This window comes from Mya arenaria, chromosome 10, assembly GCF_026914265.1.
Source record: "Mya arenaria isolate MELC-2E11 chromosome 10, ASM2691426v1".
Taxonomy (NCBI): domain Eukaryota; kingdom Metazoa; phylum Mollusca; class Bivalvia; order Myida; family Myidae; genus Mya; species Mya arenaria.
Genome location: NC_069131.1, coordinates 30,020,684 through 30,092,772, shown reverse-complemented (window position 1 = coordinate 30,092,772; position 72,089 = coordinate 30,020,684). Strand labels below are relative to the sequence as shown.

General features: G+C 34.4%; 2 protein-coding genes and 1 long non-coding RNA gene across 3 annotated transcripts; 1 reads left to right on the top strand and 2 right to left on the bottom strand.

The window, feature by feature from the left end:
- Positions 1-38,559: 38,559 nt before the first annotated feature.
- Positions 38,560-39,532, bottom strand: LOC128204565 (short-chain collagen C4-like). The gene is made up of 2 exons (XM_052905973.1): positions 39,364-39,532; positions 38,560-39,110 (listed from the first exon to the last, which is right to left on the bottom strand). The coding sequence occupies exons 1-2, from the start codon at positions 39,530-39,532 to the stop codon at positions 38,560-38,562; spliced, it is 720 nt and encodes a 239-aa protein (XP_052761933.1).
- A 5,869-nt stretch (positions 39,533-45,401) lies between these two features.
- On the top strand, positions 45,402-55,907 carry LOC128206837 (uncharacterized). Its single transcript, XR_008256600.1, has 5 exons — positions 45,402-45,528; positions 45,819-45,899; positions 46,128-46,769; positions 55,500-55,580; positions 55,809-55,907. It is a non-coding gene; the product is annotated as an uncharacterized LOC128206837 (long non-coding RNA).
- Positions 55,908-62,156: 6,249 nt separating this feature from the next.
- Positions 62,157-63,286, bottom strand: LOC128204091 (uncharacterized). Its single transcript, XM_052905434.1, has 2 exons — positions 63,065-63,286; positions 62,157-62,863 (listed from the first exon to the last, which is right to left on the bottom strand). The coding sequence occupies exons 1-2, from the start codon at positions 63,261-63,263 to the stop codon at positions 62,259-62,261; spliced, it is 804 nt and encodes a 267-aa protein (XP_052761394.1). The 5' UTR covers positions 63,264-63,286; the 3' UTR covers positions 62,157-62,258.
- Positions 63,287-72,089: the final 8,803 nt, after the last annotated feature.

Genomic DNA, 72,089 nt, shown 5'->3' with positions numbered 1-72,089 from the left:
TATTTCCGCCCTGTGTGCCAACGTTCACACAACAATAAGCACTGTGTGTGCCGACGCTCACTCACCTAGTTCTACAGTGTGTGCCAACGTTCACACAACCATATGCACTGTGTGTGCCAACGTTCACTCAACTAGTTCCACCGTGTGTGCCAACGTTTACAAAACTATATGCACTGTGTGTGCCAACGTTCACTCAACTAGTTCTACCGTGTGTGCCAACTTTCACACAACCATATGCACTGTGTGTGCCGACGTTCACACAACTAGTTCCACCGTGTGTGCCAACGTTTACAAAACTATATGCACTGTGTGTGCCAACGTTCACTCAACTAGTTCCGCCGTGTGTCCAACGTTCACACAACCATATGCACTGTGTGTGCCAACGTTCACTCAACTGGTTCCACCGTGTGTGCAAACGTTTACACAACTATATGCACTGTGTGTGCCAACGTTCACTCAACTAGTTCCACCGTGTGTGCCAACGTTTACACAATTATATGCACTGTGTGTGCCAACGTTCACTCAACTAGTTCCACCGTGTGTGCCAACGTTCACACAACAATATGCACTGTGTGTGCCAACGTTCACTCAACTAGTTCCGCCGTGTGTGCCAACGTTCACACAACTATATGCACTGTGTGTGCCAACGTTCTCTCAACTAGTTCCACCGTGTGTGCCAACGTTCACACAACTATATGCACTGTGTGTGCCAACGTTCACTCAACTAGTTCCACCGTGTATACCAACGCTCACAAAACTAGTTCCACCGTGTGTGCCAAAGCTCACACAATTAGTTCCACGGTATGTGCCAACGTTCACACACCCAGTTTTACCATGTGTACCAACGCTCACACAACTAGTTACACCGTGTATTCCAACGTTCACACAACTTGATGCACCGTGTGTGCCAACGTTCACACAAAGCGTTCTACCTCATGTGCAAACGTTCACACAACTAATTCCACCGTGTGTATAAACGTTTACATTTATGAAAGTTTTTGGATTCGATTTATTAAGTTACCACACAAACTGTTCACATTGACCTTCTTTGGCGTATATTAACCTCTTTTTGTTTTAACAAGACTTCCCTTTTCAATTTCAAGACTGTTTATGTGGTTGCCACTGAAGCATTAAAAGTTTGTTCATACAAATATGTTAAGACCAGCAGATTTGCCACAAGAACTGCTATTTCCAGTGAGGTAAGTTTTGCCATATTATCTGCTGTGTGTTGTTAAATAGCTCCTGACGGTAGTGGTGAGACACTTAAGATGGTTCTACAAATAATATTGAAACATCAGTTTCTGGATAAAACTGATAGTTTTAGAAGCTTTTCATTACTTTGAAACAAACACTGTTCCGAACAAAATGCTTCTTAAATGGATGGTGTTTTGATATCTCTCTACTCAAAGTCAAACACCGTTTATTCGCTCATACCATACACATGGCAAATGAGGTCATATACAAAGCATATGTACATATATGGCGGCAGATACATTGTAAATTTTTAACTACAATTTATATGATACCCAATACGAGTATCGGAGGGACATTCACATGAGGTAAGAAAACATTTTAGACAATTCTCAATGAATAAGGTTGTATCAATAGTAGAAATATTACCTTTGAATCACTAGTAAAAAAGAAAAGGATTATCTTACAAGTGTGTGCCTAATTGAAAATTGATATATTTAAACGAATTTGGCGAACGAAATACTGTAAAAGAAGAGAAAGTCATACAAAAAGACCTTAATATATGAGAAAACCTATCCGAAACAAAATGATAGGAAGTCAAAGGGTTTTTTAATTCAATATTTTGTTTTTCTGACAGGAGACATATTAATAATACATCACAGCTTGTTTCTAACTAACATCGTATTACGCCAATATGACAATTTTAATGTTTTACATAATTATAATAATTTAAACTACAGCACATGTCATACATATATGTTTGTGAAAAATCTGCAAATCGACAATGATTAACATATAACTACAGTACATATATTTACATATGTAATACATACATTCAAAAACTCAAAATAATGAATGGAAATTTTCAAGCAAATCACTATATATAACTATCAATTCACTATATTGCATATAGTTACTTAAACTTTGAAATAATAATATTAACAAATCTATATAGATTTATCTGTGTTTGTTTACTGCCGGTATTCATTAGTTTTTCTAATTTAAATGTATTGGGATGTCTATAAAAGTAAGGTTTTAGAAACTGTTTTCTCTCATCGTTTAAGAATTAACATTCAAACAAATAATGAAATTCGTCTCCTGGTTTGTTATTGCAGTGAGTACATAGTCGTTCGTTGAGTGGTATTCTACGCCAGTTGCCTATTTCAATAGGCATTCTATGATTTCTTGTTCTAAATTTGATGAATGAAAATAACTGTCTATTTGGAAATCTGGCGAGATACTTTTCAAAACCAAAGTCCTTTTTAAAAATTCTATAAAATATACTGTTGCTTGCATTTTCCATATTCGACAACCAATCATTTAAAAATAAATCAGTTAGCTTTTGCTTTACATTGTTTTTAACCACTTGTGATTTATTACTTCTTGATTAAGCCATAGGTTATTCCGACCACATTTGTTGAAAATCGTTTTAATGAAATATATCCAGGGATATTTTTTCTTTGTTACTCTGTCATCTAATGAAAGTGCTAAGTTGTATATAACTTTATATATCACTGTGTGTGCCAACGTTCACTCAACTAGTTCTACCGTGTGTGCCAACTTTCACACAACCATATGCACTGTGTGTGCCAACGTTCACTCAACTAGTTCCACCGTGTGTGCCAACGTTTACAAAACTATATGCACTGTGTGTGCCAACGTTCACTCAACTCGTTCCGCCGTGTGTCCAACGTTCACACAACCATATGCACTGTGTGTGCCAACGTTCACTCAACTGGTTCCACCGTGTGTGCAAACGTTTACACAACTATATGCACTGTGTGTGCCAACGTTCACTCAACTAGTTCCACCGTGTGTGCCAACGTTTACACAACTATATGCACTGTGTGTGCCAACGTTCACTCAACTAGTTCCACCGTGTGTGCCAACGTTCACACAACCATATGCACTGTGTGTGCCAACGTTCACTCAACTAGTTCCGCCGTGTGTGCCAACGTTCACACAACTATATGCACTGTGTGTGCCAACGTTCTCTCAACTAGTTCCACCGTGTGTGCCAACGTTCACACAACTATATGCACTGTGTGTGCCAACGTTCACTCAACTAGTTCCACCGTGTATACCAACGCTCACAAAACTAGTTCCACCGTGTGTGCCAAAGCTCACACAATTAGTTCCACGGTATGTGCCAACGTTCACACACCCAGTTTTACCATGTGTACCAACGCTCACACAACTAGTTACACCGTGTATTCCAACGTTCACACAACTTGATGCACCGTGTGTGCCAACGTTCACACAAAGCGTTCTACCTCATGTGCAAACGTTCACACAACTAATTCCACCGTGTGTATAAACGTTTACATTTATGAAAGTTTTTGGATTCGATTTATTAAGTTACCACACAAACTGTTCACTTTGACCTTCTTTGGCGTATATTAACCTCTTTTTGTTTTAACAAGACTTCCCTTTTCAATTTCAAGACTGTTTATGTGGTTGCCACTGAAGCATTAACAGTTTGTTCATACAAATATGTTAAGACCAGCAGATTTGCCACAAGAACTGCTATTTCCAGTGAGGTAAGTTTTGCCATATTATCTGCTGTGTGTTGTTAAATAGCTCCTGACGGTAGTGGTGAGACACTTAAGATGGTTCTACAAATAATATTGAAACATCAGTTTCTGGATAAAACTGATAGTTTTAGAAGCTTTTCATTACTTTGAAACAAACACTGTTCCGAACAAAATGCTTCTTAAATGGATGGTGTTTTGATATCTCTCTACTCAAAGTCAAACACCGTTTATTCGCTCATACCATACACATGGCAAATGAGGTCATATACAAAGCATATGTACATATATGGCGGCAGATACATTGTAAATTTTTAACTACAATTTATATGATACCCAATACGAGTATCGGAGGGACATTCACATGAGGTAAGAAAACATTTTAGACAATTCTCAATGAATAAGGTTGTATCAATAGTAGAAATATTACCTTTGAATCACTAGTAAATAAGAAAAGGATTATCTTACAAGTGTGTGCCTAATTGAAAATTGATATATTTAAACGAATTTGGCGAACGAAATACTGTAAAAGAAGAGAAAGTCATACAAAAAGACCTTAATATATGAGAAAACCTATCCGAAACAAAATGATAGGAAGTCAAAGGGTTTTTTAATTCAATATTTTGTTTTTCTGACAGGAGACATATTAATAATACATCACAGCTTGTTTCTAACTAACATCGTATTACGCCAATATGACAATTTTAATGTTTTACATAATTATAATAATTTAAACTACAGCACATGTCATACATATATGTTTGTGAAAAATCTGCAAATCGACAATGATTAACATATAACTACAGTACATATATTTACATATGTAATACATACATTCAAAAACTCAAAATAATGAATGGAAATTTTCAAGCAAATCACTATATATAACTATCAATTCACTATATTGCATATAGTTACTTAAACTTTGAAATAATAATATTAACAAATCTATATAGATTTATCTGTGTTTGTTTACTGCCGGTATTCATTAGTTTTTCTAATTTAAATGTATTGGGATGTCTATAAAAGTAAGGTTTTAGAAACTGTTTTCTCTCATCGTTTAAGAATTGACATTCAAACAAATAATGAAATTCGTCTCCTGGTTTGCTATTGCAGTGAGTACATAGTCGTTCGTTGAGTGGTATTCTACGCCAGTTGCCTATTTCAATAGGCATTCTATGATTTCTTGTTCTAAATTTGATGAATGAAAATAACTGTCTATTTGGAAATCTGGCGAGATACTTTTCAAAACCAAAGTCCTTTTTAAAAATTCTATAAAATATACTGTTGCTTGCATTTTCCATATTCGACAACCAATCATTTAAAAATAAATCAGTTAGCTTTTGCTTTACATTGTTTTTAACCACTTGTGATTTATTACTTCTTGATTAAGCCATAGGTTATTCAGACCACATTTGATGAAAATCGTTTTAATGAAATATATCCAGGGATATTTTTTCTTTGTTACTCTGTCATCTAATGAAAGTGCTAAGTTGTATATAACTTTATATATCACTGTGTGTGCCAACGTTCACTCAACTAGTTCTACCGTGTGTGCCAACTTTCACACAACCATATGCACTGTGTGTGCCAACGTTCACTCAACTAGTTCCACCGTGTGTGCCAACGTTTACAAAACTATATGCACTGTGTGTGCCAACGTTCACTCAACTAGTTCCGCCGTGTGTCCAACGTTCACACAACCATATGCACTGTGTGTGCCAACGTTCACTCAACTGGTTCCACCGTGTGTGCAAACGTTTACACAACTATATGCACTGTGTGTGCCAACGTTCACTCAACTAGTTCCACCGTGTGTGCCAACGTTTACACAACTATATGCACTGTGTGTGCCAACGTTCACTCAACTAGTTCCACCGTGTGTGCCAACGTTCACACAACCATATGCACTGTGTGTGCCAACGTTCACTCAACTAGTTCCGCCGTGTGTGCCAACGTTCACACAACTATATGCACTGTGTGTGCCAACGTTCTCTCAACTAGTTCCACCGTGTGTGCCAACGTTCACACAACTATATGCACTGTGTGTGCCAACGTTCACTCAACTAGTTCCACCGTGTATACCAACGCTCACAAAACTAGTTCCACCGTGTGTGCCAAAGCTCACACAATTAGTTCCACGGTATGTGCCAACGTTCACACACCCAGTTTTACCATGTGTACCAACGCTCACACAACTAGTTACACCGTGTATTCCAACGTTCACACAACTTGATGCACCGTGTGTGCCAACGTTCACACAAAGCGTTCTACCTCATGTGCAAACGTTCACACAACTAATTCCACCGTGTGTATAAACGTTTACATTTATGAAAGTTTTTGGATTCGATTTATTAAGTTACCACACAAACTGTTCACTTTGACCTTCTTTGGCGTATATTAACCTCTTTTTGTTTTAACAAGACTTCCCTTTTCAATTTCAAGACTGTTTATGTGGTTGCCACTGAAGCATTAAAAGTTTGTTCATACAAATATGTTAAGACCAGCAGATTTGCCACAAGAACTGCTATTTCCAGTGAGGTAAGTTTTGCCATATTATCTGCTGTGTGTTGTTAAATAGCTCCTGACGGTAGTGGTGAGACACTTAAGATGGTTCTACAAATAATATTGAAACATCAGTTTCTGGATAAAACTGATAGTTTTAGAAGCTTTTCATTACTTTGAAACAAACACTGTTCCGAACAAAATGCTTCTTAAATGGATGGTGTTTTGATATCTCTCTACTCAAAGTCAAACACCGTTTATTCGCTCATACCATACACATGGCAAATGAGGTCATATACAAAGCATATGTACATATATGGCGGCAGATACATTGTAAATTTTTAACTACAATTTATATGATACCCAATACGAGTATCGGAGGGACATTCACATGAGGTAAGAAAACATTTTAGACAATTCTCAATGAATAAGGTTGTATCAATAGTAGAAATATTACCTTTGAATCACTAGTAAATAAGAAAAGGATTATCTTACAAGTGTGTGCCTAATTGAAAATTGATATATTTAAACGAATTTGGCGAACGAAATACTGTAAAAGAAGAGAAAGTCATACAAAAAGACCTTAATATATGAGAAAACCTATCCGAAACAAAATGATAGGAAGTCAAAGGGTTTTTTAATTCAATATTTTGTTTTTCTGACAGGAGACATATTAATAATACATCACAGCTTGTTTCTAACTAACATCGTATTACGCCAATATGACAATTTTAATGTTTTACATAATTATAATAATTTAAACTACAGCACATGTCATACATATATGTTTGTGAAAAATCTGCAAATCGACAATGATTAACATATAACTACAGTACATATATTTACATATGTAATACATACATTCAAAAACTCAAAATAATGAATGGAAATTTTCAAGCAAATCACTATATATAACTATCAATTCACTATATTGCATATAGTTACTTAAACTTTGAAATAATAATATTAACAAATCTATATAGATTTATCTGTGTTTGTTTACTGCCGGTATTCATTAGTTTTTCTAATTTAAATGTATTGGGATGTCTATAAAAGTAAGGTTTTAGAAACTGTTTTCTCTCATCGTTTAAGAATTGACATTCAAACAAATAATGAAATTCGTCTCCTGGTTTGCTATTGCAGTGAGTACATAGTCGTTCGTTGAGTGGTATTCTACGCCAGTTGCCTATTTCAATAGGCATTCTATGATTTCTTGTTCTAAATTTGATGAATGAAAATAACTGTCTATTTGGAAATCTGGCGAGATACTTTTCAAAACCAAAGTCCTTTTTAAAAATTCTATAAAATATACTGTTGCTTGCATTTTCCATATTCGACAACCAATCATTTAAAAATAAATCAGTTAGCTTTTGCTTTACATTGTTTTTAACCACTTGTGATTTATTACTTCTTGATTAAGCCATAGGTTATTCAGACCACATTTGATGAAAATCGTTTTAATGAAATATATCCAGGGATATTTTTTCTTTGTTACTCTGTCATCTAATGAAAGTGCTAAGTTGTATATAACTTTATATATCATTGGTGAGAGTTTTTCTTGTGTATTATTGAATGGTGTTTGTAATCTTCCCCAAAAAACTATATTTCTTTCTTCTATATCCATTGATAAAGGTTTCATTCCTGTTTCGCCATAGACCATGTAGTTTGGTGTTGATCGTTTTAATTTGAGAACATATTTCAAGTATTTAAGTTGGACCCTTTCCAGTATGCTATTGTTACCAAATCCCCAAATTTCTGTACCATATAACAAAATAGGTTTAATTGTTTTATCAAAGAGTTCTATGCGTAGGTCAACAGGTAATGATAGGCGATTTGAGTTTCTTATTAGACTATACATTGCACGTGTTGCCTGAGAAGCTATATGTTTTTTGCAGCTAGCAAATGAACCGGTTCTACTAAAATAAATCCCGATATACTTGTATTCGTTTACTACTTCTAAGTTGTTATTTTTGAATTTAAAATCATAGGGCCGTTGTCGACCTTTACCAAAAACAACTATATTTGATTTTGTGGTGTTGACAGTTAGTTTCCATAGATCACAATAATTGGAATATGTGTTAATAGCATTTTGTAGTCCTATTTCTGTCTCTGACATGATTATTGTGTCATCAGCGTATAATAAAATAAATAATTTAAGGAACGTATGCATATTGTCATTATGAGCAGGATCTTGAATATCAACACCGTCATTCATTATAGTTTGGGTAAAATAGGAGTGCAAATCATTTAAAACAGCGAAAAAAGGAGCGGGGATAGATTTTCGCCTTGGCGGTCGCCAATATTACTTGGAAAGAAGTTTGAATATTCTGAATCTTTCGTAACACACGATTTTATGTTGTTATATATGTTCTGTATAAGTTGCAGACATTTTCCATTAATATTTGTCTTAATTAGTTTTTGCCATCAGCCTCATCGCCATACCGTGTCAAATGCTTGCTTTAAGTCTATAAATGCACAAAATAGTTTCTTTTTTCGGTTATTCAAATACTGTATTAAATGGTTAAGTATAAACATGTTGTCCGTTGTTGAATATCCTTTTCTGAAACCAGCTTGACTGCCATCAATAAGGTTATTGGATTCAACGTATTTATCGAGGCGATTATTTATCATACAAGTAAACAATTTACCAAGGCAACTTAATAATGTAATTGGTCTATAATTTTCCGGACGGCTAGGATCACCTTTATTTTTATAGATAGGGTTAATAACACCGGTTGTCCAACACTGTGGGACAACTCCTTTGTCTAAGATTAAATTGAATAAAATTACATATATATCTTTGAATATATTAAACGTACTTTTTATATGCTCATTTTTAACATGATCGATGCCACACGCCTTATTGTTTTTGAGTGTTTTTACTGCTTTTTTAATCTCTTCGACGGTTATTCTTGCATTAATTTCTTCGTTAATGTCATTATTGTGTTCGTTTTCTATATCAGCTATTTCTACATCTGGAGAAAAATTTACTTCTTTAAAGAAATTGTGCAAATCGTCTAAGCTAGCTTCGTTTTTACTTATTTTTTTATTACTTAAGCACTTCCAGTATTTACGCGGTTCTTTGATTTTAAGTTTCGTAAGGTATTAATATTTTTGTTTTTATCTTTATTTTTGAATGTATTCATCGTTGATTTATATAATTTGCTTTTACATTTTAGATTTTCCTTATTCAGTATATTTTTACGAAGTTTGTGCATATTTTTAGCCCGGTGAAAGTCTCTGCGTGCTTGTTTACATGTTGTTCCGAACCATTTTGGCAAGATATAATGTTCATGATATTTCAATTTATTACATTTACTGGAATTTGTAAGACCAAATGCACTTTCGCACGAATTTTTTAATACATTATTTAATGAGTCGACAATGTTATCTGCGATTTCTTGAGTAAAAATATTTGATTCGGAGCATGTTTTGAGACGTTCGTGGATAGACGATACTTTTTGTTGATCAATACTTTCAATGAATCTATTACTTTTTGCATTATTCCATAAGATCAGTTTATCTCCCTTGTTGAAAATGTTTTGCATGTTATCCTGCATTTCGAAGTTGTATGTCAAACTGACAGAGTTGTGTGCATCGGATAAAATTGGGCAAAAAACATTTACTTTAAGACAGTTTATATACTTAAATAAGCTTGATGTACATATAAAATAATCAACTGTACTAACGCCTTTACAGGTGAGGTTTCCTGTCATATCACCATGTGTTCGTCCATTCAAAATATAAAGATTATTTAGCTGAAGGAATTCGATAAGCCTACTTCCATAATTATTACTGGATTTGTCACTATTATTGCGTTTAATAAATACATTTTCAGAGTTTTCAAACTTACTAAGTTCACATAGAAACTGATCGTAAACTGCTTCAAAGTGTTGCCTTTCAGCAAATTCTTTATCTACAAAAGTTAAGTCATCAAAACACTTAGTTCTGGCATTAAAATCTCCGAACAAGCAAGTATACTTGTATTGGTGAGAAAGCGTCTCAAGATCGCTCTGTAAATTTGAAAAAGGCTCCTCTATTGAATATAACGAATTTTCAGGTGCTAAATATACTACACCACATAAAATATCTGTATCTGTCTTTACTAGTTCTTTACTAATGGAAAACCATATTACTAACTTACTATCAGTGTTTATAATCGTGATATTTAGATATATTACTTTTAACTAAAACCGCAATACCGCCTGACTTGCGCAAATTAGTAACAATAGATTTTCTATTTTTAGTGAATATATCGTACCCTTTCATTGCTATGAAATCAAAATCATCAATGTGCGTTTCTTGGAGCCCAATAATGTCATATTGGTTTACTAAATCAATGAATTCGGGGCAATGCAGCTTGGATTTAAAACCGCATACATTTAGAGACAGAACATGTAAATTTCTTATAGTGGTGTTTGCATGTACGCTATTTATATCTATATTTTCACCAACACTTAAATATTCTGAGGAAGCACTGTAATTGCTAGCACTTTTATCAACCGGTAACCTATTTGTTGAAAGATTTTCAGTTTCATGCAACGTACGGTTTTTATACATGTTATAATCGACTAGAAAATTCGTATTATATTGATATCGATTAACACCCAGTTCGCTACTTAAACAGCTAGTATTTTCATTTTCATAATGCAAACAATCATTATTCATGTAAGCATCAACTAGAAAATTCAAATTGTAGTGATTAACATATACATCGCTAAGCAGGTTATCCACCAGTATATAAGATAAATAATTATTACGCAAGTACCAATCAACTAAACAATTCATGTTATATGGATTAAAATACAATTCGTCAGCATTAGCACAATAACTTACACGATCAAAAGTCTCATATTCATAGCAATATTCATTTTCAACAACATCTGATTTTGAATCAACCTGATTTTGTTCGTAATAATCGGATGCAATTTCAAAACTATTTTAAATTTCGGTATCGCTAGTAAGTGGAATACATTCAGAATTGTTAGGGTATGAATTGCGTGCAGGAAAATAATCCCTTACAGCTATATAGGCTTTACAATGGTTATATAAACCATCAGTGTTTGGATAAGGCCAATTATACACAAGATCGCTGTTGCTACTTAAGGAGTTATAGATCAACAATGACTCTCCTTGCCTGTCCTAGTTTCGGAGTCCGTCTACAGCGGGTTGAGGTTCGGCGTTTTACATTGTTTAACATTTACATTGTTTATTGTGTGAAAGTATATATTTGTTGGAAAATAGAAGGTAAAGTAGATGAGATGTTTTTTTTCGTTTTGGAATAACCTTATGACAATCAGTTTATTTAACAAATCACTTAATCACTTAAAGAGACTTAGTATATACATGAAATCAAGCACGAACAGACACACGGAATGATGAAATACCTTAATATGAATATTGCGTCTGGAAAACTAAAACATTCAGCATGAAATAAGGAATTTATATTGCCATGCTTCTCTCTTCTTTCAGACTAATATAAAATTACGTAAAATGTATGTCGATAAGGCAGTTACAGTTAACATGGCTTAGTATCTACCTTTATAACCAAGTTATGTCTGTATCCAGGAAACCAGATCCAAATGCTGAAGCTGTTAATGTATAATATTATTTATTAAAATGGACAGGATATTTAAAATAATATGGTTTCCCTCCTTTGCATTTTGTCGGAAGAGTAATAAAGAAAGTACGCCAATACATGGTTTATATGACGCTAGTGTCTTGTCTTTGGTTAATTGGTACACATCTGTTCTGAAACTTCTGATAGCAGATCAATGGGTAACTTGATCAGCAGAAAGTGGGGAACGGTTCATTGACACTTCTGCAGAAGAACATGATACACTCCCTTGTGAACAAATTACATGTCATAGCAATATGTCGTTTTTCAGAAAATCTTTCGAAAGTACAGAGCTATAAACAAGGTCTGTTAAAATCATCATGGCGTCGTGGAGGCACACCACACATAAGCAATAGTAAGCAACAAGTGGGCACTATTCAGTAATAAAAGGAAAACCAATATTGTTCAAACATCTGCTGCTTGAGTTGTTGAATTTCTTACTGAAATATTTAAAGGTGGTAATAGTAATGAAACTACTTATTTGCACTATTGTCACTTTGTTACGATATTGATGGTTCTAGTGATGGAAAGTTTCCTTTAGGTAAACGATGCATGCCAGGAGTGTTTAATATGAGTTATTTCAAAGGATTCCCACTAATAGAAATATTGTCTTTTAATTTCATAAACTTGTCATGTTACTAGATATGACTCAGGAAAGTCGTTGTCATAGCCCTCCATATCCGCCCTGTGATACAAAGAGAATATATTAAGAAAGGTGATGACAATATCGTGATGTACTAAGGTGGGTTGTTAAAACAGTTGAGGAGAGGAAGAAAAAAACCTTTATCGACATGTAAGCAGTATACTCTAGATATAATAATATATATAATATGAGGTTATGTATTGTAAATACGTTAGCAGATTATGTTTGCGCACTGCATATATTCGAGGAGATATTTTTCAGCTTTGATAAACCATAGAAATGTGTTTCATCTTTCGAGATAATGTGGGATAAACAGTTATGTTTTTATCAGGCAGTGACATGAATAAGCACAAGTCACATAGTGTTCGTAGTTCATCTTCAGCAAAAGCCATATTGTCGGGAATTTCACTTCCTGAGCTCATTAAAACTGCGGGTTGGTCGAGTGCAACAACCTTTGCCAATTTTTACGTCGAACCCTTTGAGCAACATGTGTGTGTGTATGTGTGTGTGTGCGTGCGTGCGTGCGTGCGTGCGTGCGTGCGTGCGTGCGTGCGTGCGAGCGTGCGTGCGTGCGTGAGTGAGTGTATGTGTGCATATTATTTGTTTTGATGAACTTTTTTCTGTTAACAAAAAGGTATTGAGCTTTCAAGTCTCGTTTGATTCTGGATGTTGTATGACGTAATAGACAAACAATCAAACTTACCTTTAGGTGAGGTTTAGTTTTGATAGTCATATTACAACTGAACGGTTCAAAAGACCATCAATAAGTTTTTTAGTTATACCGGTCATATATATTTGATCCCTGATATCGGTTAAAAAAAATGCGATTGCAACGAATATGATCAGCCTAACTTGGAAGAAACACCTAAGTTGTAGATGCTAGACATAATCGACAGAAGACGACAGGGAGGCAATGGATTAAGGCAACAATGTATCAAAGGGCACATGCCGTTGACTAGCCGAAAAATGTCGGAAATACCTGCAGCCGACTTGCAGGTGTTGCATGAGGCATGGTTAGACCACAGGACCCGAGCGCACGCCTACTGTGTGGATAACAGTTTGTTCAAATATTCCCAAACAAGGGATGTGGGTATTGTGTGGATACCCAAGACGATCATTGCAGGTGCACGATATGATGAACATATTGGGTCACACATGAGGGCATTGAGTGGGTTCTAGGGATGATCATGTCGAGAGCCGTTTCATTGACCAGGACCATCACAGTTGGATTAATATTTACTCTGTCGGACAAACTTTTTTTGTGAAAATGTGACATAAACATTCGGTCTTGGACTTGACAAATGTCAAGTTTAGCTTGGCATTAGGAAGTGCCTGAGTGCGCAGTTTCTTAGTGCGGCTTGCTGTACATACTCGGATACAAACACCGCGTTGTGCTTTCTTACACTCAGTTTAGATTATTATGTTCATTACCTAAATGATGTATTTCTTTATCTCTCCTTTCCAGTGGTTGCTAAATGGTCATGCGTACAAGAGCTAGATAAAACATTTAGCGAAGGTGGTAGTTCAATGTTGATGTTTGACAATTATAATTATTTTCGTTTTGGAAGTGCCTTATCATGGCTTATGACACTCAGTTTATTTGTATCATATCACATAATCACATATAAGCTCTTATTATATACATGAAAGCAAGCACGAACAAAAACATGGAATAATGACAAACGAGTTTCTTGTCATAAAGTAATAAAAGCAGCTTTCATATCAATTCAATTTTTTTAAGAAAATATTAAATAAAATATTTAAAAAAATAAGTAACATGTCTTTGAATTTTATATCGAATTTATTTAGTAGCCGACTGTGCATATCTATATATATGTTTATATTATCAATTGGAAACGCAACTTATTTTTATGCATATTAAAAAGGTAAATGAACCAAATGTAACGGTCATCCACTGAATATGTATTGACCTAAAGTACCCCTTTTATATGCCAAACAATTGCCCCCGAATATTCCACTGTTGGCAAATTTGTCCCTGGGGTATATTATGGACGCGTTTATATGCCAAAAAAACTTAAGCAATAAAAGCCAATAGTTTGTATTAGAAAAAATACATTTATCCTATTGGTAAATCTATTATGTGATTTGTGTCTATATATTCAAATGTGCTTGTATGACATGAAATAATCACGGAGGACAGTTTTACCCAGCCTCCAGACATTTTCATCGAAACAACCTCGGATATATATAGACGGTTTGCAATGTCAGAAATCTGTACATTTAACTACGTTGCGAGTAGATCGTTTAATAATTTCAATTTAGCATTTAAACTTAAATGACTTTACTTTTTGGAATGTTAATAATTTATGCAATAATTTATGCAATACCTCACTTCATTTGCAATGAATTTAAACTTAGATAAGTATATACATGTAAAAACACTTCAATAAATTAATACTATCATTATCACCTGTTTAATTCTATATTAAATTTATCATACATACTCCTTACATGTTTAATCGAATGCACTTACATTATTTTTCAACCAAACTCTAATAGCATTATAGCCCGTTTGCTTAATAATTACGCGTTACTAAGCTCACCATATATAACTTATTCTGAAGTTGAGTAGCTTTGGACCGGATATATAAGTTTAATAAAACTATCTATTATATGCCTAACATACATCGTAGGAATTACGACAAGCACTGCCTTAGTTTCAAGATAATCTTCATTGTCTGGCCAGAAATGAATCAAACGTTTAAGAAACAAGAGTCTGCAGGTGTAAGCACAACCCCAAGATATGTAAATTTGTCGACAAATCTAAATGTTGACCTTTGTACCGAACAATCAAATTTCTTCTTAAACTTCCTCATTTCATAAAAACCATCACATTCATTTTCTGGGAATAAAAACTTAAAGATGTACTTTTACTCCCAGATAAGATTTACCACAATTTATAAATTAAACATTGTTTTAATATTCAAAAAAAAAAAGATGAATACTTGTCAAAAACAATGGTTTTTGTGAAGGAAACCGAGTTTAATTTGAAAGAAATTAGCATAAAAGACGGTATTTCTACCTTATAAGACTATAGTAGACAAAATAGAATATTTTAGCATTTACCAATCATTTAATATTTTTGCGCTTTCTGCTATTAAATACATGGTTACAATCTTGTTATCAGAAATAAATATTTCTCATAAATGCATTATTTATTAAGTAGTTAAAAGGTTTTTCAGTCAAAATTGATGTTTGTTATACATGTTTATGTATTGATTTTGAATAAGAGTGTCACTTCATCTACCGTGTACTACAATGCTCTTCAAGTTATAACACGCCTTCTTGTTTACCAGGCTCAGGTTTTGACAACAACACAATATCATCAGCATTCAACAATATGAACTTTTAAACACTTCTGGACGTACTCCGTTTTTGTTCAAAACATTCTTCAATTTCATTTATAAACATTGAAAATAAAAATGGTAATAACAGATGTTCTTCACATACCTCTAAGAAACATATAAAATTATCACTTACATCATTGTCATATTTCAATTTATACTTAACATTCAAACTCATTGAACAAACCATATCTAGCATTTTACCTCGGACACAAATTGTAATAAGTTAATACAATATATATCATAATATCCCGGACAACATTTTCAAATTCCTTCGTTAAGTCTATAAAATACAGTATGATGTTGTCAAACACATGAATAATGAATAACCAAATTAATATTCTGTTAGATGTTTTACAGTAGCATTGCTTCTTTATAATATCTTCTTGCATCTAGAATATGTTTTCTTACAAATTCACAAGGCTTATTTCTGTATTAATTAAGACTCTACAAGTATATTCTTTGCAATACATTCCATACATTCCATATTAAAATAATGAAATATTTATATTAAAAGGATCCCATTCCAAATTAGTTGAAAAAACTCAAAGGTATATATATGCGATTTTGTTTGTCTTTATTAGAGATTACCTTTCAATTTTAATACATTCTTCATTTAGAATTTATTATTATAGTATAAATAGTTTCGTTATTATTTTATTTCATTTCAGAGGAGTTAATTCTAATCTAGATTACCTAGACAAGCTCTGAATTAAGCATCTATAATCAATGGTATAAGGGGTGCAATGGTGGAGGACGTCGACGCGCGGCCAATGCCGCATCAAATCAGCCGATTTATTAACACATGGCTGGCAGAGAATCAAATCAGCACATCATTGGTTACATTCTATCTTTGTAGGTTTTGAAGCGAAATGGTTGTGACTTACGAAATCTTGCCCCTGAACTACCATTGCACAGGGTCGGCTCAATCACTCAGTCCTTCACATCAACTGAACTATTAGTCTATATTTCAAATGAGTTTAGTTCATCCAGGGAACGATGTGATGTTTGGTGTATTTGCATGAACTGTTCAGAACGCAGAACGTGTGGATTAACATCACTTATCACATGCTCTCCCGTGTCTTGTAGAAATTTATCATGGAAATAAAAATGTTATTTCACTGTTTCAAACAGTGGAATAACATTTTGATATTTCTAACTGTTTTGAAAGTTTAGCCCGCTCTTAATTCCAAATCAAACGTCAGCGTGTATATGGCTTGGACGCACATTTCGTTCGCCAACAAGTTGACGAGTTTTTTATGAAAAATAACAATTACCTGTCATGTTATATCATTTATAGGCATATGATAAAAAGAAAAAGTGCTTGTTTCAGTGTAAGATTGCAATATATTTCACCTCATCGTACACCAAAACAAACAATTATTCTTTATTTCTTTGAAATCATTTAATACATCTATAGCTTTCTCAGATGATTCCTGCTGTTAAATTTACTTCTTACACATGCTATACCTTTATTCCGGTTTAATATAACCATCTCATATTGTGTTTGTATTACATAAGTGTAAAATGAAATTGCTTTTTTCTTTTATTCAGAAAATTTATCATTTTGCAAGCTTGTAAACAATTTGACTGGCAAAATAATAACTAAATTGGCAATTTCCCAACAAGGCATGCGTTTCTTTCTCATCTTGTTTTGACGAACAAGTTTTGTTTGAATGCAGTTATTTATTTTCCGTCGTAATCTTAAGGGGACTCGCCTATGTGTTAAAGTGAATTGTGGCAAATCATTAGGTGTGTTAAACTAAGATACTGACGGCTGGAAACCTTCAAGAAATGTTGATATATGCTCAAATATTGTCTTTCAAGTCCTCGATTTTGAAAGTGTTAGTAACGCGATTCAGCAAAAGGCTGACAAAAGTAAACACGTCGATATTTATGGTGTGTACATTAGACCGCGTATCAATGAAACTAAAAATTATCCTGAAGGAAACTTAGTAAGCTTTACTCTTATTTCAATCCATATCAATTGTTTATAAATATATAACAGGCAATGTTGTTAGCTGGTGTTTGTTAAACACTGCTCAAATAGTTTAAGCACAACATATATATAATATATATATATCTAAATTGGTATATTAAGCCAAACATTACATGTTAAATTGGAATATACACTGCTCTTCATTTCAGTTGCAATAAATTCGAATTAAAGAAATAATATTGAGTCAATCAACTTGCTAAAAGTAAGAGTCCCAGCATAATTAAGAGTTCAGCCATGCAATAGAGTATGATAAAGTTACATATCGGAGCGAAACCATCATGAAACGTAAGAAAATATTATTTGCATGTTAATATATCTTACTCGAATGCAATACGTCAATTTCACAAAACAGAAAGCTTATGTTTTAATGTTTACTTACATCAAAAAGAGCAATAGCACTGCCAGTACGTGTTAATAAGTGAAAGCTGTGTCACTAAACTGCTTTCTGCGATTCCTAGAAAATTTAGTCAAAACCTCCACAGTTAATCCTCCTAGACCTTTCGAAAAATGATTAAGTTAGGAACCTCCCTAACAAAAATTAAGCCGATGCAACTTATAAATGGACGTATAAAGTATTCCGGATTTCATTTCAGTAACTCAACCCAGTCGTTCTCTACCTGACAGTGGTGGGTTGCTCAAGTCATCCAATTCTACCAAAGAAAGGCCACCAAGGGTGTCGCACTCAGGAACACGCAAATCGCGAAACATTATTCAATTATTACTAAACCGGTCATGTCCCATTAAAATAATATGGCATATACTTGTATTTTTCCAGAAGTAAATTGAACCTCATAAAGGTATAGCACTCTCGTACCAATTCAAGTCCGGTAGAATATTTAGAGGTTCATCCGCATTTTATTAAGTAAAAAAAAACAACCACGTTTGATAATACAAATTATATGATTGGTAAATATTCATTTATTAGTTGTCAAGGTTGTTTGTGTTCTTTTTTATTTAAATGAGAGCTTAATGGACTCTCAGGCCTTGACCAGAAGCAGACTGATGATCGAGCTCCAGATAGGCGATTTTACTTCCAAATCGACCTCAAATAGCAGTTGGCCGTTTTTAAAGCGTTTATTTATTCAGATGATAGTTTAATGACACCATGAGTAACTTGCAAACTCACATGACAATAATGAAAGGATTTTAATGTTTTTCATCAGCCATTAGCAATTGACCTGGGTCGAAGACTTCGGATCTAAAATAGTGTCACTATACGGTATGAGTTTACCCAAATGGCTGGATTAGACGTATTAGTTCGAAACGTTTTGAAAATGATTATTTGCCTGTTTTATCGACAATTGATTACAACCCCTCTACTTGCGTCATTTTATATGGCCATGTGTCTCAGTTCTCGTTTTGACTTTGGATAGAATCGACGATCTCTTATGATAAAATTGACACTACAGTGACCAACGGATATGCATAAGCACGAGTTATTTGACTTAACAAGTCTTGTCTGGCAAATATCCTTAAAGTGCAATTAACCATTGGCGAATTTTGGGAAATTTCAGCTTCCTTGTCAAAGTGAAGGAAATGAGTCAAATAACTAAAGAGGAATTTTGAAGGATAGTGATGAAAATAGTCATTTCGTGCAATGCTGACGTATGCTATTTACCTAAATATCCTGTCCCTTTAGTCCATAATATTTCCGTATCAATCGCATTTCTTTAATCAAGTATCTTATTCTTCACTTGATATGTTATTTTCGTTCTTGTCATGTCTAGACTCGTGATATTCGCAGAATACAAATTTATCAATCCAGCGAAGGTATTCATAGGCGTACTTTTATTATATAAAACTTGGCTTAATATGTTAAGCTTATATTATTTCGTTTTAGCCATAGTGTGGAGTTTATGGAATGGAAACACGTTTTTGATCGATGTAACAGCTAACAATTATATTTTATGAACACTATGTAAAAAAAGCCATGAGGACCCTTTGCAAAAAGTGTATTTTCTTAGTTGTATTCATGGAAAAAATAGTTGTGACGAAAAACGTAAGACAAATGACATAAGTAATGTCATCCTTACCAAACAATGATATTTTATATTCTTTTTGAAATACTGACTAGTGATGTCAAAACAAGGAGCCTCCAGACAGAAGTCATAGGCCCAAGCCTGACAATTTGTATTACTCGCTGTGGAATAAAGTCCCCGCTCCACACAATTTCATTCAATAAAAGAAATAAAAAACACGGGGAATATTTGTTAATTAATATAAACTTATTTATAATACATCGATTGTCCTTTTCGCTTTTACCTTTTAATGTTTTTAGCAGACGTTACGCCGATTTTTAAGAACTTTGTTTCAGTAACCATCGTTGTTTACATCATCGTTTTTAACCTTGAAATAAACGAAAATTATTTGATAAAATCCGCATAAATTTAGATAAAACACGTACAGCTGAAACAGGTATCTAGCACATTGTAAGAAAAGATGCAGATCACAAAAGAGTCTATTTTAGTTGCAAAGCAAAAAAAATGAAGGTTAAAAGGGTAAGACACTAGATGGTCCCAATATCTGAAAATACATTATTTTAACAAAATAATCGCAGAATTGTTAATATGAGCTAGTACGAGGCCGAAAATGTATTATTTTACATGATAAAAATAATGTTTTGTTGCTGTCTAAGCTGTTTGATAAATGTACGAAACGTGTCCCTATCTAAGTCATAACCATAACATTGTCTGCTGGGCGTGTGTCCTTAGATTGTGTTGTAATATTAATGTTTTGTTCATAAGCCATTCTGTCTCTCAGTCACTATTACACATCGAAAATAAATTTCGTCTAGACGTTATTCACTGCTTACAACTGACAAACAGACAAATATAGAAGAACGCACGAAATTAAAATTCGTTTTGTAGGAACACGTGTCAACAGAATTCTTTACCTATAACTGATATGCTGAAATACACACCGTCAGACAGTTTCAAATGTTAGAGTAACTACCTTTGCGAGTACGAGGGTCGTGGGGGAAGTAACTATTTTGTATCAATTGTCAAGGACATCGTTCAATAACTAACGTGCGTATATTGAAATATTGATGTTATTACGCGAAGGTTACTATTTGCTAGGTAAGAGCTCTACCTACTGGCAACCGGTCTGACATGAACATTAATGAATGAAAAACCAAACTTCAACGTCACGCCTACTAAACGGCAGCTCTACCACTTATCGATGGTTTAAAGAAAATTTGCTGTCGGCACATATGTGGTGCAGCTGTGCCTATTGCTTATTTGTATACTTGGAAGTAAGATCTATATTTTATCGGGGGAGCGGGGGGGGGGGGGGTATTAAATGGACATATCTAAAAAAATCTCAAATCTCCACAGCGCCATCACTAGAACAATAGCGCCACCGCTATTTAAAGAATGTGCATATTTTCCGTTTAAGAAAACCTTGTAAATTTGATATGTGTGCCGGTGTTAGTATTTTCAATGTACAAAACAGTTCAATTTGCATGCATCGGAATATTCTAACGGTGTTCTTTGCACCGAAGTGTAGTTGAAAATGCTAACAGATATTAAAATATGCACAAGTCAGAATAGGGAGAAAAGTACCTGGCACCACAGTACAGTATTGAAACGAAATAGTAGAAACCCAGTAGTAAAAGTGTTCTTACACAGTACTTCATTCACCAGTTTTTGAAACATGTCCATTTAATAAAAAAAATATCAGATTGAAATTAAGTCATATTCACTTGTGAAGTAGCCAGAAGGCACGGCTGCAGGCGTGAACGTTGAACAACAAACGCGATTAGGTCAATCAAATTGAATCCCGTTCAATTAAAAGTCCACGGGATGATGGGTTTTTGACCCTTTTGCCAATAATTACACTCTATTCGTTCAATGCTATCCGTTTATTTATACAGATTAATCAGTAAAATCAATATGATATTTCTTTGTTTCAAAAAGATTTATTATGGGCTCACAGTACATTCTGAACATTTTCATACACCATGCCCTTGTAATTGACAATATCGCTACAATTAAAACTAACAGACGGAATTCCAAACCTCTGCAGAAAGGAACGATCAAAGCATAATGATATATTTTCTGAGTACGGAAAGTTAAAGCGTCCATAAATTAATTGCTAGATTTTCATCCCCGACCGTCCCCTCTTTTTTTCCGTCGTCCCTTTATTTTTATCGACTCAAAAAACATCTTGAGCTGGGGTTTGTATTTGCGTGTCGGTTCGGTATTGACCGGCGTTTATTTATACCAGCAGGTGTCGATGTAAGCATTCATATGTAAAAAAAAGAAAAGATCATTGATACAATGGTGTTCGTGGTTCGTCTAGAAACACATGTATATGGTCCGTTATGCAATAAGGAAGAGCATAAACGAATATTCAACGACAATACAGTTATATATTTAAAATTAAAAATATGCCTCCCCCGTTTAAAAAAAGGAAAATCTAGCAATTAATGTATATTGGCAGAAACCTAAGAGCTTAACGTTATCCTGGTATTAAGGACTTAAGATGTTTTAAGAAATTAAGGCCTGTACTTGCGTCATTTTATATGGGGCCATTTGTCTCGATTCTCGTCTTGGACTTTGGATAGATCCCAAGATCTCTTGAGTGAGAGGCTGACACTGACATTACCACAACACAATCTGTTTGTCTTTAGAACACATATTTTGCTCAACTGTTTATACTTGGGGCATAGTTAACGAAATTCTTAGACAAAAGAAATGTTGGACACATTTTTAAATTTGATTCCTATGATAATAGTAATATCTAATGCGTTGAACACACCGATGGCAATGTTATGCAATTCTTTGACTATTGTTTTTTTTTTTCATGCATTTGTATCATCTTTGTCTAGTCCGTTTAGCAAGTCGTGTCTGGCAAATTTTCTTAAAACACAATTAACCATTGATTAGCACTGGGAAATTTCAGTATCCTTGTCAACGTGAAGGAAATTAGTAAAATGTTGATGTAAATGTTAAACCTTTGTATAGTGCCATTTCAGTGTATTTTCGTATCATTCGCATTTCTTTAATCAAATATTTTTTGTTCTTTACTTGATTTGTGTGTTTTCTTCTTGTCATGTCTAGACTCGTTATTTGCAGAAAGGAAAGAAATTAATAAAATCATACGCGATGGTATTCAGGTGCGCATTTTAATAATATCAGATTTTGGCTTAACATGTTTAGCTGATTTAGTTTTAGTTTTAGAACTTTTTTACTTTTTGATGATGTTATTCTAATAAAACGGGGAGGCCCAATTTCTTATTTTGTAAAAAGAGTGGCCGCTCCCTTTAGTATATAATAATGCTGAAATATTTTAATTCAAAGGTGTAAGCAATAACATATGGCTCAATCAAATCAAGCCTTCTACATTTGCATTTAAGGGAACGTTTACTTTCTGATTCAATTTGAAAACCACTCATTTTTAAAAGCAAGTTCTACGTTTTGAAACGGCTGATTTGGCAGACAAGAACATTATTGTTGTTTGCCGTTGTATTAGGGTTGATACATGGTATCTATAACACCAACCTTATAGCTTACACGTGTTGAGCTGTAACAGCTAACGCCCTTTTTATGTACAATGTTTAAGAATAAAAGCCATGATGGCAATGTGCAAATTGTATTTTCCTTTCAGTCTATTTCCGTATCATTTCCATTTCTTAAAGGGACACTCTTATCTTAAATCAATACATACACATGTATACCAATCACATATTTTGAGTGATAACCCTTTTACTACTTCCTAAATAATGCATTTATGGGAAAATCAATTTCTGATAACAACATTGTCACCGTGCATTTAATAGCTGAAAACGCAAAAACATAATATGATTGATGAGTGCTTTAAGATTTACTGCGATCTAATATCGTTCCTTAACGTTTGAATACAATGTTTACCGCACCTTTCTTTCAAATTAATCTAGATCTCCTTCAAAAAAACCATTCTTGTCGACATTGATTCATCCTTTTTTATCAATTTAAAAAAATGGTATTTTGTGTGCTAAATCTAATATGGGAGTTAGTTTTTCTCTTAAATCAAGTATCTTATTTTTCACTTGTATGTTATTTTCCTTTCTTGTAATGTCTAGACTCGTTATATTTACATTAAAGAAAATAAATGAATCAAATCATATGCGGAGTATTTAGAGATGTAGTTTTATTATATAAAATTTGGCGTAACAAGTTTAGTTGATTTTCATTTTAGTTTAAGCCATAGTAAGGAGTTTTATGGAATGCTTTTATTCGTCTCATCGTCTCCTTTTCATGTGCATGCTGTTGTCTGAAACAAGAATATTCCTTTAATATAATAATCAGAATATAAGTCATGAGGGAACTGTACTCATAGTGTTTCTTGTTAGTTATATTCATGGCAAAAAGTTGTCTTCAAAAAAAAAAATGAGACAATGTACATAAGTAATGTTATCCTAACCAAACAATGATATGTTATTGAAGTACTGACACGTGATTTCAAAAGGAGCCTCAGACAAAATTCATAGGCTCAAGCCTGACAAAATCACTATATTTTTTTTAATTACCTTGTTGACAACAACAACTGAATAAATAGCATGCTATCCATCACTGCAGTTTATGATTGATTTAAATTTATGATATTTGATATTGCAGCCAAGTGCGTTGTTTTTAAAACTAAAAATTGAAGAAAAAAAAACAAATGTGTCATTCAAAAAGAATTTAAAAAAAAAATATACAACATATAATAGTGAATCGGCTCTATTCGATTTCAGTTAGATCATATTATCAAAGCAAACGAAATCCTTGAACAGATACTGACCAAGGTAAACAATCGGCAAGAACAGGAAGATAGTATCTGCATTGATTACGCCCCTCAAAGATAACTGTATCGTCGTCGTGAATGTGAAAAAATGTCGATGTTGACCATAACTTAGAAGCCATTCGAGAGGGCCTGCAAATTGTTTACACAAATACATGATGACAACACGAGTATGCAATGCAAGTCTTATTACTTTCGTTCTGGCTAAAAACGAACGTTTACATCGGCATTGAATAAGCCCACTGGTTGCTGTTTTATCTAAATGCCACTTTCGAAACCTATATCAAAGACAGCACTGTATTAAAATACCCAAATGAACGTGTTTATAACATTTCGAGGCAAAAACTGATCTAGAATTAATAAACATTGGTCCGATGTTCAGAACTTTGTTGAGGTTAACAACTTTGCAAACGTTATCAATGTTAACTTTGAAATATTTAATGCTCTGCAAGTTTAATGGATTCATTTAAAATATGCAGTATTTCTTACAATATTTGAGATAACTATATCAGCTGTACAAGTTTTATTTATATATAAAACACACCATCAAATTCACGTTTAAAAGTTAACAACGATCTCCTTCATCCCTTTGTTAACTTTAACAAAGATTTCAACAATCGGCCCATTAAATATAAATAACATTTACATATAGAACCGTTTCGCTTTTATCTTTTTTACAGCAGATATAATGGGCCGATTGTTCAGAAATTCAAGTTACCAACGTTGTTAACAGCATCGTTGTTAACTATAAAAGGTGGACTGTTTTGTGAAACGCTTATGTAATTAAATGAACCATATACAGCTGAAACACGAATCTCTAACGGTATCTTTTATCTGAAAATGCAGATCACAAATGTACCTATCCGTTTTAGTTCCAGTGCAGTACAGAGTTGAGAGTTAACAACGGTCAGGTTTACAATGGTGCTATCTTTAAGAACGTTCTGAACAATGTAGATTAGACATTCGCACTCAATGTTAGGACTTTGCTGAATAGTTAACGATAATGGAACACTAAGACCGAAAATCTACATTATTTATTGTCCGTTAGATGAGTAACGTTATTGCTTAAAAATCTCATTTGATTCCAGTGGATATGTTGTGTAGGATTTAATGGGGATCACAATAACAAATGCCTTACATTATTCCTGTTGGAACCATTACTGTAGTCTAGTTCTGAATAAATCTGGCGTAATAGGGTAATTAGATTTTTGATAAATGTACGAAACGTGTCCCTAAATAGGTCATAAGCATTACATTGTCTCTTGGGCGTGTGTCGTAAGATTTTGTTGTAAAATTAATGTTTAATTTATGAGCCATTCTGTCTCACAGCCACTCAAGTATCAGACATCGAAATTAATCTCCGTCTAGATGTCACTCCTTGTAACTTCCAAACAGAGTTTAATAAAAGTTCATCGAGAACAAATTTAAAAAGAATTCTTTGTGTAAAACTGATATGCAGGAAACGCACAGCCAGTGGCGGGTCCGTGGACTAGTGGTAACACACTTGACTGTCATGCCAGGAGTAGAAGGTTCGATTCCTCGCCGCACCACTAAACAAATACTTTTTGTCTTCCGGGAGGGCCATTAATTGGGTGTCCATTTGACAGTTCTATACACTAGTGCACGTTTAAGAACCAGGGTAGCCCCAACTAGTCTCTGTCTGTGCACTATGCTAAAACAACTTAACTAACTAACAATCTTACCTGAGCATTTGCCGAATGAGCAAGGCCCGAGTGCAATTATAAACAAGATTACACACACAACCATACACAGTCAGACAGACTGATGTGTTAGAGTTACTCCCTTTGCGAGTACGAGGGTAATGGAGAAAGTAACTGTTTGATATATATTGTCAAGGACATCATTCAATAACTAGTATGTTTATATAGAGCTATTGATGTATTATACTCTAACTTTACTTTTTGTACGATAAGAGATTTGCCTACTGGTAACCGTTCTGACATGAACATTACTGGATGAAATAAACGCACTGTACAGCGTCACGCCCACTTAACAGCAGCTCCACCACTTATCGGTGTTAAGAAAATGGGCTGTCGACACTTCTGTGCAGTGCAGCTGCCGCTATTGTTTATTTGTAAACACGTTAGTATGACAGATATTATATTTATATTTTTAACTAAGAGGTGGGACTGGCGTTTAGTTGGCTTGAACGTGGAACAATAAATCAAAAAGCGCAATTATGATACCGTTCAATTTAAAGTCCACGAAGAGATAGATATTAGACCTGGTAATCATTCAGAAAATATTACGGGCTTACCGTACATTCTGAACTTTTGAAAAACCCTTTCAAACCATACCCTTGTCATTGACAATATCACTGCGATGAAAACTAACAGACAGAATTCCAGACCTCTACCGAAAGGAAAGATCAAAACATAATGATATATGAAGACTTTCATCACGCCCGCCCCCATTTTTTTCCGCCGCCCCTTACATTGAATTGACTCAAATAAAACGTTGGACTTGAATCTTTGTCAGTCCGCTGCTGTCTGGCTGTGGGGCGTTTGTTCATTCATACCAGCCAGTGTGGAGAATTGTTATGATTGTGTTCGTTGATCGTCTAGAAGCACATGTATATGGGCCCTAATTTAATAAGGAAGAGCACGAACGAATATTCAAGGACGAAACAGTAACGTACGAAAAAAAGAAAAAAATATAATGAAAAATTAACATGGAAAATCTAGCAACAATGAATTTATATTGGCCTAAACCTCAGTGCTTAACTTTATCCTTGCATTAAGGCCTGTACTTGAGTCATTTGATATGGGGTCATGTGTCTCATTCCTCGTCTTGACGTTGGATTAAACCAAACATCTCTTAGGTGAGGGGCTGACTAGGACAACACCACCTCAGCGTCTTTAGAACACATATTTCCTAAAAGGGTTCAATTTGGGGCAAAGTTAACGAAATTAGATAAAAGAAACTTTGGACACATTTTTAAATTTTGATTTGTATGATCAATTGGAAAATACGGAGACGGATATGGGAAAGCTTGAGTAATTTAACTGAAAGGGATTATAGACATCCATTGGTAAAAAATAGGCAAATATAGTATTTCCTCAATACAAGTCTAGAACTGTCAATGCGAAGTATTAGGGGACCGATAATACATCATTTGACATGATTACAAGAATAAACGCAACAATCATGTTGCTGTTCCTTCTGAGTTAGTCTCATTTGAAAATAACACATAATGGTTTTCCAGTCAAGATCATATCTGTTTATGATAACAGATAATTATACCGACGCTATATTTAACATTACTGGGATTTACGTAGCAGACAACCCTAGTAAATTTTGAATTGGAAAAATGCGCAAAAACGTCAAAATATGCATGTGTTATAAACGATGTGATACATCAGAAAGAAAGATTCAATGCGTTGTACACAACGAGAACAATTGTATGCAAGTTTTTGACAATTGTCTTTTGTTCTTGCAGTGGTATCATCTGGTGTCTAGTCCATTTAACAATTCGCGTCTGGCAAATTTCCTTAAAGCGCAATTAACCATTGACGAACACTGGGAAATTTCAGCATCCTTGAAAAACTATACAGGAATTATGAAGAATAGTGATAGAAGTCATGTTCGTGCAATATTGGCGTATATCATAAACCTATGCATCGTGGTCTTCAGTCTATATCCGTATCATTTGCATTTCTTTATTCAAATATCTCAGTTATTCGTCTCTTTTTGTGACTTTCTTTCTTCTATTAATGTCTAGGCACGTGATTTTTGCAATAAAGTAAAGCAACGAATCAAATCATACGCGAGGCTATTCAGAGGCGAACTTTGATAATGTACAATTTGACTTAACCTGTTTGGCTGATTTTCTGTATTGTTTTAGTTAGGAGGGTTACGGAATTATTTATTTGTCTTGTCATAAGCATGCTTGTGTCTGAAAACAAGAACATTTATCTCATATGATATCAGAACATTTGAGAAGCCCTCTACGTATTTTCTAAAATATATAAGAAATACTGAACGAGTGTTCTAATAGCTTCTTCCCTGTGTGAAAAAGATGATACATTGGAATGTAATCTGTAAATTGTATCCATTTATTACAATTGTCCTTGTGTCTAGTCCCTATTACAAGCCGTGTCTGGCAAATTTCTTTTAAACGCAATTGACCGTTGGAGAACATTTAGAAATATCAGCGTCATTGTCAATTTGATGGAAATTAGTGAAATGACTAAAGATATTTTTGAAGGAAAGTGTTAAAAGTAGTCATTTCGTTCATTAATTATCCATATATCCTGTCCTTTCAGTCTGTCTCCGCATCAGTTTCATTTCTTAAAGGGACACTTTTATTCAAAATCAATACATACACATGTATAACAAACAACTTTTGAGTGATTAACCTTTAACTACTTCCTAAATAATGCATTTATGGAAAAAAAAACAATTTCTGATAACAACATTGTAACCGTGATTTAATATTTGAAAGCGCAAAAATATTAAATGATTGATGAGTGCTTAAAGACTTACTGCGATCTACTTTCGTTTGTTTAATGTAGATATAAAGTGTTTTCTGCACCTTTCTTTCAAATTAATCTCTATATCCTTCATAAAAACCATTGTTGTCGACATTGATTCATCCTTTTTGATCTATTAAAACAACTGTACTTATTATGCTTAATCTTACTTGGGATTTAGTTTGTCTCTTTAACAAAGTATCTTATATTTTCAATTGAATGTTATTTTTCTTTATTGTCATGTCTAGACTCGTTATTTTTACATTAAAGAAAATAAATGAATCAAATCATATGCGGGGTATTTAGAGGTGTATTATATGAAATTTGGCCTACCAAGTTTAGCTGATTTTCATTTTAGTTTAAGCCATAGTAAGGAATGCTTTTATTTCTCCCGTCGTCTCCTTTTCATGTGAATACTGTTGTCTGAAACAGGAACATTCCTTTAATATAATATCAGCACTTTTAAGAAGCCCTATATATGTGTATTCTAAAATATATAAGAATTCATAACGAGGTTTGTAATAGCTTCCTTGCCCGAGTTAATTTAAAAATGGTGTAACGGCGACGAATCCTGTGTATTAATTTAACTATTTTAAAACATCTAGTCTACCCCAGAAATTTTGAAAAGTAGCAGTTAATCCCAAAGTGATTATTTATTCATAAGCATGCCATTTATGTTTCATGATATTATTCTGACAAACTGGGAAGCCCGATTCCTTACGGTTTAAAAACTTGTGGCCGCACCCTTTTTATAGCTGCACTCTCACAATTTTACCTTTTTCCAATATCTGAAAACAAGTGATAAAAGACTGATGACAAAAGATCTGATCGCAGATGGTCATATTTCCATTCCAATTTTGGAGAGGAAATATGAACATCTGCGATCTGATCATTTGTCATCAGTCTTTTATCACTGGTTTTCAGATATTTATACAAAAAATCTGCTCGTTCCTAGACAAAAATTAAAAAAAGTTGTGAAAACGTTCAATCTGTGAGAGTGCAGCTTTTTATATATATGCTGAACTATTTGAATTCGATATGTTTAATGTAAACCAACTTATAAGCAATAAAATATGACTCAATCAAATCAAGCCTACATTTGCATTTAAGGGAACGTGTACTTTCTGATTCAATTTGATGACCACGCATTTTTAAAAGTAAAATACTTCTACGTTTTAAAACGATGATTCTGCAGTCAGCACAATATTGTTATTTTATGTTGTATTATGGTAGAAACATGTCATTCCAGAAGTGCAATCTTATGACTAACACGCTTGTGACCAATTTAACAGCTAACAACTATATTTTATGTACACTATATAAGAATTTAAGTCATGAGGGCCCTGTACTCATAGTGTTTCTTGTTAATTATATTCATGGAAATAAGATGTCTTCAAACATGTGAGACAATGTACATAAGTAATATTATCCTAACCAAACAATGATATATTATTGAAGTACTGACACGTGATTTCAAAAGGAGCCTCAAGACAAAATTCATAGGCTCAAGCCTGACAAAATCACTATATTTTTTTTTTAAATTACCTTGTTGACAACAACAACTGAATAAATAGCATGCTATCTATCACTGTAGTTTATGATTGATTTAAATTTATGATATTTGATATTGCAGCAAAGTGCGTTTGTTTTTTTAACCTGAAAATTGAAGAAAAATAACAAATGTGTCATTCAAAAAGAAATTTAAGAAAATAAGTTGCCTATACTTAATCCGATCTTGAAATATACCACATATAATAGTGAATCGGCTCTATTCGATTTCGGTTAGATCATGTTATCAAAGCAAACGAAATCCTTGAACAGATACTGACCAAGGTACACAATCGGCAATAACAGGAAGATAGTATCTGCATTGATTTCACCCCTCAACGACAACTGTATAAGTTAAGCTCTTTGGATTTTTTTCGTCGTCGTGAATGTGACAAAATGTTGATGTTGACCATAACTAAGAAGCCATTCGAGAGGGCCCGCAAATTGTTTACACAAATACATGATGACAACACGAGTATGCAATGCAAGTCTTATTACTTTCGTTCTGGCTAAAAACGAACGTTTACATCGGCATTGAATAAGCCCACTGGTTGCTGTTTTATCTAAATGCCACTTTCGAAACCTATATCAAAGACAGCCTTGCATTAAATTACCAATATGAACGTTTTTATAGAAAATTCGGGCATTAACAGATCTAAAAGTAACAAACATTGGTCCGATTGTTTAGAACTTTAATAAGGTTAACAACTTTGTTAATGTTATCTATGTTAACTTTAAAATACTTAATGCTCTGCAAGTTTAATGGATTCATTTCAAATATGCACTATTTCTTACAATATTTGAGATAACTATATCAGCTGTACAAGTTTTATTTATATATAAAACACACCATCAAATTCACGTTTAAAAGTTAACATGGATCTCCTTCATCCCTTTGTTAACTTTAACAAAGATTTCAACAATCGGCCCATAAAATATGAATATCATTTACAGATAGAACCGTTTCGCTTTTATCTTTGTTTACAGCAGATATAATGGGCGGATTGTTCAGAACTTCGTTAAAGTTACCAACGTTGTGAACAGCATCGTTTTTTACTATAAAAGGTGAACTATTTTGTAAAATGTTCATATAATTAATTGTAACACGTACAACTGAAACACGAATCTCGAACAGTATTCCTTATCTGAAAATGCAGATCACAAAATGAATGTAACTATCCGTCTTAGTTCCAGTGCAATAAAGATTTGAGAGTTTACAACGATGAGGTTTACAATGGTGTTATCTTTAAGAACGTTCTGAACAAGGTAAATTAGACATTCGCACTGAATGTTAAGACTTTGCTGTAGAGTTCACGATTATGGAACACTAAGACCGAAAATCTACATTATTTATTGTCCGTTTGATGAGTAACGTTATTGCTTGGTGGAAATTAAAATCTCATTTGATTCCAGTGGATATGTTGTGTAGGATTTAATGGGGATCACAATAAGAACAAATGCCAAACATTATTCCTGTTGGAACCATTACTGTAGTCTAGTTCTGAATAAATCTGGCGTAATAGGGAAATCAGATTTTTGATAAATGTACGAAACGTGTCCCTAAGTACATCATAAGCATTACATTGTCTACTGGGCGTGTGTAAAATTGTTGTAAAATTAATGTTTTGTTTATGAGCCATTCTATCTCACAGCCACTAAAGTATTAGACTTCGAAATTAAACTCCGTCTAGATACCATTCTCTGGTTGTAACTTGCAAACAGACAAAACTAGGAAAATCGCACTAAATGAAAGTTCATTGAGATTACATTTAAAAAGAAATCTTTGCGTTTAACTGATATGCTGGAAAACGCACAGCCAGTGGCGGATCCGTGGTCTAGTGGTAACACACTTGACTGTTACTCCCGGAGTAGAAGGTTCAATTCCCCGCCGCAGCACTAAACAAATACTTTTTGTCTTCTGCCTTCTAAATGGGTGTCCATGTCACAGTTCTATACACTGGTGCACGTTTAAGGATCAGGGTAGCCCCAACCGGTCTCTGTCTGTGCACTATGCTAACACATCTAAACTTACTAAAAATCTTACCGTAGCATTCGCCGAATGAGCAAGGCCCGAGTGCAATTATAAACAAGATTACACACACACAACCATACACAGTCAGACAGACTTACGTGTAAGAGTTACTCTCTTTGAGAGTAGAAGGGTAATGGGTAAAGTTACTGTTTGATATCTATTGTCAAGGACATCGTTCAATAACTAGTATGTTTATATAGAGATATTGATGTAATATACTCGAACTTAACTTTTTGAATGATAAGTGGTTTGCCTACTGGTAACCGTTCTGACATGAACATTACTGAATGAAATAAACACACTGCACAGCGTCACACCCACTTATCGGTGTTAAGAAAATGGGCTGTCGACACTTCTGTGCAGTGCGGCTGTGGCTATTGTTTATTTGTACACAAGTAAGTATGACAGATATTATATCTATATGTTTAACTAAAATGTGGAACTTGCCTTTTAGTTGGCGTAAACGTGGAAAATAAATCAAAGAGCGCAATTAGGATCCCGTTCAATTTAAAGTCCACGAACTGATAAATATATGACCTGGTTGCCATACAGGATATATTATGGGCTAACCGTACATTCTCAACTTTTGAACCCTTTCATACACCATACGCTTGTCAATGACAACATCACAACATTCACAACAGACAGAAATCCAGCCCTATGCCGAAAGAAAATATCAAACCATTATGATTGTATAGTTTAGAACAGAAAATTAAGGCGACTATAAATTTTTGCTAGGTTACATCCCGCCCGCACCCACTTTTTTCTGCCGCCCCTGAAATTGAATTGACTCAAATAAAATGATGAACTGGGATCTGAGTCAGTCCGTTGCTGTCTAGTTATTTTGCGAAACAATTTCAAATTGGGCAAAGTTAACGAAATTCTCAGACAAATAAAGATTTGTATGATTAATTGGATACTACAGACACGGATATGGGAATGCTTGAGTTATTTAACTGAAAGGGATATTGGACATCCATTGGTAAAAATAGGCAAATATAGTATTTCCTCAATACATATCTAGAATTTTCAATGCGAAATAGTAGGGGACGGATAATACATCATTTGACATGATTACAAGAATAAACGCAACAATCATGTTGTTGAGTCACCTCATTTAAAAAACCCACACATAATGGTCTTCCAGTTAAGATCATATCTGTTTATGATAACAGATAATTATACCGACGTTATTATCAAACTTACTGGGATTTACATAGTAAACAACCCCAGTAAATTTGAATTGGAAAAATGCACAAAAATATGCATGTGTTGTAAACGATGTGATAAATCAGAAAGTAAAACTCAATGCGTTCTACGATACATAAGAAAGTAAGATTCAATGCATTGTACACAACGAGAGCAATTTCATGCAAGTTTTTGACAATTGTCGTTTGTTCTTGCAATGGTATCATCTGGTGTCTAGTCCATTTAACAAGTCGTGTCTGGCAAATTTCCTTAAAACGCAATTAACCATTGATGAACACTGGGAAATTTCAGCATCCTTGTCATCCGTGAAGGAAATGAGTGAAATAGAAATATAAAGGAATAACAAAGAATAGTGATAGGAGTAGTCGTTTTCCTGCAATGTTGACGTATATTATAAACCAATGCATTGTGTTCTTTCAGTCTATTGCCGTATCATTCGCATTTCTTTAGTCAAATATCTTAGTTATTCTTCACTTGATTTGTTTCGAGTTTCTTTCTTCTATTGTCTAGACTCGTGATTTTTGCAATAAAGAAAAGAAACAAATCAAATCATACGCGAGGATATTCAGAGGCGTTCTTTGTTAGTGTAAAATTTGGCTTAACATGTTTAGCTTATATTCTGTTTTTGATTGAGCAAAAGTAAGTAGTTTTATGGAATGATTTATTTGGCTCGTCGTCTCCATTTCATAAGCATGCTTGTCTCTGAAAACAAGAACATTCCACCAATAGGATATCAGCACATTTAAGATGCCTTCTACATATATTCTTTAACATAAAACAATACTAAACGAGTATGGTAATAGCAGTATTTCACGTGTACATTTAAAAATGGGGTAACGGCAAAAATCCTGTTTATTTATTAAACTTTGCTAATTTAAATACATTTAGTTATCCATTATTATATCATTTCTGTTTGATGATAGTGATCTGTCAAAATGGGGAGCCCCGGTTTCTTGCGTTTTAAAAATAATGTGACCTCACCCTTTTTATTTATATTTATGCTGAAATATTTGAATTTGAATATGTTTAATGTAAACTTGCTTATAAGCAATAAAATATGACTCAATCAAATCAAGCATTCTACATTTGCATTAAAGGGCACGTTTACTTACTGATTCAGTTTGAAAACCACTCAATTTTAAAAGCAACTTATACTTTATTAAACGACTGATTTTGCAGACAGCACACTATTGATGTTTTCTGCTGTATCACGGTTGATACATAGTATCTATGAACAACAATAAATTGTGCAAATAGTGTCTTTGTTAGTTTTATTCATGGTAAAATAGTTGTCTTCAAAAATGTAAGACAATGTACATAGTAATGTCATTCTAAACAAACAAAGACATTTTATTTTTTTGAAATACTGATAAGTGATTTCCAAAGAAGAATCCTCCAGACAGAAGTCATAGGTTCAATCGTGTCACAGCGTTTTTTACTTGCTCTGGAAAAAAATCTTCCCCAACCATTACAATAAAAGAGAGAAACCAAAATCAGGATAATATTTTTAAATCCCCTTGTTAACAACAACAACTGAATAATTAGCATGATATCTGTCACTGTTGTATATGATTGATTAATGTTTATGATGTTTGATATTGCGGCAAAGTGCGTTGTTTTTAAATATGTAAAATGAGCAAAACCAAGTATGTCATTCAGAAACATTTTGAAGAAAATAAGTTTCCTGTATCATAATCCGATCTTGAAATATACAACTCTGTTCGGTTAGATATCAGTTAAATCATGTTATCAAAGCACACGAATTCCTTAAAATAAAGAGAATTGAAAATATATTATCTAAGGTACATATTCACCAAGAACAGAAAGTTGGTATCTTACTTCGATTACGTCCCTCGAAGGTAACTTATTCAGTTTAGCTCTTATGCTTTTCGTAAGGGATCTTATTGTCAATGAGCAAAGCTCGTTGCGTTCGTCATCGTCAAGGAATGCGCACGTCGATGTTTGACATTATCGATTTTAACTTTGATATTTTCTGGAAGTTCAATGAAAACATTTGTGATCAGCAGTACTTCTAACAAGTCTTGAGATGATTATTTCGGCTGTACATGTTTTACTTAGATATAAAGCACATTATCAAACAATTCGCGTTTCAAAGTTAACAACGATCTCCTTAATGCCTTTGTTAACTTTAACAAAGTTTTGAACAATCTACCCATTAAATGCAACTAGCATTTAAAGATAGACCCGTTTACCTTTATCTTTGTTTTCAGCAAACATACAGGGCCGACTGTTCAGAACTTTGTTAAAATTACCAACGTTGTTGACAGCATCGTTGTTAACTATAAAAGGTGGACTGCTTTGTAAAATACTCATGTAATTAAATGTAACACGTACAGCTGAAACAGGTGTCTCAAACGGTGTTAGGAAAAACTGCAGATCACAAATGTATCCGTTTTAGTTCCAGTGCAATTCAGATTTGAAAGTTAACCACGATGACGTTAACAATGCTTGTAAATTTAAGTTCTGAACAATGCAAGTCACACATACGCACTCAATATACGGACTTTGGTGAAGATTTAAATATAAATGAACACTAAGACTGAACATTTATATTCTAAAGTGTCTGTTAGATGGGTAACGTTATTGTTTGGTAATGATTAAAATCACATTTCTTTCCAGGGCATATTCGTTGTGTAGGATTTAATGGAGATCACAATAGGAAGAAACGCCTTACATTATTCCAGGTGGAACCATTACTTCAGTCTTGTTCTAAATAAATCTGGCGAAATCGGGTAATTGGAGTTTTGATAAATGTACGAAACGTGTCCCCATCTAATTCATTGTCTTAGCCTTGTCTATGAGGCGTGTGTTATCAGATTTTGGTGAAATATTAAAGCGGCTATACACCGTATGATGAAATAGCGGAAAAAAAAGAACTAACTGAAAAAAACACATAGTTTACAATTAATTTATTTTTTGTAGTTTTTTTCGTATTTTCCCATTAAAAAAAGATTACTAGGTATGTTGACCTAGTAGAATTCATTCTTATGCGTGATTGGCTAGTCGATGTTATCACGTGATATTACCAAGATAGGTGTATAGCTAAAATATTCTAAATGTTTAGGGTAAACCTTCGTAGCACAGTGGATAACCCCGAACCAGTGATAGTTCATTCTTCCACTGGGTAACTATGTACGTTCAATTGAACCAGTTGTTTAGCCCTCCTCACGTTGATAACCCCGAACCAGTGATAGTTCATTCTTCCACAAGGTAACTATGTACGTTCAATTGAACCAGTTGTTTAGCCCTCCTCACGTGGACAACCCCGAACCAGTGATAGTTCATTCTTCCACTGGGTAACTATGAACGTTCAATTGAACCAGTTGTATTGCCCTTCGCACGTGGATAATCCCGAACCAGTTATAGTCCATTCTTCAACTTGTAACTATGTACTTTAAATTGAACCAGTTGTAATGCCCTCCCCACGTGGATAACCCCGAACCAGTGATAGCTCATTCTTACACTGGGTAACTATGTACGTTCAATTGAACCAGTTGTTTAGCCCTCCTCACGGGGATAACCCCGAACCAGTGATAGTTCATTCTTACACTGGGTAACTATGTACTTTCAATTGAACCAGTTGTAATGCCCTCCTCACGTGGATAACCCCGAACCAGTGATAGTTCATTCTTAAACTGGGTAACTATGTACGTTCAATTGAACCAGTTGTTTAGCCCTCCTCACGTGGATAACCCCGAACCAGTGATAGTTCATTCTTACACTGGGTAAGTATGTACGTTCAATTGAACCAGTTGTTTAGCCCTCCTCACGTGGATAACCTCGAACCAGAGATAGTTCATTCATCCACTGCGTAACTATGTACGTTCAATTGAACCAGTTGTTTAGCCCTCATCACGTGGATAATCCCGAACCAGTGATAGCTCATTCTTACACTGGCTAAGTATGTACGTTCAATTGAACCAGTTGTAATGCCCTCCTCACGTGGATAACCCCGAACCAGTGATAGCTCATTCTTACACTGGGTAAGTATGTACGTTCAATTGAACCAGTTGTTTAGCCCTCCTCACGTGGATAACCCCGAACCAGTGATAGCTCATTCTTCCACTGGGTAACTATGTACGTTCAATTGAACCAGTTGTTTAGCCCTCCTCACGTGGATAACCCCGAACCAGTGATAGCTCATTCTTACACTGGGTAAGTATGTGTTTATTATAAGGTAGCAATGTATAGTGGTATGATTCGTCATTATTTACCTTTTACACCGAGTGTAGCGTTTTAATTACTTCTTACAAATAACATCGTGTTTATTGTTTAATTTATACATAAGCCGTAATAGGAAGTACAGCTCTTGAATTTTATTATTACGTGCTATTCATGCAGCACTAACACACACAAAAGTTAAAGTACAGACATTCTACAGCAGGAAAATTGATTGATTTTAAAGGTCAAAAACTATGTTGTTTAATCCACAATCCATACTAAGAATGAGCGTTAAAGCACGACTTTAAAATAATAACTCATATCTTTATTCTAAAATACTTTCTGTAAACAAACGAAGCAAAGAATTTTGCATAAAATACTATAACAAACCTAAAATAATGGCGCTTTAATTGACGTAACAGTCGCACACGTATACAATTTTTCAAATGAAGTGTGTTAATTTCTTTGTAAGTAAAGTTCTATTTAGAACACACCACACAGGTTAACGCCTTGTTCTCGCTATATGGAGGACACTTTAACGAGCCACAAACAGCTTGAGCAAAGTAAAACAGCGCACCATTCTGGTTTCCACTATCACTTCCTTCCGCCTTTTCAGGGTTTCCGTCCATGCAAACGAGTTCCTTGTTCCCTTCATGGTCGTGATACTCAGACATCAAATAGCCAGAGTACTCGGTATGCCATCCGCTATAACAGGCATTCCTCGCTGGGATCATGACAACGCTTCTTCTTATTACGCGGCAAACGGCACACGGAACGTCTTCTTCATATAAATTCTTCTGAAACGTTGCGGACCTGGTTTCATACTCAGCACCGTAGACCTTGTTAATGTTACTCGCTTTCCGTCCATCGCCGTCAAAGATGGGGTCCTGCGGCAGACATATGTAATTACTGCTTGCTCCTTTGTGGCTGTAATGTCCACCGGCAGCAAACCCTTCGTACACCATCTCCGTGCTTCCAGGGCATGACCGCCGACCCCATCGTGTGTATATACCACTGCTCACGACTTCAACTAATTTGAGTGATTCAATTTCACCTCAGCTCTTGCAGTTTGTTTGTTATGCCTTAAATAGCGAGAAATAAGTGATAATTATGTATTGGTAATGGTATAGGTAGCAATAATAAAGTTATGTGTACTTTTCCACATTTGGAAAGGTGCGTTTCGTATCGCTGGAGCGAGTCCTGTTAATAATTAATACTGTTAACATTATGCGACTGATTTTGTCAAACAACGCTCATTTTTGAAAGATTGAAAATCAGTTTACCTGAAATCGTCTGAATATTTTCTTCCACATAGCCAGTTGTCTTCTTCAATGATTCATCAATCGCGTCCATCTTAATTTCTGATCTGATCACTTTCTCTAACAGTTTTTCTTCGTAATGAAACCTCGAACACTCAGGCTCCCGCGCAAAGCAAACAGCTGCAAATTGCATTGCCAATAAAATAACAAATATTTCTCTCATTTCTGCTAGGATCCGTGTATATTTTATCTATGCTACCCTGGGTACTGCTAACGGCTTATTGTCATGAAATTACACCTGACAAAGCCGTAATACTCTTATGTCTTTAAAGATAAAATATTTGATGAATAATCTTGTATCTTTTCGTTAAGTGTTTGTGATAGTTTTGTTTAGTCAACACTCCATACACTTGATTTTCTCCGTTTTATCTCCAAACCTTTTAATGGCATGTTATTTTTATCTTAAAATTTCAAAGCTAATAGAAATGATGAACATATCGTTGTTTGTGAAAGGTACTCTCGCAAGGTTTATAGTCATGCAATGGAAACTTTGATTTTATATGAAAAGTGAATTACCAATTTGCTTGTAAGCTGCCAAAGTAGTTTTTACAACAGTTCTTGAATATTCTTAATACTTTTACAAAGCAAAATATTTACAATTCTACGTATATATTTAAAGATTAAACTCAAAAGTAACGTAGTCTATGATTTCGTTTTTATACAAATCTGAAGTTATGCCACGTTAGGCAATGCCATTGTGTTTACGAAATTTCAACATCAATTTGTTAATCAGATATCAAAACATGCAACCGTTGCCTACTATTTTAATCTCGTGTATAATTTGTATTAAACCGTTCAGTATATGTTTGAAATACATTATGTAATTACATTTATGTGTTGTTCAACTCTTAGAATAAGAACCGACTGATATCTTGAGAACTTTTGGTGAATCGAAACACAATCGCTGTTGTGAATTGCAGCATATGTATGCTAATTCAATGCCAAATATTACATGTACAAAAGCGCCAAAAGGAATGTCGCCAGATTGGACAGGTAACTGAATGGGGAGTTGTAGTATTGATTATTATAAAATAGTTAACTTCTCAACGCTACATATCAGCACCGTGCCAAACGAGAGGGCATTTTTTCGATGGCTGCCTTGAGTGGTTAAACGTCGCTTTATTTCAGATTAAATTTTGTTTTCCATAAAATCTGGCCAAAAATAAAGGGAAATCAATCTTATAACCAGACTACTTTTTAAAATATCAGTTGTCTGTTGGAACTTGATAAATGGGGAACATTCTGACCAACTTTAAACATAATCTAACCTATCCCTGCCAAGATATCGTATCGATGATATGGTTACAAAAAATATCTAAGATTTGACCTTTTGACAACACCAGACATAGTTTCACATTAATCGAAAAGTTTATCAATGAAAACATGATGATAATGTTTTATAAATATTTGACCAAATATAATAACGCCGGTGTGTTGCAAATATGTTTTATAAGATTTTCTAGTGACCTTGTTTTTGACCCCATGTCATCAACATTTACAAGCGGCCGAGATATTATGAAGGAGGAAATTCTGACCAAGTTTGTGCATCATCTAACCAATCCGTAGCATGATATGGTTTCAGACGGAAACAAATGAGACGGATGGACGGAATTACGGACGGACAATGCCAAAACAATATCTCCCCTCCCGAAACCTTCGATTCGGCGGGGGTCATTATTATAACTACATAATGTGTACATATGGCACATAACATAATAAGTTAAGTACTGTTCTCTTATCCTAACTATCAAATCAATCGCTGAATCAATAATGACTACCTTTCAAAGAAGGTTATGTATAGACCTTAAGTTGAATGCAAACATAGTTTTACAGGGGGCAATATCTTTTGTTGTTTTATTATTCAGCGACGCCGACAACCACGCCAAAGCTATGACATTGCCTCAACCTTTTTTTCGCATGGATAATTGTTCATGATCGCTATATCTTTATTTTCGTCATTCTCTTGAGATTAATATTAAACACATTAAACATTTTCCCCCGATTTTCTAGAGTTTAACACAATTCTAATACACTCTTTAAAAATGAAAGCGTGTTAAAATAGTGAAAATAAATAATATAACAAGGTGACACATATAGTTGAGAAGCATACACATATTAAACTTAGTCAATAGTGTTGTGAATATTGTATACTTGGTACTATATTAAGCGTTTTTGTACTGCTAGTAGTGCCAAAACACAAGACTTACACTTTTCACACGCTTCACACACCTAGTCATGATTATCACAGAATTAATGAAAAACAAACTGGTGTGAACAAGTTAACTTTCAATGCAACCAAAACTAAAATTGAATTAAATTACTTTTAACGACAAATTGATGGTGAAAGTAAATTATAAAATGCATACAATATTCTGCTGCTTTTATTTGCGTAATTTCATCCAATAATATGTTTCAATTTTACATGTTTAAATGCCAGAAGACCCATACAAGCAGAATGCGTCTCATACACATGTACATTGGTACAAAATAATATAGCCCCTTTTTATGTAGAACACATCACGTATGTTAACGCCTTGTTCGTGCTATAGAGAGGACATTTTAACGAGCTTGAGCAAAGTAAAACAAATCATAATTCTGGTCAGCGCCATTACTTCGTTCCGCTATTTCAGGGTTACTGTCTACTCGAACGAGTTCTTTGTTCCGATAATAGCCGTGATACGACGACATCAAATAGCCAGAGTACTCCGTATGTCCATACCTCAAAGGTCAAAGTCACACGAGACACTTAAAAGTCAGAGTACACATGCTCGTGTGCGGGCTATAGATTACTTATGCATTGATGGATTACCATATTACTTGGTACAAATGTTGTCCTTATTGAGACGATGTGCAGTGACCTTGACCCTGGTCAATACCTCAAAGGTCAAGGTCGTACGAGGCTTTTAAAGGTCAGAGTACAAAAACTCGTGTCCGCGCTATAACTTACTTATGCATTGATGGATTTCCATATTACTTGGTACATATGTTGTCCTCACTGGGAAGATGTGCAGTGACATTTACCCGGGTCCATATCTCAAAGGGCAAGGTCACATGAGACATTTAAAGTTTAGAGTACACATGCTCGTGTGCGGGCTATAACTTACTTATGCATTGATGGATTACCATATTACTTGGTACAAATGTTGTCCTCATTGCGACGATGTGCAGTGACACCTTGTCCAGGGTCAATACCTCAACGGTCAAGGTCACACCAGACACTTAAAGGTTAGATTACACATGCTAGTGTACGCGAAGTCATAGGCTCAAGCGTGTCACAGCGTTTTTTTACTTGGTGCGGTATAAAGTCTACCCCCACGATTACATTCAATAAAAGAAAGAAACCAAAATCATGATATTATTTTTATTTAAAATCGCCTTGTTTACAACAACAATTGAATAATTAGCATGCTATAACTCACTGTATTTGCGTTTGATTTAAATTTATGTTATTTGATATTGCAGCAGAGTGCGTTGTTTTTAAAGCTGCCCTCTCAAAGATTTCCCATTTTTACAACTTTTTTTTTGTCTTGGAAAGGGCAAATTTTTGCGAAGATATCTACAACCCAATGATATAGGATTGCTGAAAAATATCAGATCGCAGATTTTTATATTTCCGTTCGAAAAATAAAGTTTTATGGCTTAAACCGTTACTAACGGTTAAAGAAAAAATGCATAAAAGATCAATTTTTGAACTTATATAAAACAAATCTGCGATCTACTTTTTGTCAGTAGTCTTATATAATTGGTTTCCATGGATTTTCGCAAAAATTGGCTCGTTCCAAGACAAAAAATGAAATAGTTGTCAAAACGTTCAATCTGTGAAAGTGCAGCTTAAAACCTGCAAATTGAATAAAAAAAACAAATGTGTCATTCAAAAACATTTTAAAGAAAATGAGTTACCTATACCATAATCCGATCTTAAAATAAACCATACAGTAAATCAGTACGGTAAGATTTTGGTTAGATCATGTTACCAATGCACACGAAATCCTTAAAATAAAGAGACTTGAAAATATATTATCCAAGGTACATAATCACCAAGAATAGAACGTTGGTATTTTGCTTTGATTACGTCCCTTGAATATATAGATTTTTAGTTTAGCTCTTTTGCTTTTCGTTAGAGATCTCAAGGTTAATAACCATAGCTCGTTGCAGTCGTCGTCATCGAGGAATGCTCACGTCGTTGTTAACGTTACCGATGTTAACTTTGATATATTTAATGTTCTGGAATTTCAATGCATATATTTGTGATCTGCAGTACTTCTAACAAGTCTTGAGATGACTATTTCAGCTGTACATGTTTTATTTAGATATAAAGTACACTATCAACCAAGTCGCGTTTAAAAGTTAAGAACGATCTCCTTAATCCCTTTGTTTACATTAACAAAGTTCTGAACAATCGGCCCATTAAATGTAAATAGCATTTAAAGATAGAACCGTTTCTCTTTTAGCTTTGTTTTCAGCAGACATATAGGGCCGACTGTTCAGAACTTCCCTCAAGTTACCAACGTTGTTAACAGCATCGTTGTTAACTATAAAAGGTGGACTGTTTTGTAAAATGTTCATATAATTAAATGTAACACGTACAGCTGAAACAGGTATCTCGAACGTTGTAAAAAAACTGCAGATCACAAATGTATCCGTTTTAGTTCAAGTGCAATACAGATTTGAAAGTTAACAACGATGCCGTTAACAATATAGTTAAAGGCCTAGTTTAAGAAATGTTGAGCATGACAATCCCTTGCTGTGCATCTCCTGCTCATCGTACAGATGTCACAGTAGGGGCCAATTTCCTGTGTATTTGTTTATAGGCTCAGGGCCCTTTAGGGTCCATTTCTATAATAAAACTGCACAACAGGATATTCCGAACCGAGATCTGATAAGGCAATTAGGCAATTAGATTAAGATCAATACACAGAGGTTGTGTACTATACAGTTTTTTGTGTGTTTTTTATGTTTTTTAATTATTATTTATTATTTAATTAATTTATTTATTTATTTTTTTATTTTATTTTTATTATTTTTTTTTTTTTGGGGGGGGGGGTCACTAATAAAAGGATTAAACTATACCTTTAACTTTAAGAAAGTTATGAACAATGCTGACATGTGCACTCAATATGAGGACTCAGCTGAATAGTTAACGATAAATGAACACTAAAAACGAAAATCTACATTCTTTATTGTCCGTTTGATGAGTAACGTTATTGCTTGGTAGAAATTAAAATCTCATTTGATTCCAGTGGATATGCTGTGTAAGATTTAATGGGGATCACAATAAGAACAAATGCCTTACATTATTCCTGTTGGAACCATTGTCTTTGAGAAAGGTAAAGTTATTGCTTTGTAGAAATTAAATTCGCATTTGAGTCCAGAACATATCCATTGTGTGGGACTTAAATGAGATCACCATAAGAACAAACGTCTTACTTTGCTCCAGGTGGAACCATTACTCCAGTCTAGTTCTAAATAAATCTGGCGAAATCGGGTAATTAGAAGTTTGATAAATGTACGAAACGTGTCCCTATCTACGTCATAAGTATTGCATTGTCTACTGGGTGTGTGTCCTTAGAATTTGGTTTAATATTAATGTTTGGTTTATGAGCCATAAAAGTAAGTCATAAAAGTCACCCAAGTACTAGACATCGAAATAAACATCTGTCATGACGTTATTCTCTGGTTAAAACTGGCAAGCAGACACGTAAAGCTAATCCCAATAAATTTAAATAATTCGTTGTGATAATATCACATTTGAAACAAAATTCTTTACTTTTAACTGACTTGCTGAAAAGTACACAGTCAGGCAGACTAATTTATTAGATTTACTCCCTTCGCGAGTACGAGGGTAATGGGTAATGTGACAGGGTCATTATTTACGACATACTGGTTTACGTTAGAGGGACTACTTTCTTTACTTTCGTTTTAATATATTTATTGTTTGACCTTTATTGAACTCCAGGGCTTGGTATGCTTGCAAATGCAAGATTTGATTGGTCAGTTGTTTTAACCGCTTTCCTTTAATTTTCGTTCGTCACAAGGTTGACACAACTTTTTCACCTGTCAAACAATATAGACATATATATTTTACTATAAATAATAAAGGATCAGGGTTCTAAGGAATATAGGATTTTGGTAAGTATTGTTGTTTTATTTGTTTGTGGGTGTCATTTCGTTGCTATTGTTTCTAAATCAGTTTGATGTGGTTTCCGATTGAAATTGGGTAATTGCTAATTGCAGTGTTGTACTCATTCTCGTTCACTAGAGCGATTAAGTAAATACTCGTTGATTTATCATTGTCAACCTCTGATAGATGAAAATGTGTTTTAATAATAACTTCTTAAATGGCAGTATTGGTTATTTCTTCTTATATATATGTTATCACTTTTCCATACTTCTGGGCACATGTTAATTTAACATTGCAGATACCGTTTAAACATAAACCCCACACGAGTGCTTGAGATCGAGTGTTAGAGACATATAGTGGAGCTCAGTACCACATACTGGTAAGACTGTCATAATGTTATGTCATGTATGTTTGTAATGTTGTAATTATGTGTGTAACATGTCTGTACTGTTTTATGTTGTTTACATGTATGTTATTGTGTATTCATCCATGGTCATTACTGTAATACTTATATTCATGTGATTATATTATATTATAACATGTAATTATAATATGTAACATGATTAATATTCAGATGTCATATATTTTGTATTTTGTATGCTTTCAGGGCTCACGCTCATATATTTCTATGAAGAAATAATAAACAATAAAACGAACCTATTACCTGCTTATCAAGTGATCATTTAACCCCAACGATAAGCGCCCGGTAACATTTGGCGCCCAACGAGGGACATGAGCATAAACACTATAATATACTAAATACTGTGACAATTTGGATTTTACACATTGGATTTTAATCAGCACTGGATTTTTGGAACATTACTTTTTATTCCTACATCGGATTTAATATCTACTGCGCGCATGCTGTCAGGAGGCAGTATCGGGAGGACGTTTCGACTCAGGACGCAGGAGGACGTTTCGGGATGGCAGTAACGTTTTCACCACAGGAGACGTTTGGACGTTAGGACGTGTGGACCCCAGAGGACGTTTGGATTCCCGGAGGAGATTTGGTGGAACATTATTTACATTGTGTCACTGGAACCACGGAATTTTAAGACATTTTTAAAAGCTTTTAACACCAGGAGGTGCTACAGTGAAGATTAGGACTTCCATATACATTGTGTTTAACCACAGAATATTATAAATATACATTTGTACAGTTATCATTGTGACTAAGACACTTTTTGAGTGCTAGTGACCAAGAACATTCCATGTTGCAGTACTAATATCATTACCAGTCTACCAGTGAGTGAGTACATTTATTTTTGACTTGACAGATATTGCAGTGAAAGTTTAATAAACAGTATATAAGTAATATTGTAATTTCCAGTCAAGGTTGTAATTACAATTTGCTGCAATTTTTGTTCTGTCATACAGTATACTGTGAGATATTTTGTAAAGGAGAGAAAAGAAATCACTTGCATGATTACACTTAACTTTCTGGTTTAGGGTTACTCAGTCTTTCTCTAAACTTATCTCTTTTAATATAAATCCTAACAGATTCTTTAAATATTTTCTGTCTACTGTATATCTTATTAATTAATCAAGAATAACATCATATTTCAAGGTATAATACTGCTATTTCTGAGGTTTATTTTGATTTATTTCTGATACTGCAATTAGCCTTGACCAATTTTACACTGTATTTGGATTTCACCTGATTTGTTTATATTTGTCATTTACATGTAGATTCTGATTCGAAATTGAGAAATTCAGTTGGTACTATTGTTCATTCGATTCAGCGAAATATTGCATTTATTTTGGGTTTTTCGGATTGGTTTTGGATTGATTTCCCTCCAAATTACTGTGATCTTAGTTTTGACAGTTGGGAACTATTTTCTTAGATTTGACAGGCCTGTTTACCTACGTACATGTCGTGACCTTGAATATTTTCCTACGCATCTGCTCGCCTGACATTACGGACATTTTCATTGGTTCTTGGACGTCACAGGGTGTAACGAGACTAAAAACGAGATTATGCAAATTAGCTTTCTAGTTTATTATTAGTTAACCTAGTTTATAAAAAAAAACCAGAAACCCAGTAGTTAGTTTACAAATTGTGTGTGGCGTGTAAATTAGTTTATAGATTGATCTTAGTTAAATAACTACATACACACAGCCTTTTTCAGTGATTAGTAACCGTAGTTTAGATTACAGTACACCAATACTAATTTAGTTGTGCAGTTAAAATCTTATTTGTGTTTGAACAACATGTGATGAACTATTGTGCACTTCATAATTAAGTGACCTCATTTCAGTTTATAGTTTATGTACATGTTGATAGTACAATTCTTTGTTTACATGCACTGTTAGGATCAGCTGATTTATTTCAGTAAAATAGTTTACTGCTTTGATACTTGCATTTATTAATGTAAACCGGTCAATTATTTATTCAAAGTACAGTTTTCTGGTGATCAGCTTTATTGACTTGTTGCATTTGACATTTATTAGAAATAGTGTATTGAATATATTGTAATAATTGTAGCTGATAGTGATTGGAAATTTATTGAATGATACTTTGATTTAAAGTTGCTCTTATTCTGTCACTAGGTGATAATATTATACATACAGGCAATTATTTGATACATAGAACTGTAATAAAATCATAGTAATATATTTAAAACAATTGTCATTGGATAAGATATACTGTACACTTGGTATTTTCAATTTTACTTGGTATTCAATGTTGATAGGAGACTTGACTTGAAATATTTTTGGTTTACAATTGTGATTTGACATTGAGAATTTGATTGCGGGTTTTGATGCCGTTGAAAGTTAGGTTTTGATTTTTTGATGATGTACATGTAGTTATTGAAAATAGACTTGAAGGTTTAGAGTTTAGAATCAAGTGATTTGATTGATTATGATATTGATTGGTGTCAGTTGAAGCAAATGAGATGTTTGATGATTTAAGGATGATTGAAGTACAGTGATATATTAATTTATGTGGACAAATAGAAACTGATGAATGAGAATTACACTGGTATGGTAAGTAACTATTGTGTGTTCATGAAGAAATAGACTGGTACTGTGTGTACATGAGAAATTATAAATTGACTTAGTGATATTGGAGATTGTATATGATGATCATTGAAAATTTATTTCATTGATGAACTTAAGGGTGTCACTTCTGAATAAGTTGATTTAAATTTGAATTGATATTGTATTAGTGAACATAGACATTATGGCACAGTCATTAGAGTTGTTGGAAGATGAGATGGAAGAGAAAGAGGGAAAGGAAGATGTTAGTCATATTACAAATGAGGATGAGAAGTTGTTAAAAGCCTTTCATGCATTACCGGTTCAGCCGAAGGTTGAAAATCCAGGGGATTTGATGAAGTTTATGGAAATGTGTGGTAAACTCTGTATGAAGGATGAAACTGAACATGCAATGCCGGTACATGATAATAGTCAACACTCTTACCATTTTCCAAAGTTGCCAGCATTTTTTGGGGAATCAAGTAAAGGAGATGTCACTTGGTTAGCATTTAAGTATGAAATAGATAGCCTGCTCATAGACAATAAGTTTACTGAAGATCAGATTTTATATGGGATTAGGAGAGCACTTAGGGGTAAAGCTAGTGACCATTTGAGGAGAGCGGGTACTGGTTTGACATTAGATACAGCAATCAGAAAGTTAGAAAGTGAATTTGGGAGTATTGAAACGCCTGAGAGTGTGATGGAGAAGTTTTTTTCTGTGGAACAGAAATCTAAGGAAGATGTGTCAACTTACTCAGCAAGGGTAGAAGATTTGTTTGAATTAGCAGTGAAATTAGGCAGTATTCCTCAAGGCAATAAGGACACGCTTAGAAGAGTACTATACAAGGGCTTAAATAAAGAATTAAAGCAAAGGGCTGGGTATAAATTCGATATCATTCAAGATTATGATTCTTTCAAAATAGAGCTTAGGAAGATGGAAGTAGACATTAAACCCACAGAAGCAGGTAAAGGTTGTGGTGCCACCAATGTTGAAAAGAAGCCAGAGTTTAGTGAGGTGAAAGACATGTTTCAGCAGTTAAGTCAAAGAATTGAACGGTTAGAAAGACAAAAAAATGAGACAGATAGTAGTAATGGTGGTAGAAGTTATGCAACCTATAGGGGATACAGGGGAGCTTTTAGAGGTAATGGAAGATTTTCCAGAGGGTTTGATGGGAATAGAGGTAGTGTAGGTGGATTTTACAGAGGGTTTGATGGGAATAGAGGTAGTGTAGGTGGATTTTACAGAGGGTTTGATGGGAGTAGAGGTAGTGTAGGTGGGTATTCCAGAGGGTTTGATGGGAATAGAGGTAGTAGAGGTGGATTTGATAGAAGTGTTAGAGGTAGAGGTGAATTTAGAGGCAGAGGTAGTTATGGAACAAGAGGGCCAAGGGGGATGAACAATTTCAGACCAACATGTTATAATTGTGGGGAGGAAGGACACATCCAGACTAACTGCCCAAACGCGTAAGTGCCTCTGTAGTAGGGTCAGCTGAAGGCACAAAGGGAAGAATAGACCCTAAATTGGTAGGTGAAACCACAGAAGTTAGAGTAAATTTAGATAGTCATGAAACTGTAGCATTACTAGACACAGGTAGTTGTGTTAGTGTCATATGTGAGTCATACTACAACAACAACTTGAATTATAAGCAAATCAAGCCTCTTAGTGATATCATTAAAGTAGAATGTGCGGATGGACAAGAACTTCCATACTTAGGGTACATGGAAGCTGAACTTGAAATTAAAAATGGACTTCCAAATTCCTCAGTTCATACATGTCTGTTTCTTATAACTCCTGATACAAAATTTTCTGAAAGCACACCTATTATCATTGGAACAAACATTCTGAATGAATTATTGATTGAATGTAAGAAGAATTTTGGAGAGCAGTACTTACAAAGAGCTAGTTTACACAATCCATGGTATTTGGCATTCAGGATGTTACACATTAGGGAGAAGGAGTTACGGAAGAATAAGAATAGGATCGCTTTAGTTAAGAGTGCAGAGGCAGACAAAATCATCTTAGGTCCAAATGAAAGTAGAAATATTATGGGTCACACAGATAAGGAAATTAACTGTGCTCAAACATATGCAATTGTTCATGAAACAGAAGATTCTATTCTACCAGATTATATAGATATTACACCAACTGTCTTCACATATAAATCAGGAGAACACACACACGTCATGGTCAATGTTTCGAATTTAACAACCAATTCTGTAGTAATTGCACCAAAGGCAATACTTTGTGAACTTCAGCCAGTTGTTATTGAAGGGAATTTAGATGAAATGATTAAAGAAGATCAAACACAAGAAGCTATGAAGAAGATACATGTAGATAGAAGTAACAAGCTGAATTTGGAACAGAAAGAACAAATTAATGAATTATTAGACACACACAAGGACATCTTTTCAGTCTCAGATATTGATATTGGACTCTGTACAAGAATAAAACATAGAGTAGATTTATTACCAGAAGGACAAGTACCATTTAAACAACCACATCGACGCATTCCCCCAGGTATGGTAGAAGAGGTTCGACAACATTTACAACAACTTTTAGATGCAGGCATTATTAGAAGATCTAGTTCACCTTGGACAAGCAACGTTGTATTAGTTAGAAAGAAAACTGGAAAATTACGCATGTGCGTGGATTATAGGATGTTGAACCAACGTAGTACAAAAGATGCATACGCTTTACCTAGGATAGAGGAGATTTTTGATTGTTTAGCTGGTAGTAAATACTTTTCAACAATAGACATGAAGGCCGGGTATCATCAGATTGAAGTAGAAGACTCTCACAAGGAAAGGACTGCGTTTACAGTAGGAAATCTCGGGTTCTACGAATTTGTTCGAATGCCTTTTGGTTTATCAAATTGTCCGGCCACCTATCAGCGACTAATCGAAGATTGCTTAGGAGATTATAATATGACCATATGTGTAGCCTATTTGGATGATTTAATAATATTTGCTGATACATTTGAAGAACACTTGGAAAGATTGGACAAAGTTTTAACAAGGTTAAAGGAGAACAATTTGAAACTATCACCGGAGAAATGTTTTTTTATTGAAGAGAAATTGAGCTTCTTAGGGCATGTTGTTAGTGAGGAAGGAATAGAAACAGATCCCAGTAAAATTGAGAAAATTGAGAAATGGCCAACTCCACAGAATGCTGACGAATTAAGATCTTTTATAGCCTTTGCAGGATATTACCGACGTTTTATTAAGGACTTTTCTAAAATAACCAAACCACTGCAAGATTTATTACCAGGACAGAGCACGAAGAAGAAGGGAAAGCAGAAGGAACAGAAGGACTGGATATGGACAGAGAATGAAGATAAGGTATTTGAGAGTTTGAAGAAGATTTTAACACAACCACCAGTTTTGAGCTATCCAGATTTTACCAGAGAGTTTGAATTGCATACAGATGCATCTGGAAAGGGTTTAGGAGCTGTTTTATATCAAGACAAGAGACCAGTCGCATTTGCCAGCAGAGCATTGTCTAAATCTGAGAAGAATTATTCAGCATTTAAATGGGAATATTTAGCATTGAAATGGGCTGTTACGGAGAAATTTAAAGATTATTTGGCATACAATCACTTCGTAGTCTATACGGACAACAATCCACTGACATATGTTTTATCATCTGCTAAATTGGATGCCACAGGACAGAGATGGGCTTCAGCTTTAGGGGAATTTGATTTCGACATATTTTACAGACAGGGATTTAAGAATACTGATGCTGATGCCATGAGTAGATACCCATTTGAGAGGATTACAGAAGAAGACAAAGATTTCATTAAGATTGAAGATAGTACTGTTAAAACCATTTGTAGAAGCATTGATGCCAATCCATATATAGAAGTAATACCTACAGCAAGCATAAACATTGTAGAAGCTACTGAAACTCCTGGAGCACCATTAGCTCAGATAGAATATAGGGAAATCAGAAGAAAACAAAGAGAAGACCCATTGATAGAGAGATGGAGGAGGACAGTCATAGATCAGGTTTTACCAAGTAGGGAAGAATGTGACACAAAGGATGATATGACGATGAGGAGAAATTTTGACAATTTTAGGGTGATACGGGGAGTTTTGTATAGAGTGTGGAAGGAGAATGGAGATAGTAAGCAGGTCTTTCAATTAGTTTTACCAGAGGTTTATAGGAATGATGTATTGAAGGGACTTCATGATGAGATTGGACATCCCGGACGGGATAGAACGACGTCACTGCTAAGGGAAAGATATTTTTGGCCTGGAATGACGAATGATGTTGAGAGATGGGTTCAGAAATGTAAAAGATGTATTCAGAGAAAGTCAACAACAACAACGAGATCAGAACTGGTTAACATAGTAACAACATACCCATTAGAATTAGTATCCATGGATTATTTGAGTTTAGAATCTTCAAAAGGGTTTGGGAACATTTTAGTTATCACTGATCATTTTACAAAGTATGCGTTTGCTATACCTACCAAGAATCAGACGGCAAAGACAACAGCCACAGCATTTTACGACAACTTCATAACACAGTATGGGATTCCGGACAAGATTCACACAGATCAAGATACAAATTTTGAATCGGAGTTGATTAAAGAGTTATGTGAAACTATGGGTATGAAGAAAAGCAGGACAACACCATATCACCCGATGGGGAATGGTTGTACAGAAAGATGGAATAGAACTTTACTAGGTATGCTTGGAACACTACAGCCAGATCAGAAGCCAAACTGGAAGGATTATATTAAGCCTTTAGTTTATGCTTACAACTGTACAAAACATGAAAGTACTAAAGTGTCACCATTTGAACTTATGTTCGGCAGGACACCGAAGTTACCTATAGATTCTGTATTTGAAGATGTAAGAGTGGAAACAGAAAGGACAACTCAATCTGATTACATAAGAGATCTGAAACAGAGAATGAAAGAAGCACAGGAAATAGCACAAAGACATAATGAGAAAGCTAGACTGAAACAGAAAGCAGTTTATGATAAGAAAGCTAAAGCTTCAAAGGTGTCAGTAGGAGATACTGTGTTGGTAAAAATACTTTCACATGGGGAAGGTAAACACAAATTAGCAGACAAGTATGAATTCAATGTTTACACAGTGATTGAACAGAAGAGACCAGAAATACCGGTGTTTAAAGTAAGATCAGAAACAGGAGTTGAAAAGACGATACATAGGAACCATCTGTTGCCAATAGAATCGGGTGTTGAAGAGACGGAAAAGAAGTTGGACAAGCCGATACCGAAACCCAGACTTCGGAAAAGAGGACACGTACCAACAGAAGATACAGTCGTAGAAAACAACAAAATGGTAGAGAGAAGTGAAGAAATTAGACAGACAATAGAAGATGAAGAATCAGATGATGATTGTGTAGCATGTACACATGGACTCGGGGACGCCCGCAGGAGATCTGAAAAGACTACAGAAGTAGTAGAAGAAAAGAATAAAGATGCGCATAAGAGTAAAGAGAATACAGAGAATATTGAGAAAGTAGAGACAGAAGTTAAAGGTACTCAGGAAGAGAACCAGACTGATTTTGAAGTGGAGAATGATGAGAGAGCTGAAGTCGGTGAAGAAGTAGCCGAGATAAATATTCAGCAAGAAACTCACAAAGATGTAGTAGAATTACCGAGAGCAACAGATGTGAATGGCAGGGAAGAAACACAGATAGAACAGAATGAGAGAAACATTGGACCAAAACCTATTCAGAGAAGATCAACGAGACAGAAGAAGCCGCCAGATAAATACGGTGATTACCACATGTACCAGATGGTAACAAGACCAAGAGATACGAAAGTAGATGCATTAAATACATTGATGTCGTCTGGAGTATTCAGCCAACTAGATAGTGAGGTTGTTCATAAGATTATTCAGACTATAATGAAATAAAGTGATTAAGGTGAGCAATCACAAGAGTATGTTTTATTTTGTTGTCATGTATTAAAAATGTGTATGTTATAGTATGTAATTGACAAGACATGATTTAACACATTTTTATTTGTGAATTATTGTGATAATTGTATAATATTGTTTAGTATAGTATGGAAAGGAGAGTATTTAATATATTGAGTATTCGAGCTAAAGAAGTGGGATTAATGTTGAGTTTATTGTATTACTGTGTACAATTTTGAAATACTTGATATGCACGGTTTTGAATTTTATTGTATTTTTTTTTTAAATATTCATTTTTTTTGTTTGATTGTGAGGGCACAGTATTTTCAAAGTAGGGGAGTAGTAGTCAGGTTATAGTCAGTAAAAGTAGCTATGTGTTAAGAGATGCATAGAGGTAGAAAGTATTTAAAGCTGATAAGCGTGTAGTCTTTTCATGATAGTTTTGTATTGTTAAGTACATATGTATTAGTAGAGAAATATATACAACTATATATATTGACAGACGATGACGAGACGTCATTTCTTAAAGTGGCGGAGTATGTGACAGGGTCATTATTTACGACATACTGGTTTACGTTAGAGGGACTACTTTCTTTACTTTCGTTTTAATATATTTATTGTTTGACCTTTATTGAACTCCAGGGCTTGGTATGCTTGCAAATGCAAGATTTGATTGGTCAGTTGTTTTAACCGCTTTCCTTTAATTTTCGTTCGTCACAAGGTTGACACAACTTTTTCACCTGTCAAACAATATAGACATATATATTTTACTATAAATAATAAAGGATCAGGGTTCTAAGGAATATAGGATTTTGGTAAGTCTTGTTGTTTTATTTGTTTGTGGGTGTCATTTCGTTGCTATTGTTTCTAAATCAGTTTGATGTGGTTTCCGATTGAAATTGGGTAATTGCTAATTGCAGTGTTGTACTCATTCTCGTTCACTAGAGCGATTAAGTAAATACTCGTTGATTTATCATTGTCAACCTCTGATAGATGAAAATGTGTTTTAATAATAACTTCTTAAATGGCAGTATTGGTTATTTCTTCTTATATATATGTTATCACTTTTCCATACTTCTGGGCACATGTTAATTTAACATTGCAGATACCGTTTAAACATAAACCCCACACGAGTGCTTGAGATCGAGTGTTAGAGACATATAGTGGAGCTCAGTACCACATACTGGTAAGACTGTCATAATGTTATGTCATGTATGTTTGTAATGTTGTAATTATGTGTGTAACATGTCTGTACTGTTTTATGTTGTTTACATGTATGTTATTGTGTATTCATCCATGGTCATTACTGTAATACTTATATTCATGTGATTATATTATATTATAACATGTAATTATAATATGTAACATGATTAATATTCAGATGTCATATATTTTGTATTTTGTATGCTTTCAGGGCTCACGCTCATATATTTCTATGAAGAAATAATAAACAATAAAACGAACCTATTACCTGCTTATCAAGTGATCATTTAACCCCAACGATAAGCGCCCGGTAACAGTAAAGAAAAATAATTGTAACTATTGCCAAAGACATCGTTCATTAGCTAACGTGTGTACATTGCAATGTTGATGCAATTCATGCCAACGTTACTTAATGACTACCTGTAACCTTTCTGACACAAATATAAATGAATGGAAAAAACACACTCCACAACGACATGGCCACTAAACGCCAGCTCCACCATTGATTGGTGGTGCTAAGAAAATGAGCTGTCGACATCTCTGTGGTGCAGCTGTGTCTATTGTTTATTTGTGCACACGTACGTTTGGCTTATATTTGACCTGGGGTGTTTTTTTTTATTAAATGGACATATTTGAAGAATTATCCAGAGCGCCATCGCCAGCACCACCACTTTTAAAAATGTGTGCATATTTCCTATTTACGTAGAGCTTGCAAGTGTTTTAAGAGTGCTGGCATAAGTACTTACAAAACAGTATTTTTTGCATCCATCCAAATGTTCTTGCGTTGTTTCTTTGCACCGACGTGTAGTTGAATATGCTCGCTGTTATCAAAATATGCTCAAGTCCGGATCGGGAAGAAAAACTAGTAGCACCACGGTTCGCACTATATTGAAACGAAGTAGGTGATGTGCACCCTGTAGAAAGTGTTCTTACACGGTACCACCTGCTCTGATGTTTGAAAATCGAGATGCCCATTTTATAAAAAAAATCAGAAAGAATACTCACTTGTGATCAAGTAAACATAAGGTACAGCATATTTGCATTGCACCACCAAAACGTGATTGAGCTGGCGTTACTTAGTCGTAAACGTGAAACAATAAACTAAACAGGTAAAAAGTTGATGCATAGCATCAAGTCGGCGCAATGAAATTAGAAGAAAAACGTGCATGTAGATAACCAAAAATGGTTATTATTTCAATGATAATATTTTTTTTAATGTTGGGTGTACATATGTTCGAAGGACATTATGGTAAATAATATTGTTACAATAGTTTAAGCCCGGAATTATAGATATTCTGTTTTTTTCCAAGCTTATCCTCCGGTTTAAACTTAATTATGCCAAAAATATACATACATTTCTTCGGAAGAAATAGAGTCAACGGTCTAATACATAGATTTCAATAGCATGAAATTCACCTTTTATTTGTACCGGCATGTTATGTGAATTCCTTGCTTTATATATTTTATATGTTTTTTTGTAACACATTTCACTCATATGAGTATATAGAACGGGGATAAAAAAAAATGAACATTAAGAGGGAATTATCTGGAGTTCATTCTTTCGAATGACATTTTCAAAACAAACAATTAAGCTCAATGTTAATTTTTCAAAACTCGCATTTTTTGCTGTCGCCAAGGGAGGTTACTGCATTGGAGGTTTACAAACATAAAGGATATTGTAATAGTACCGTGTAACCTTCATCTATTTGGGCGGAAGTTGGTATCAATCGAGTTGTTATGATGAGTTGGTATCTAAAATCAAAATTTTCAAAATGATAAGCAGGGCTATTATAATTTAAGGTTTCATTATCAATTAAAGCGTAAAGTTTTATAAAACATACTTAAATTCATATTTTATCATGCAACGTGGAAACTATTGAAAGCATTGTTCTGCAATTTATGAACTAGTCCCTTAGTTGGAATATTCCTAAAGTAGTATCAAATATAGTCGGCTGGGTGCCGACTAATAATCGCAATTAGGTCAATTAAATTGAATCCCGTTCAATAAAAAGTACACGGACGGATAGGTTTGGGGCCTGGTTGCAATAAAGAACCCCATTTATCAAATCCTATCCTGTAGTGTTTACAGATTTATCAGTGAAACAAATACGATATTTCACTGTTTCATACAGAATATATTATGGGCTTACCGTACATTCTGAACTTTTGAACCCTTGCATACACATATCAGGATGTTGGCCGGGCAAATATTTGTATGGTTTCCTGTAGGCAGGGAAGGAGCATTTGTTTCTAATAGTATCAGCAAAATCTAGTAGTATTTAAATTTCATGGTCGATTAAGTATCTGCTTTCAAGAATCCTTCTCTCGGGAATACTTTCCAAAGCTTTTTTTTTCTAGCAAGCTGAATTAATTTTTAGCAACGACACATCAGTGTACCATGCTGTTATTCCCACGAACATAATGTAACTTACAATTGTGCTGTCTTAAATGCATACAAGTGTCCTTTATGTATACTCTTGAAAGAGGTAACCATATTACAGTGGAATGTCAACAAGTGGAACCGTGCGTGTGTGGAATGCCCGTTAAGTCGGGAAAACTGGTTGATGTTATTACTGTATACAGTGTTCTAATCCATCCGACTTTTCTGTAATTTTATGCATGAATATATTAAGAAACGGCTCTTGTAAATACTTGTTCCAATATTGTACCCATTTAAAACTAAATGCTTTTATTTCCAGGTCACTAGCTCTTTCTTATGTTTTGTATGTTTGTTATTCATGTCGGAAAATAGCTCATTGAGCTTATGTTTCTTGTTAACATATACCCGACTTTAAATAAAGATTCGTGTATCTTAATGAAAACTAACATATAGAAATTATAGAAAAATTAACAACGAAAATCTAGCACTTTATTTATATTGGCCTATACTTAAGTGCATAAGTTTAACCTTGCATTAAGGCCTGTACTTGTGTAATTTTATGTGGGGTTATATGCCAAATTGAATCAGCACTTTTAAGAAGCCTTCTACATGTATTCTAGAATATGAATAAAACTGAACGATGTTCATAATAGCTGTCTTTCTATTGTAAATTTTAAAAAGTGGTAACGCCGACAAATCTTTCTATTTTTCTTGTTTTGTAGTTGCATACATTTAAATTACGTCGTATATTAATTAAACTAAGCTCACTTTTATGCAATAAGTTTACTCGAGAACTTTCTGAACGTAGCAGTTTATATCACAGTGATTACTTATTCATAATTATGCCGTTTATTTTTTATGATATCAATTTGACAAAACGGGGAGGCCCAATTTCTTACGTTTTAAAAAGGTTTGACCGCACTCTTTTGTATATATTAATGCTGAAATATTTGAATTCGAATATGTTTAATGTGAACTTGCTTATAAGCAATAAAGTATGACTCAACCAAGTCAAGCTTTCTAAATTTGCATTTAAGTGAACGTTTACTTTCTGATTCAGTTTGAAAACCAATCATTTTTAAAAGCAACTTATACGTTATTAAAGGACAAATTCGCAGACAGCACACTATTGTTGTTTTCTGTTGTATAATAATTGATACATGGTATCTATGAACATCAACCTTTTGGCTCACACGTTTTTGATCGATGTAACGGCACACACCCTTTGTATGTACAATGTATAAGAATAAAAGCCACGAGGGCATTGTGCAAATACTGTCTTTGATAGTTTTATTCATGGTAAAAGAGTTGTCTTCAAAAATGTAAGACAAATGACATAAGTAATGTTATCCTAACCAAACAATAATATTTTTCTTTTGAAATACTGACAAGTGATTCCAAAAGAAGGATCCTCCAGACAGAAGTCATAGGTTCAAGCGTGTCACAGCGTTTTTTACTTGCAGTGGAATAAAATCTTCCTCCACCATTACATTCAATTAAAGAAAGAAACCAAAATCACGATAATATTTTTAAATCCCCTCGTTAACAACAACAACTGAATAATTAGCATAATATATGTCACTGAATATGATTGATTAATGTTTAAGATATTTGATATTGCAGCAAAGTGCGTTGTTTTTAAACATGTAAAATGAACAAAACCCAATGTTTTATTCAAAATAATTTTGAAGAAAATGAGTAACCTTTACCATAATCCGATCTTGAAATATACAACTCAGGTCGGTTAGATTTCGGTTAAAACATGTTATCAAAGCTTACAAAATCCTTTAAATAAAGAAAATTGAAAATATATTATCCAAGGTACATAATCACCAAGAACAGAGAGTTGGTATCTTGCTTCGATAACGTCCATCGAAGATGACTTATTTAGTTTAGCACTTCTGCTTTTCGTAAGGGATCTTATTGTCAATAAGCAAAGCTCGTTGCGTTCGTCATCGTCGAGGAAAGCGCACGTCGATGTTTGACATTATCGATGTTAACTTTGATATATTTATTTTCTGAAAGTTTAATGAATACATTTGTGATCTGTAGTAATTCTAACATGTTTTTAGATACTTATTTCAGCGGTACATGTTTTACTTAGATATAAAGCACATTATCAAACAATTCGCGTTTAAAAGTTAACAACGATCTCCTTAATCCTTTTGTTAACTTTAACCAAGTTTTGAAAAATCGGGCTATTAAATGTAAATAGCACTTACAGATAGAACCGTTTCGCTTTTACCTTTGTTTTCAGCAGACATACAGGGCCGATTGTTCAGAATTTCCCTAAATTTACCAACGTTGTTAACAGCATCGTTGTTAACTACAAAAAGGACTATTTTATAAAATGCTCATTCAGATATATGTAACACGTACAACTGAAACAGGTGTCTCGAACGGTGTAAGGAAAAACTGTAAATCACAAATGTATCCGTTTTAGTTCCAGTGCAATACAGATTTGAAAGTTAACCACGATGACGTTAACAATGGTGTTAAATTTAAGAACATTTTGAACAATGCAAGTCAGACATACGCACTCAATATAAGGACTTTAGTGAAGATTTATCGATAAATGAACACTAAGACCATACATCTACATTCTTTATGATCTGTCAGATGGGTAACGTTATTGCTTGGTAATGATTAAAATCTCATTTCATTCCAGAGCATACTAGTATTCGTTGGGTATGATATAATGGAGATCACAATAGGAACAAACGTCTTACATTTTCCAATAGGACCCATTACTTCAGTCTAGTTCTAAATAAATTTGGCGAAATCGGATAATTGGAGTTTTGATAAATGTACGAACGGGTCCCTATCTAAGCCATAATCATAACCTTGTCTACTGGGCGTGTGTCATCCAATGTTGGTGCAACATTAATGCAGATATACACCGTATGATGAAATAGCGAAAAAAAAAGAAAATTGTCGAAAACTGACATAAACTTGGTATCGATGTGTACAGTGCATTGAAACTAACTAACTAAAGTACCGCATAGTTTACAATTTATTTATTTTTTCGTAGTTTTTTCGTATTTTTCCATTTAAAAAAGATTACTAGGTATGTATACCTAGTATAATTTTTTTTTGCGTGATTGACTCGTCGATGTTATCACGTGATATTACCAAGCTAGGTATATAGCTTAAATATTCCAAATGTTTCGAGTAAATCTTCGTAGCACAGTGAATACAACACTGGACTGCAACACTCTGTTGTATAGTCCCTTTAATGTTTTTATGAGCCATACGGTCTCTTAGTCATTAAGGTATTCGACATCGAAATCTAAAGTCAAGACGTGCTCTGGTTAAAATTGGCAAACAGACAAAAATAGTAAATCGCGCTGAATAAAGATCCGTTTTATTGTTTGATCATTGAATATCCAATGTACCAACCCTTTCTAAATTCAAAAGAGTATCTAAGCACTAAAATTTTAATTTTCAATTTAAATAGAAATAATAAATTACCATTGGCTACCCCGTTGTTTTGCCCTCCTCACGTGGATAACCCCGAACCAGTGATAGTTCATTCTTCCACTGGGTAACTATGTACGTTCAACTGAACCAGTTGTTTTGCCTTCCTCACGTGGATAACCCCGAACCAGTGATAGTTCATTCTTCCACTGGGTAACTATGTACGTTCAATTGAACAAGTTGTTTAGCCCTCCTCACGTGGATAACCCCGAACCAGTGATAGTTCATTCTTCCACTGGGTAACTATGTACGTTCAATTGAACAAGTTGTTTTGCCCTCCTCACGTGGATAACCCCGAACCAGTGATAGCTCATTCTTACACTGGGTAAGTATGTGTTTATTATAAGGTATCAATGTATAGTGGTATGATTCGTCATTATTTACCTTTTACACCGAGTGTAACGATTTAATAACGTCTTACAAATACCATCGTGTTTATTGTTTAATTTATACATAAGCCGTAATAGGAAGTACAGCACTTGAATTTTATTTTTACGTGCTATTCATGCAGCACTAACACACAAAAAAGTAAAAGTACAGACATGCTACAGCAGGAATATTGATTAATTTTAAAGGTAAAAAACTATGTTGTTTCATCCACAATCCATACTAAGCGTTAAAGCACGACTTTAATATAATAACTCATATCTTTATTCCAAAATACTTTCTGTTAACAAACGAAACAAAGAATTTTGCATAAAATACTATAACAAACCTAAAATAATGGCGCTTTAATTGACGTAACAGTCGCACACGTATACAATTTTTCAAATGAAGTGTGTTAATTTCTTTGTAAGTAAAGTCCTATTTAGAACACACCACACAGGTTAACGCCTTGTTCTCGCTATATGGAGGACACTTTAACGAGCCACAAACAGCTTGAGCAAAGTAAAACAGCGCACCATTCTGGTTTCCACTATCACTTCCTTCCGCCTTTTCAGGGTTTCCGTCCATGCAAACGAGTTCCTTGTTCCCTTCATGGCCGTGACAAGACGACATCAAATAGCCAGAGTACTCTGTATGCCATCCGCTGTAACAGGCATTCCTTGCTGGGATCATGACGACGCTTCTTCCTATTACGCGGCAAACGGCACACGGAACGTCTTCTTCATATAAATTCGTGTGAAACGTTGCAGACCCGGTTTCATACTCAGCACCATAAACCGTGCTTATGGAACTCGCTTTTCGTCCATCGCCGTCAAAGATAGGGTCCTTTGGCAGACAAATGTAGTTGCTGCTGGCTCCTTTTTTATCAAACCAGCCACCGCCAGCAAACCCTTCGTACACCAATTCCGTTGTTCCATGGCATGACCGCCGACCCCATCGTGTGTATATACCACTGCTCACGACTTCGACTGATTTGAGTGATTCTATTTCAGTCTGCAGCTCTTGCATTTTGTTTGTCAGGCCTTAAATAACGAGAAATAAGTGATAATGATGTATTGGTTATGGAATAGGTAGCAGTAATAAAGTTATGTGTACTTTTCCACATTTGGAAAGGTGCCTTTCGTGTCGCTGGAGCGAGTCTTGTTAATAATTAATACTGTTAACATTATACGACTGATTTTGTCAAACAACGCTCATTTTTAAAAGATTGAAAATTAGATCACCTGTTATCTTCTGAATATTTTCTTCCATATAGCCAGTTGTCTTCTTCAATGATTCATCAAACGCGTCCATCTTAATTTCTGATCTGATTACTTTCTCTAACAGTTTTTCCTCGTAATGAAACCTGGAACACTCAGGCTCTCGTGCAAAGTAAACAGTTGCAAATTGCATTGCCAATAAAATAACAAATATTTCTCTCATTTCTACTAGGATCCGTGTATATTTATGCTACCCTGGGTACTGCTAACGGCTTATCGTCATGAAATTACACCTGACAAAGCCGTAATACTGTTATGTCTTTAAAGATAAAATATTTGATGAATAATCTTGTATCTTTGCGTTAAGTGTTTGTGATAGTTTTGTTAATTCAACACTCCATACACTTGATTTTCCCCGTTTTATCTGCAAACCTTTTGATGGCATCTTATTTTTATCTTAAATTTCAAATCGAATAGATATGATGAACATATCATTGTTTGTGAAAGGCACTCTCGCAAGGTTTATAGTCATGCAATGGAAACTTTGATTGTATATGAAAAGTGAATTAACAATTTGCTTGTAGGCTGCCAAAGTAGTTTTTACAACAGTTTTTGAATACTCTTAATACTTTTACAAAGCAAAATATTTACAATTCTACGTATATATTTAAAGATAAACCTCAAATGTAACGTAGTCTATGATTTCGTTTTTATACAAATCTGAAGTTATGCCACGTTAGGCAATGCCATTGTGTTTACGAAATTTCAACATCAATTTGTTAAACAGATATCAAAACATGAAACCGTTGCCTACTATTTAAATCTCGTGTATAATTTGTATTAAACCGTTCAGTATATGTTTGAAATACGTTATGTAATTACATTTATGTGTTGTTCAACTCTTAGAATAAGAACCGACTGCTATCTTGAGAACTTTTGGTGAATCGAAACACGAGCGATGTTGTGAATTAAAGTATATGTATGTTAATTCAATGCCAAATATTACATGTACAAAAGCGCCAATAGGAATGTCGCCAAACTGGACAGGTATCTGAATGGGGAGATGTAGTATTGATTATTATAAAATGGTTAACTTCCCAACGCTACATATCAGCACCGTGCCAAACTGAGTGCATTTTTTCGATGGCTGCCTTGAGTGGTTAAACGTCGCTTTATTTCAGATTAAATTTTGTTTTCCATAAAATCTGGCCAAAAATAAAGGGAAATCAATCTAATAACCAGAATACTTTTCAAAATATCAGTTGTCTGTTGGAACTTGATAAAGGGGAACATTCTGACCAACTTTGAACATAATCTAACCAATCCCTACCAAGATATCGTTTCGATGATATGGTTACAAAAATAAATATCTAAGATTTGACCTTTTGACAACACCAGACATAGTTTCACATTAATCGAAAAGTTTATCAATGAAAACATGAAGATAATGTTTTATAAATATTTGACCAAATATACTAACGCCGGTGTGTTGCAAAGATGTTTTATAAGATTTTCTAGTGACCTTGTTTTCGACCCCATGTCACCAACTTTTATAAGCAGCCGAGATATAATGAAGGAGGAAATTCTGACCAAGTTTGAGCATCATCTAACCAATCCGTAGCATGATATGGTTTCAGACAGAAACAAATGAGACGGATGGACGGAATTACGGACGGACAACGCCAAAACAATATCCCCCTTCCCGAAACCTTCGATTCGGCGGGGGAAAATTATTATAGCTACATCATGTGTACATATTGCACATATTATAATAAAGTTAAGTACTGTTCTCCTATCCTAACTAACACTGTCCGGAACAAACAAACAGTCTATGCATTAAGGATATGTTGTCATCATTTATACAATAGAGAACATTCAGACGTTGAATCAATAATGACTACCTTTAAAACAAGGTAATGTATAGACCTTTAGTTGAATGCAAACATAGATTGACAGGAGGCAATATCTTTTGTTGTTTTATTATTCAGCGACGCCGACAACCACGCCAAAGCTATGACATTGCCTCGATCTTTTTCTTCGCATGGATAATTGTTCATGATCGCTATATCTTTATTTTCGTCATTCTCTTGAGATTAACATTAAACATTTTCACTTATTTCCCCCCGATTTTCTGGAGTTTAACATAATTCAAATACACTCTTTAAAAATGAAAGCGTGTTCAAAAAAATGAAAATATATAATATAACAAGGTGACACATATAGTTGAGAAGCATACACATATTCAACTTAGTCAATAAGTGTTGTGAATATTTTATACTTGGTACTATATTAAGCGTTTTTGTACAGTTAGTAGTGCAAAAGCACAAGACTTAAACTTTACACACGCTTCACACACCTAGTCTTGATTTTCACAGAATTAAAGAAAAACAAACTGGTATGAACAAGTTAACTTTCAATGCAACCAAAACTAAAATTGAATTAAATTACTTTTAACGACAAATTGATGGTGAAAGTAAATTATAAAATGCATACAATATTCTGCTGCTTTTATTTGCGTAATTTCATCCAATAATATGTTTCAATTTTACATGTTTAAATGCCAGAAGACCCATACAAGCAGAATGCGTCTCATACGCATGTACATTGGTACAAAAGAATATAGCTCCTTCTTTTTATTTAGAACACACGACGTATGTTAACGCCTTGTTTTCGCTATACGGAGGACATTTTAACGAGCCACAAACAGCTTGAGCAAAGTAAAACAAATCATAATTCTGGTCAGCGCCATTACTTCGTTCCGCTATTTCAGGGTTACCGTCTACTCGAACGAGTTCTTTGTTCCGATAATAGCCGTGATAAGACGACATCAAATAGCCAGAGTACTCCGTATGTCCATACCTCAAAGGTCAAAGTCACACGAGATATTTAAAGGTCAGAGTACACATGCCCGTGTCCGGGCTATAGATTACTTATGCATTAATGGATTACCATATTACTTGGTACACATGTTGTCCTCATTGAGACGATGTGCAGTGACCTGGAACCGTGCTTATGGAACCCGCTTTTCGTCCATCGCCGTCAAAGATAGGGTCCTTTGGCAGACAAATGTAGTTGCTGCTGGCTCCTTTTTTATCAAACCAGCCACCGCCAGCAAACCCTTCGTACACCAATTCCGTTGTTCCATGGCATGACCGCCGACCCCATCGTGTGTATATACCACTGCTCACGACTTCGACTGGACCCGGGTCCATACGACATCAAATAGCCAGAGTACTCCGTATGTCCATACCTCAAAGGTCAAGGTCACACGAGACACTTAAAGGTTAGAGTACACATGCTCGTGTACGCGCTATAACTTACTTATGCATTGATGGATTACCATATTACTTCATCGAAAAAACTTAAAGCTTGCTATTTCATCGATGTTATAAATCAAGAACTCATTTTCCTTCTTTTTTTAGCCAAAATAACCTTGACATTGATCTGACCTACACTACACCCAATATGAATAACTTTAACAAATATCCTTTTAGAATATGTTCATATATCCAAGAATATTTAGGTTACCGATCAAACAACTTGTATTTTCTATATTCTCACTCTTGACCAGTGGTTGTGTACAATTTTGGTCAGATTCAATGTACCAGTCAGGTTGCGAGAAAAACAAAATATACTAAAAAACAATGGCGAGGGATAAAGCCGTCCTTTGGACTGCCTTGTTAATTCTGAAATTAAGACAAATAATTATTTAGAGAAGAACTTGTGCTATGTTTAATTCCCTACTAACGTTGCTAAATTCTACCTTTGTGAACACTTTGGAAAAAAGTCAAATGTATTCCAGCTTTGTTGTCAACATTTATACGAAACTCATAATTTGTCAATGTTATAGAAAGAAAATTTCAAATATTGAGTCCATCTAGATACTGTGATTAATAATTATGATAAATAAGGGTGTACAGCCATTCCTCCTCCTTTACAGAAAACTCAAGAAAATGCTATCCGAATCCTGTTTAATAACCACGTAGTTATATACAACTTCGAATATCTGTGTAACGAACACTGCCGATGTTTCAGTTCACGAACATGTAATGCCTTTGTGGTTATCTATCACTCCCACGAAATCCTTTCAAATTCAAATTGATGTTGGGTGTAACTTCATACATGTTTTTTCCTGAAATCGCTTTTATATTTGCCATCCTAATATAATAATAAATACGATAAGGAAGGGTTTACACCCGCTGCTTTTTCCCAACACACGGAAAACACAGTTGTTCTCAAAACAAGTAGTATTAATAAAATGTTCAAGTATGTACAACGAACACTGCCAATGTCTCTCTCGAGTAATGATCAACCCTTTAAAGCCTTTAAATAATTATGCGTACCGAAAAGGGTGATTCCACCCCCATATATTCATTTACCTGTAATCTTCTGCATTTGTTTTTCCATGCATTTGCCTTCTTCAATGAATCGCCAAACACTCCCATTCTGATTTCCGATCTGATCATTTTTTCTAACAACTTTTTCTCGTAATGAAACCGCGAACATACAGGCTGCCGCGCAAAGCAAACGGCTGCCAATTCAATGACAATATATTTGTTTCTTAATTTTATCATTCTTTTTCGCTAATTGTTCAGTAAATTGTCGTGGTATAATCTTCAACAACGACGGAAATTAGAACACTTAGCCGTTCTTTAAATTATTTACGAAAGTATAAAATTAACACTGCGTTAATTCGCATTCGCTGTACAATTTTTATATATCTCGCGGGCAATAAATCGCGTTTATTGTGTCATTATGCATGAATTACTGATTTCTTTGTATGGTCGGTTTGCACACTCATTCAAATAGCTGCAATTGGGCCCTGGTGTTTTTTCCAGCTATTCTTTGCTTTGTTATGGATATTTTTATGTGATCAACAATTCCTGGTGTTCGATGCAGGCTGTTTTGTGTGAATTTAGTATCTATATTAATGTAAGCCAAAAAGAAGTTCAAAGTTCCATTTTTCAATGTATTTATGATTCATCATATCTCTGAATGATGTCGGTTTTTATTTTCTTATCCAGGGCACACCATTTTACACTTTGATGCACTCACGATAAACTTATTTTTATGTAGTAAAATCAAGATGAAGTAAGGAATTTGGCTGAATGAAATAAGCTACTTAAGGGTGTTACGCTTGAGAACTTTCGAGTAATTAGGGCCAGATCTCTATAATTATATCAACACCATTTATATCCCTGGCCATAACAGTGATCCCTGATTTGTACATGGTAGATCTATACATTTTTTTTAAGCTATGGAGTGAGTGTGTATATAAAAAATTAATCCTTCTTGATAGACAACAATGAAACGGGTCTAAATGATATAATCTTATTATGTAAATATTTATTATATGCTGTTGCTCTGCTTTTGTTTCATATGTATTTTGTAATGTAACTCTTCATACATGGTGGAAATAAGGATATATATGTTTTGACATTCAGTCATGTCAGTTCACTTGTCAGTACTACAAGGTGCATTAATTGTGTTAGTCAATAGTTCTGGTTTGTGTTTAGTTTTTCTCCTTTTTAAATTCTTTTTTACTTTTTTTTATTTTACACGTATGAGTTTTGTGATTGAATTTCAATGTGCCAATTAACTTTTTTTTATTTCATTTCTTGTTTGAAACGCTGCATTATGTCTAAGCAATATTGTTTAATTTGAATGTGAAGATGCACTCCATTTTCTGTTTATTAGCATTGTGCATCATTGGATTTGTGTATTTATTTAAAATGTGTTTTTTTACATGTAATTTTGACACGCTTTTCCAGTTTGACAGCTTCAATTGACATATACAATCAATTAAACAAAGTTAACACTTATTATTATGTTATTAATCAAATTCCCATATAAATGTACTAGATCTTTTTAGCTTGGTATTGTCAAACCTAACTGAAAAAAATGTGTAAAAATTTTAGTCACATTTTTTCTTGTATGAAACTTTTATATTGCCAGTATTACGCAAAATCCTATCATTGTCAGTATTTGAATTTTATTGATTTGTTTAGTTTGTACATCTTGTTTTACATTTCTTATGTTTTCATGTTAATAAACTTAATAAAATTATTGTTATTTTTGTTGTGTAATTAAATATAATGCTGATGTTATGTCATTTGTACTTCACAACGTAGCTGTCGATCAAGATAACCAATGAAAGGATAGTTATGCAATGAACACCCAAGATCAAATATTTTTAGGCAATTGGAATCAATAATAAATAACATGTAATAACAAAAGTAATGGTTTACCCCAAATTCATTGCCTAGGTAGGGCCCATATACAGCCCACATATACCATGTGGGACCCATATGGGACATCAAGCCCGGTTCAAAAACACATGTGAGGCCCATATGGGTCCTAAATCGAGCCCTGTTCCAAAACCCATGTGGGGCCATATAGGTCCTACATTCAACCCATATGGGCTTGCCCATGTGGGACCCACATGGAGCCCTGTTGCAAAACCCATGTGGGACCAGATGGGCAGCCCACATGGGATCCATATGGTAACCTATGTGGGACCCATATGGGTCCAATATATTTTGCTGGCTTGGTTTGTACTTGCTGTGGAATAAAGTCTACCCCCACGATTACATTCAAAAAAGGAAAGTAACCAAAATCACGATAATATTTTTTAATCCCCTTGTTTATAACAACAACTAAATAATAAGCATCCTCTCTGTCACCGTAGTATATGTTTGATTTAAATTTATGATATTTGTTATTGCGGAAGTGCTTTGTCTATAAACCTGAAAAATGTACAAAAAAGCAAATGTGTCATTCAAAAACATTGTAAAGAAAAAAAGCTGTCTTTACTTAATCCGGTCTTGAAATATAACACAGTAAATCAGTTTGACTTCAGTTAGATAATGTTATTTAAGCACAGGAAATCATTAAGATAAAGTGATACTCACCAAGGTACATAATCAGCAAGAACAGATCGTTGGTATTTTGCTTTGATTACGTTTTAAGAGAGAGTTATGAGATAATTATTTCTGCTGTACATCTTTATTTAGATATAATTCACACCATCAATCAATTCATGTTTAAAAGTTCACGATCTCCTTAATCCCTTTGTTAACTTTATAAAAGTTTTGAACAATCGGCCCATTAAACGTAAATAGCATTTAAAGATAGAACCGTTTCCCTTTAATCTTTGTTTTCAGCAGACATATTGGGCCGATTGTTCAGAACTTCCCTAAAGTGACCAAGTTGTTAACAGCATCGTTGTTAATTATAAAAGGTGGACTGTTTTGTGAAACGTACCATGTACAGCTGAAACGCGAATCTCGAACGGTATCACTTATCTGAAAATGCAGATCACAAATGTAACTATCCGTTTTAGTTCCAGTGCAGTACAGATTTGAGAGTTAACAACGATGACTTTAACAATGGTGTTAACTTTAAGAACGTTCTGAACAATGTAAATTAGACATACGCACTCAATGTTAGGACTTTGCTGTAGAGTTAACGATAATTGAACACTAAGACCGAAAATCTACATTCTTTTTTTGTCAATCTCATTTGATTCCAGTGGATATCTTGTGTAGGATTTAATGTGGATCACAATAAGAACAAATGCCTTACATTATACGTACGTCATTAGCACTACATTGTCTACTGGGCGTGTGTCCTAAGATTTTGTTGTAAAGTTAATGTTTTGTTTATGAGCCATTCTGTCATACAGCCACTAAAGTAGTTGACATCGATATTAAACTCCGTCTGGAAGCCATTCTCTGGTTGAAACTTGCCAACAGATAAAACTAGGAAAATCGAACTAAATGAAAGTTCATTGAGAACACATTTCAAAAAGTTTCTTTGAGTATAACTGATATGCTGGAAAACGCATAGCCAGTGGCGGATCTGGTAACACACTTGACTGTTATTCCAGGAGTATAAAGTTCGATTCCCCACCTCACCAATAAACAAATACTTATTGACTTCCGGGAGGGACATTAAATGGGTGTCCATAGTGACAGTGCTATACACTGGTTCTTTGTAGGTTTTGAAGCGAAATGGTTGTGACTTACGAAATTTTGCCCCTGCACCACCATTGCACAGGGTCAGCTCGATCACTCAGTCCTACACATCAACTGAACTATTAGTCTAAACTTTCAAATGAGTTTAGTTCATCCAGGGAACGACGCGATGTTTGATGTATTTGCATGAACTGTTAAGAACACAGAACGTGTGGATTAACATCATTTATCATATGCTTTCCGGTGGTTTGTTAAGATTAATAATTGAAATAAGAATGTTATTTCACCGTTTAAAACAGTGAAATGACATTTCGATATTTCTAACTGTTTTGAAAGTTTAGCCCGCTCTCAATTCCAAATCAAACGTCAGCGCGTATATGGCTTGGACGCACATTTCGTTCGCCTACAAGTTGACGAGTTTTTATGAAAAATAACAATTAACTGTCATTTTATATCCTTTATAGGCATATAATAAAAATGTGCTTGTTTCAGTGTAAGATTGCAATATATTTCACATCATCTTACACCGAAACAAACAATTATCCTTTATTTCTTTGAAATCATTAAATACGTCTATAGCTTTCTCAGATGATTCCAGCTGTTGAATTTACTTCTTACACATGCTATTCCTTTATTCCGGCTTAATACAACCATCTCATATTGTGTTTGTATTACACAAGTGTAATATGAAAATGCTCTTTTTCTTTTTATTCAGAAAAGACATCTTTCCGCTAGCTTGTAAACAATTTAATTAGAAAAATAATTACCAAATTAATTTTCCAGCAAGGCATGCGTTTCTTCCTTATTTTGTTTTGATGATCAAGATTTATTTAAATACAGTAATTTATTTTCCATCTAAATTTTAAAAATGACTCTCTCATGTATTTTGTAAAATGCAGATTTAATTTGACTTAAAAAGAAGTGTGGCAAGTTTGGCGTGTTAAACTTAGATACTGACGGCTGCAACGTTTCAAAAAATGTTATTATTTGCTCAAATATTGTCTTTCTTTCAAGTCCTCGATTTTGAAAGCGTTAGTAACGCGACTCAGCAAAAGGCTGACAAAAGTAAACAC

What these genes read in the sequence shown, in the direction of transcription:
- LOC128204091 (XM_052905434.1), bottom strand. Translation starts at nt 63,263, where the DNA reads ATGAGAGAAATATTTGTTATTTTATTGGCAATGCAATTTGCAACTGTT. An exon ending in AAATATTCAGAAGATAACAG is followed by an intron (nt 62,864 to 63,064) that starts GTGATCTAATTT and finishes TCGTTATTTAAG; the next exon opens with GCCTGACAAACAAAATGCAA.
- LOC128204565 (XM_052905973.1), bottom strand. Translation starts at nt 39,532, where the DNA reads ATGCAATTTGCAGCTGTTTGCTTTGCGCGGGAGCCTGAGTGTTCGAGG. An exon ending in AAATATTCAGACGATTTCAG is followed by an intron (nt 39,111 to 39,363) that starts GTAAACTGATTT and finishes CACTCAAATTAG; the next exon opens with TTGAAGTCGTGAGCAGTGGT.